This window comes from Wolffia australiana, chromosome 14 (assembly GCF_029677425.1).
Source record: "Wolffia australiana isolate 7733 chromosome 14, ASM2967742v1".
Lineage (NCBI taxonomy): Eukaryota > Viridiplantae > Streptophyta > Magnoliopsida > Alismatales > Araceae > Wolffia > Wolffia australiana.
The window spans coordinates 15,315,772-15,386,645 of NC_135848.1; the positions used below are offsets into that span (position 1 = coordinate 15,315,772).

At 39.9% G+C, this 70,874-nt stretch overlaps 6 protein-coding genes and 1 pseudogene across 7 annotated transcripts; 5 read left to right on the forward strand and 2 right to left on the reverse strand.

The window, feature by feature from the left end:
- Positions 1 to 17,846: 17,846 nt before the first annotated feature.
- On the forward strand, positions 17,847 to 19,197 carry LOC144712437 (tryptophan decarboxylase 2-like; annotated as a pseudogene).
- Positions 19,198 to 20,040: 843 nt separating this feature from the next.
- On the forward strand, positions 20,041 to 23,685 carry FMN/FHY (riboflavin kinase/FMN hydrolase). Its single transcript, XM_078586116.1, has 11 exons — positions 20,041 to 20,138; positions 20,491 to 20,561; positions 20,640 to 20,826; positions 21,035 to 21,165; positions 21,245 to 21,314; positions 21,411 to 21,476; positions 21,966 to 22,120; positions 22,300 to 22,395; positions 22,487 to 22,638; positions 23,348 to 23,431; positions 23,519 to 23,685. Exons 2-11 carry the CDS (start codon positions 20,495 to 20,497, stop codon positions 23,639 to 23,641), a joined length of 1,131 nt encoding a protein of 376 aa, XP_078442242.1. The 5' UTR covers positions 20,041 to 20,138; positions 20,491 to 20,494; the 3' UTR covers positions 23,642 to 23,685.
- Positions 23,686 to 23,737: 52 nt separating this feature from the next.
- On the forward strand, positions 23,738 to 25,483 carry LOC144711957 (membrane protein PM19L-like). Its single transcript, XM_078586117.1, has 3 exons — positions 23,738 to 24,015; positions 24,097 to 24,274; positions 25,120 to 25,483. Exons 1-3 carry the CDS (start codon positions 23,886 to 23,888, stop codon positions 25,334 to 25,336), a joined length of 525 nt encoding a protein of 174 aa, XP_078442243.1. The 5' UTR covers positions 23,738 to 23,885; the 3' UTR covers positions 25,337 to 25,483.
- A 1,700-nt stretch (positions 25,484 to 27,183) lies between these two features.
- LOC144711922 (Transducin/WD40 repeat-like superfamily protein) lies at positions 27,184 to 31,360 on the forward strand. The gene is made up of 8 exons (XM_078586076.1): positions 27,184 to 27,877; positions 28,704 to 28,916; positions 29,008 to 29,208; positions 29,313 to 29,420; positions 29,499 to 29,636; positions 29,707 to 29,958; positions 30,418 to 30,738; positions 31,085 to 31,360. Exons 1-8 carry the CDS (start codon positions 27,377 to 27,379, stop codon positions 31,253 to 31,255), a joined length of 1,905 nt encoding a protein of 634 aa, XP_078442202.1. The 5' UTR covers positions 27,184 to 27,376; the 3' UTR covers positions 31,256 to 31,360.
- Positions 31,361 to 35,122: 3,762 nt separating this feature from the next.
- Positions 35,123 to 36,000, reverse strand: LOC144712518 (putative transcriptional regulator tpeD). The gene is made up of 2 exons (XM_078586810.1): positions 35,860 to 36,000; positions 35,123 to 35,692 (listed from the first exon to the last, which is right to left on the reverse strand). Exons 1-2 carry the CDS (start codon positions 35,998 to 36,000, stop codon positions 35,123 to 35,125), a joined length of 711 nt encoding a protein of 236 aa, XP_078442936.1.
- Positions 36,001 to 39,868: 3,868 nt separating this feature from the next.
- LOC144711901 (Major facilitator superfamily protein) lies at positions 39,869 to 42,117 on the reverse strand. 2 transcript variants are annotated; one of them, XM_078586040.1, is made up of 3 exons: positions 41,489 to 42,117; positions 40,431 to 40,951; positions 39,869 to 40,349 (listed from the first exon to the last, which is right to left on the reverse strand). In XM_078586040.1, exons 1-3 carry the CDS (start codon positions 41,925 to 41,927, stop codon positions 39,960 to 39,962), a joined length of 1,350 nt encoding a protein of 449 aa, XP_078442166.1. In that variant the 5' UTR covers positions 41,928 to 42,117; the 3' UTR covers positions 39,869 to 39,959. The 2 variants fall into 2 exon arrangements, with proteins under 2 accessions (XP_078442166.1, XP_078442165.1); XM_078586039.1 differs by having other exon boundaries at positions 39,869 to 40,951.
- A 5,282-nt stretch (positions 42,118 to 47,399) lies between these two features.
- ATSEC20 (Sec20 family protein) lies at positions 47,400 to 50,478 on the forward strand. The gene is made up of 7 exons (XM_078586436.1): positions 47,400 to 47,940; positions 48,075 to 48,144; positions 48,301 to 48,356; positions 49,778 to 49,853; positions 49,926 to 49,962; positions 50,046 to 50,160; positions 50,246 to 50,478. Exons 1-7 carry the CDS (start codon positions 47,657 to 47,659, stop codon positions 50,430 to 50,432), a joined length of 825 nt encoding a protein of 274 aa, XP_078442562.1. The 5' UTR covers positions 47,400 to 47,656; the 3' UTR covers positions 50,433 to 50,478.
- Positions 50,479 to 70,874: the final 20,396 nt, after the last annotated feature.

The window sequence follows — 70,874 nt, forward strand, 5'->3', positions numbered from 1 at the left end:
TATCATTTGGTTGGCACCCATTTTTCCTTTGCGCCACAGTAAGAATATATTTCATTTTTGTCTTGTGAAGTGTTTGATTTATGGTCTATGTTACTCTTTATTCACAAAAATATTATTTTATGAAAAATATTTTGGCACAGATATATGACATCACTTCTGACATTATATTCACGCCGTGAAACTTGGATAAAGCTTCAAAACTTTTCTTTCATGCTTTTTTGAACTTGCGATTACCTTACATTTCACTGATGTGAATTTTTAAAATCTCCAGCTTGGAACCACCTCATCTGCTGCAGTTGATCCCTTGGGTGCTTTAGGAAAAAATGCAGGGTATGCATGCAATGGACCCTATGCCTATTTCTATTTATTTTACTTTTCGTATTTCCATATTATGTGTAACAGCCTCTATGTAAGGGGTACATTCCTTTATTTCATTTTATTAGATAGAGCATATTGTTAAGTTTCCTAATCTCCTTGTTCTACATGGTATCTGAGCCTGGGGTAAAATTGTCATGGAATTCTTGTCTTATAATTGTGGCCTTCAACTCTTAAAATTGGTATCTCTCCTCTTTTCTCTTATGATCATTTTTCCCTTTCTGACTTTCCCAACTTTCACCCTCCTTACATGTTCTTGTTCCTTTTAGTCTTCAAATTCAATAGTATTTTGAGGTTGTCCTCGATCATCCTTATCTCCTTGCAGTCTGATAAGAACCTTCCCTGGTCGTACTAGAGTAAGCGTGTGAGAAAGCTTACTCAGACCAATAAAGTGCAAGGACATGTGGGAGTCAAACATAGTTGACCAAAGGGCTTTAGACCCTATATAAATAGGGAATTTTGAGTGAAGATGGCACGCAAGAAGTTGGTTACGATCAAGAATGCTGGAGCTCAAGATTGTGATCTTGATTCTGGCGGAGAGGAAGCCCGATCCAACGTACCTCCATTCTATTGTTCTTTCCTTTAACTTGTCCCTTTTCTAGTTCTCTGAGAGTAAGAAACTGATACAATTTGATTTTATGATTCTCTCTGGAAATACGCACATTGTTGTCTTATATTTGACCGAATTGTTTGACAATTCAAGGATTTCTATTTTCCTGTTTCTCGTAAGATCAAACAGGATCTTAACACATTCGTAACTTTTGGCCTTTCTGAATGTAATCATTATCTCTCACCTCGTTCTCTCAATTTGTGAAACGATCAAGCATCTCTCTCTCTGTGTGTCTCTCTTCTCACAATTGTTGTATACATCCTTTGTATTACAATCTTGTTATTCTTTCTCTTGATACTATGTCTCCTCTATTCCTTGATCTTCTTCTTGGAATCTTGAACACTTTTAAGATTTCTTCTCTCCTATTCAAGATTCTGGCTTCCTTATATGATAAGCTACAAGGAAGGACATATCAAAGCAAGCGAAGGCGCCGAGCTTCAATCACACGTGACAACTAATCCGGCACGTTCGGCCTTCAAATAAAGAGAGGGAGATTCTATATAAGGGAAAAGGAGAGGAGAATGTGGATCAGGAAGTTTGTTATGGCCAGTGATGAACGACAGGAGATTCTCCTCGCGCTGCTGCTGTTGGAGCAGATTCGGACGACAGCACTCATCCCTCTCCTCCCCTCTCTCCTCTTCTCCATCGTGCCCTTCATTCTACCTGGTTTCTCTTCTGGTTCATTCAGACATTGTTCTCTCTTTCTCGCTGTGAGATATTATGGAACTTGCAGATATCTTTCCTTACGTTTGAGGATCTATATAGTAGAGTCTCTATTAGAACTCCTTGCAACTATTGTCTTATTCTCGCTATAGGAGACTGGTTTTCATATATTTCGTGTTAAGAGATTCCGGTGTCTTAACATTATATTTCTGAGGTCATGAATTGTTCGTCAATTTCGTTCAGATTGAATCACAAAATCTGTCTTTCTTCGTGGTTGATAATCATCTCTTACTATCTCATGGGCGTAACCTTGAGCCCTTTATTAACTTTTATTAATTTCTCGTCTTATCTTATTGCAATTTTTTTCTGCATTATAATTGACCTTTCTTGCAAGGGTTTCTCTTCCCTGAAATTAGTATTTCCTTAATCCCTATTGTGATCAAGATACCTAATTACATGTTAGATTGCATAATCCTTTCTAGTTCTGGCATTTTATACATGGCTCATATATTTCTACCTTCCATAGTAGTGATATCTCAGCCACCCACTGGTTACTGCCATAAGTGGCACTCCCCTCTCTTGAATATTTTATAGCTTTACTTTATTGATAAGATTTTTTTCCAATGGCTCAGACATATTCATATTAATTTGAAATGAAAGCATATATTTCACTTTATTAAAGATTCCCCACTTCCAGTTCTATCATCCCCTTTATTTGACTAGTGGCTGGAATAGGAAAGCAACTAACATCGCGGGATAGTTGATAGAATGGAACTGATTTTTGTGAATAGGTTATCAATCTGCTTTGGAATAGTTTTTTATGAAATTCCAGCAACGCAGGGACAGCTGGAAAATTTTTGGCCACCAGATCTTACATCAGTTGATCGAGGCTAGTTTTGATGGAACACAATTTTGATTTAATTTAATTATGAATATGAGGCTGATTTGCACCTTGAGAAGTATAGTTGCCATTTCAGTCCTTTTTCCTCTAACACTCCCCTTTCTCTTCTCCTTCACTGTGCCATCTGCCAAAATCACAGCTTTCCCCTTTGGGACATGTCTCTACTCTACTGCCCTTTCGGCCTCCCTCTCCTCCAATATCCTTACTCCGCCACCCCTCCCAGCCAGCATCCCCCTTTCCTCTCACCTCATCTCTGCTTTCCCCTCATGATTTGTAGATGTTGGATTCCCAAGCCTCTTTGTTTGATAGGTCTGCAGACAATATCCCATGCCACCAATGCCAGCCCTCAACTTTGGTCCAGGCTGGTGCCTTTTCACAAGAAACAACTTATCATGCCTTCGAGTCTTTGACTGATTCCTGCTGTCATCTAGAACATTGAGAGGTGGAAGATGATAATTGACGACAATATTGCCCTCACTAGCACCATCGGCTGTCAAACCTTATTCATCCTCCCTCTGGTCAATGGCAGGCCCAAGTATCACATAAGTAGACTTTTGAGCGCTGCAATCACCGCCTCTACGCATTGTGTCTCCTCATACGAAGGCGGCTACTCACAAATGCTGACTTATCCCCATTGATTTTTAAGCCAGAGAAATCTACAAATAGGCCGAGTAAGGTGAACAAGTTTTTCGCCTCCTCCACAGAGCCTTGTACAAAAAAGGTGGTGTTATCGGTGTACTAGAGTAGCGGAACATCCACTAGATAGCTTGCTATCTGGTATTCCTTCAAGAGACCGTGGGAACATGCTTGATTAGTGAATCAATGGCTAGGACGAATAGTAGAGGGGAAAGTGGGTATCCTTGCCTCACCCCCCTTTGCATTTGTATATGCCCCCCTTTTGGCCTCATGTTCACTAACACTGAGAAAGAGTGTGATGTAATGCATCTCTTCACTCACGTGATCAATTCCTTTGGGAAATCCCTCTTCATTGATGCCCACAAGAAGCCCCAGTCTAGTGTGTCATGGGCCTTGGCAAAGTCGATCATCCTCATTAAACGCTTGGTCCCCTGTCTTTTCCATGAAGCTCAGATATCTCCCCCCACGACTGTGCTCTCGATCAATAAGCGACCCAGTATAAGCACTAGCTGGGGGGACCGATGGTCTCCGTGATCACTTCCCTCAACCAGTTTGCCAAGACCTTAGCAATAATTAGGCAAATGGAGTTGGTTAGCATAGTTAGTTTGAAACTCTCGATTCTTTCAGCCCTTCTAGCTTTGGTAGGAGGAAGAGATGTGCCTGGTTAATTCTCTCCATACCACTGGTTCCTTGCTGAAATTCTTCAAGCAAGGCCATCATGTTTGGCCTCACCAATTCCCAAAACTCTTTGTAGAAGAACACAAGCAGACCATTCGGGCTTGGCGCCCCTTTGCTGTTGACTCCTTAAATTGCCTCCTTGACCTCTTACTCTGAAAAAGGACAGATCAGCTCTATTTCATGACCAGGTCCAACTTACGTGCAACCCTATCGCGCCACATCCACCGGTTTTGTTGTACTTTCTTATACAAGGAGCGAAAATGTTCTGCAGCATTACAACCCACTTATTGTGATCCGACATGCTCCTGGCCTACCATCTTCAGTTTCTGAATATTGTTGATCCCTCACCTCCCATTTGCTTATAGATGAGAGAATTTTGTGTTCGCGTCCCATACATGTAGCCATAGTTGTCTGGACCTTTGTCTCTAGTCCATCTCAAGAATCTTATCTTACAGCGCGACCACAACCATCCACTTCCTTTGTTCCTTTGCTTCATCTTCTTCCAAGTACCAAGTATCCTCAAGTCATCTAGTTCTTTGATCCTGTGCAAGGCCTCTCTTCTGGTCTGTTTTCTGTTCTTCTATATGCACTTGTGGACCTCCACGAGGTGATACAAAGCCCATGAATTCTGGCGGCTAGTGATTCCGTTTCAGATCTGAGTTTGGTTTATGCTTACCACTTTCTCTCTACCTTGCCCTTGAAGCCAGCCTCCTGTAGCCACGACCTGTCTATCTTGAAATAGGTAGGCCTTCTGACTGCTTTGTTTCCAGCCTATACAATCGGGGTATGGTCTGATAGTGGTAGTGGGAGTGGGAGTGATCTTACATCCTTTAAAGGGAACCGTTCTGCCAGCTCTATGGAACATAGAAATTGGTCTAACCTCGACATCTTGTTGTGGCCCATTGTGCTTCTCCATGTATAAGTATGGTGGGTGGGCCCCATTTCATGGAGTGATGACTCTGAAATGAAAGCCCAAAAATCCTCCAAGTTGGTCTCTCTCCCTCTAGCATTGTTTGGTTGTTCCCTTTCTCATAACGTCACATGAAAGTCACATCCCATTAGTATCGGGCACCCTTGGAATGTGCCCACCAGATAAGCCAACTCTCTCCATAGATTGCTTCTCAGGTTGATATTTGCTAGACTGTAGACCAAGACTATGACCATCTCAAAATTTTTTTTGTTCATACATTTTAGCTTTTGACTATTGCAGCAAACTAACCTCTCCGCGTGTCCATTTTTTTAGAATATTGCCTTGTTCCATGCCACCACTACACCTCCAAACCTCCCTACTGCATTAACTACCAGAAAGCTCTCAACGAAGCATCTTCCCTGTGTATATCTAATGGGGCACGCCATCTAGACCCGTCGAAGCTGTCATCCGACCTGCCGGCACCGTCGTCGACTGCCCGGCGTTGCGTCCAGATGACCGGCATGCCAAGGCGCCAATGAAGACACCCGGCGCCACCAGCCCGAGTGAATTATGCTCATCTGTCGTATCTTGATTTCTCGTCTTTTTTGTTAGTTTCATTTTGTGTTTTTTCAGAAGCGTCGAGTCACCTTCGTTGCATCACGATGCGTTTGTCATTTTGTCCGTGTTTTGTGTATTAGTCGTCATGTGGGAGGGGTCCTTAGTCATTTTGGACTCCCCTCCCTTTTCTCCCTTCCTTTATGTTCTATTTCCCCTTTATTTTTTAATGAGGGCCCATTATATAAGGGCCCCCTTAAGGATCCATTAGGGCCCATTAATTCCCCTACTTAAGGAAAAGATGGTTCCCTTATAAACTCAGACCAGGAAGAAGAAGTATTCGTTTTTTGTTTTCTCTCTTGGTCTCACATTGTAGAAGGAAGGAGAGAACGGAGAGGGAGAAGGACCATGAATTGAAGGGGAAGATGAAGGACACCTGGTGAAGAGCTGATTCCCGTCGTCAAAAAAGGGCTACCCCTTCGTCGTCCCTCCTTGTCCATCGAGAGTTCAGAATCGACGGTCCAGCATCTTTCTACAAGACGCGTCCGTGAAGGGGTGGTCTACGACCGTGCTCGCCCTCCGGTCTTCGTCCATGATGTTGAACCGTCGCCCCCCTTCCTACCTGTGACGCTGTGACACCCGGTGGCTCTGTTGCGCCAGAGGGGCTCCCGAACGAGCCCGACAGTGATCTAGACTGACCACCCGTGGCCGTCCCCTAGCGATCATCGACCTTGCGCCTGTTAGCCGATTCGATTGCACCGCTCAATCATTGTGGGGCGTTCGTGAATGTTGCATCCTCCGTGGGGCCGTTGCACGGATCACCCAAGCAGCGACCCCAGTGAATTCCGATCAATTGACGGAATTCGGTCGTCACTGAGAACAGAGCGGCCGTGCATCTTCATGTCGGCCGCCGCTAGGGTTCTCTCTCTGCCCGTGGATGGGTCTGAGAGGTCCCGTGGTTCAATAATCAACCCATTATCGATCCGCACCTCGCAATATGAAGCTGGAGGTTCCAGTTGCAACAGGACGAATCCAACGTACCGTCACATCCCTCCTGGACCTTGGCCTCAAACTGCGACCGCTCGAAGTTGCTGAATTGACTCCGCCCGTACTGACCCTCACCAAGGTGGCTCCGCCGGAACCAGCAAGACTGCTCAAGCCTTTTCGGCAACGTGGCCCATCCCACCTCATCCTCAGCCTTATCCCTCTCCTTCGACCTTCACCGACATGCTCCTGAACCCATTAGTCGAGCTGCCGATCCTCTCCACCGAACCCGCTCCGGTCGTTGTATTGACAAACAACCTGCAAGACGAGCCACCGCAGACGAGGTGTGTCCTCTCTCCGCCACTTGATATATTATCCTTTGCAGTGTACTTTTGTCTTCATTCCACCACGCTCAGGCTAGGTAGGTGATAGAGGTAATTGAGAAAAACTACGAACATAATTGAGCGTCTTACTAGTACAGACGAGTCCATTAGTTATGAGCGAGCCATACGGATTGATTCCATTCGGCCCGTAGACGTCATCGTTCCCTCCAACGAGGTTTGAGAGGCCACCATCACCACCACCCAGCGACCCCTTCGGAGCACGGAGCTCCGCATCTCCCTCGAGTCGGAGCCTGCAAGTACGACACGTAGGATAGTGTCCCAGCATCTCCTGTCCTTCTATTCTCTGCCCTACTCCCGTGGGCATCTTGAATATTCAAAGAGAGAAAATCGGAATGGATGATAAGACTGACCTCAGCAGCACCAATCGTCTCCCTCTCGATAACACTTTTGATTTCCATCCCTCTAGCCGTCTTTCCACCTTCTCAATGAAGAGCTGTCAATCAGTTTTCGTCATCCTCCCCTTCGTCAGTGGTAGGCCCAGATATCTCATTGGGAGTTGCCTAATTAGTGTTCTCAGAATCTCCGCACACTGTGCCTCCTCTCTTGGCGATAACCCGTTCCACATAAAAGTTGATTTGATCCTGTTTATTTGAAGTCCTGAGAGATCTGCAAAAAGGTCAATTAGTATGGATAAATTCCGCGCTTCCCTGATTGAGCCTTCGATGAAGAAGTTGGTGTCATCAGCGTATTGTAGCAGGGGAATTTCATTAGATTTCTCGGATAATTGATAGCCTCGCAGCAGGCCCTTCATGCATGCTTGTTCAATACAATCTGCATCCAGTGCTAAGATAAACAATAGCAGTGCTAGTGGATAGCCTTGTCTCACTCCTAGTTGAGGCTGTATCAGCTGCCTTCTAATCGCCCATTTTCCAGCACTGTGCAGGAGTGCGATGTGATGCATCTCTTCACCCAAACTATCCACTCCTTGCGAAAGCTCATCTTTATGGAGGCCCATAGGAAATTCTAGTCTAAAGAGTCGCACGCCTTGGCGAAATCTACCTTCCACATAAACCCTCGTGTTCCCTTATGATAAGTTCTTTCCAAGAACCTATAAAAGGAGTAATCACCCCAGTCATGCCACGTCAGCCCAACGGAATTAACAAGCCAATCATCTTATAAATAAAGACGAAAGCCTCCACAAGGAAAACAAGATTCAAAACGTTGAAGGCTCGCCAACTCGCGGGAGAGGCTGGAGAGCAGGAGAGGCATTAATATCGGATCGAGAGATCCTGGTTTGTTGTTCTTTCATTTCTTCCTTTGTATCAAACGATCCCCACCTGGGTGGAACACATTCAGTCCTTTTGATTTTCTTAGTCAAGATTTCCCATTCGGCTATTTTAGAATGAATATCCTTTATCAGAATTGATTTTTCTTGGGGATCTTATCAATTGGTATCAGAGCATTGATCCTGCGACATTTCGACGCCAGAAAGAAATTTCAGACTGATTATTTCCGCTCAAGAAAGTTCACATTGATTAACTGATAGTTTCAAGAAATCAGGTGAAAGTAACAATTTCTTGAATTTTCAAAAGATAGTATTCTGGCCTATTACTTCAAGAAATCATTCTATCATTTCATCAATATTACAATTGATAGAGTCGAGCAAGATTTATATCAAAAAATAACTGATTCTTTGATTTTAAGAAATCTACAGCAGAGCATCCCTATTTTCGTGAATCAAAAGACGATTACTCCAACAGTTATCAGAGAAGTCCTCAGGAGAAATTTCATTGTTCTTGATTCAGTTTTATTCGGTTACGTCTGCATGGAAGGGTCAATGGAAAAAGGAAAAGGTTTACTACAAGAACAACTGGACACTGCTGATATCCTTTCAAATATTTTGATACAATTACAATCGATGAATTCAAAATTAGCAAGTTCACCTCAAGCTCGTAATGAACAAACCGAGGAACCCAAGAGAAGATGTGTACGAGTACCAGCCAATCAAGATGCATATGCAGAAGGAAAATCAGAATTTCGAAAAGGAGATTTGCCATAGTTCAATGGGGCAAATGCTCAAGGATGGCTAAATTGTGTGGAAAGATTTTTTAAGGTACACTGCATACCTGACTCAGAGAAGCTCCATTTAGTGTCACTACACATGGAAGGCCCTGCACAGGGCTGGTTTATATATAGAAGAAAATTTTGAATTTGATCACTGGGTGGTATTCAGGCAATATTTTGAAAAAAGGTACAAGTTCTCTTCCAAATCACTTTGTGAGTATTTCATGAACCTTCAACACAATGGTTCAGTATCTGATTACAGATTGGAGCTCGAAGATCTGGCTGCATTTCTTTCACACTTTCCTACAGATGTGCATGAGACAACGTATCTTAGAGGATTACAAACAGATATTAGAACTGAATTGAATAGGTATCAACCATATGGTATTCAAGAAATAATGGATTACTCGTTGGAAGCTGAGATTAACTTGCAGGTTCTGGATAATCGACCTGCTAGAAAAATGATCACTGAGAGCACGTCCACTCAAAATACTAACTTTCGACCAGGGACAACATATGCTCAGTCATGCAAATATCAAAGCAATATTCAGAACTCTAAACCAGCGACCACAACTACAGCTTGTGACCAAGCAAACAAACAAAGAAAGAAGAAATTTACTCGATTATCCACAGAATAATTCCTTCAGAGAAAAGAGAAAGGCTACTGGCCTTATCATACACTTCAGATTGTACTAGCTGATGGAACATATAGACAGACTACTGGCCTTTCACTAACGTACCTCTACAATTCCAAGGAATTTCCATACAACAAATATGATCCCATTTGAATTGGGAAAGTTGGATATCATCCTCGGCATCACTTGGCTCAGATCCTTGGGTTGGCTTCACTCTAACTATGACCATCTTATGTTGAAAATTTTATGGCAGGGACAGATTTTACTATCAAACCAGACCCAGAATTAAACGGGAAACTGCACTCTTCGTTTGAAGATGAAAGAGCTAATGAAGATTGGATAAATTCTATATGACATGTTCATTGGATAAATCAACAACACCTCATAGCTACCACCGAGGTAAAATCTCTAGATCCTGCTTCATATTTGCATGAATTACAGTCCAAATTCGCATCTGTATTTCAAAAACCAAAAGAGTTACCACCTTCTAGAGACTGCGATCATAAAATTCACCTTATTCCGGGATTCACTCTAGTCAACATGAGGCCTTACTGATATTCCTACTTGCACAAAAATGTTCTAGAAACTCTGACACAAGATTTGCTAGATATGAATATATTTCAACTTCGAATAGCTGTTTCTCAAGCCCAGCTTTATTGGTTACAGATTATGCATCGATTACAAAACTCTGAACAAGATGACCATTCCCAACCGTTTCCCTATACCAATTGTGGATGAATTTTTAGAAGAGCTACATGGAATGTCTACATTTTCAAAATTGGATCTCAGATCTGGCTATTATCAAGTAAGAATGGATCCTTCAGACATCCACAAAACTGCTTTCAAGACACACCAGGGTCATTTTGAATTCAATGTCATGCATTTCAGACTTTCTAATGCGCCAGCTACATTTCAATCCCTCATGAATACAATATTTAAAACGTTTGTACTTGTGTTCTTTGACAATATTATCGTCTACAACTGAGATACAAGCCAGCATGCAGAACATCTAGCCACAGTGTTTGAAGTTTTAGCTAATAACACCTTACACATCAAACCAGAAAAATGTCAATTTGGTAGAAAGTATGTGCAGTACTTGGGCACAGAATATCAATTGCAAGGGTATCCACTGATCCTTCAAAAATAGAAGCCATTTCACAATAGAAGTCTCCAACAACCATGAAACAATTGAGAGGTTTCCTGGGTTTAGCTGGTTATTACCAAGGATTTGTACATAAATATGCAGAACTTGCTCAACCCCTTGCTACGTTATTGCTTTTAAATGGTCAGATGAGGCTGAAACATCTTACAGGAAGTTAAAAGCAGCATTGTCATCAGCTCTAGTCTTACAGCTACCTGATTTCTCTTTACCATTCTCTTTAGAGATAGATGCATCAGGACATGCAGTGGGAGCAGTCTTACTTCAAAAATCGCATCTGATTGCGTATTTCAGCAAAGTTTTATCTCCAAGGAACAGATCTAAATCTGCATATGAAAGGGAGTTGATAGCTGTGGGGTGGGCTATCCAGAAATGGAAGCACTATCTTATGTTTCAGAAATTTTCTATATATATTGATCAATTCAGTCTGAGATTTTTACCTGAACAAAAAGAAGTTCCATTACACTACCATAAGTGGTTATCGAAACTGCTCGGTTTTAATTTTGATATTCACTATAAGTCAGGAAAGAAAAATACAGTAGCTGATGCTCTCTCCAGGAAAGGAGTATGTTGCTCACTTATAGTCACACATTGGCTAGACAAGCACATAACCGATCGAGAAATTCTTCAAGATCCCAGGCTTTTTAAAATCAAGAAAACACTAGAGCAAGATGCGGAAGAGGTTCCAAATTATACTATTTGCCAAGGAATTCTTTCCAAATTGTGGAAGTCCTACCAACATCAAATGGGTTTGATTCTATAATGGTAATTGTTGATAGATTAAGCAAATATGCACATCATTTGGCAGTCAAGCACCCATTTTCAGCAAATTCAATTGCGGCTTTGTTTACTAAAGAGATTGTTAAACTACATGGGATTCTTAGGTCGATAATTTCCGACAGAAGGAGTTTATTCACCAGCAATTTCTGGAAGGAGGTTCACAGACTACAAGGCATAGTGTTAAAATTCAGCTCTTCTTACCATCCAGAAACGGATGGACAAACAGAAGTCACCAACCGAGGATTAGAATGTTATTTGCAATGTTTTTCTTCAAATAATCCAAGAAAATGGAGCCAATGGCTTCATTGGGCAGAATATAACTATAACACTTCTTTCCATACGTCAATAGGAGCCTCCCCATTCAAAGTGGTATATGGATCCCCCTCTTTACTCAGAATTGGATCCCCAGTTTCCCCTATTGACTCCATTGATCTGCTATTAAAAGAAAGAGATTTGATGCTCACAAACCTCAAAACATATTTTTATAAGTCCCAATCTAGAATGAAAGCTCAAGCCAATGAACATAGAAGAGATGAATCTTTCAAAGAAAATGAACTGGGTTACTTGAAAATTTGACCCTACAGGATGAAGAGTCTAGCAAGAAGAGCTTTTGAAAAGTTAGGCCCAAAATATTTTGGTCCATATAAAATTCTAGAAAGAATCGGTCAGGTTGCATAATGCCTAGGTCTACCAGCATCATCGACCTTGCATCCTGTATTTCATGCATCATTATTAAAACGAGCCCTGAGAGACTCACATATTTCACAATCTCTTCCTCCATTTCTAACTCTAGAGCTGGAATGGCAGGTTTCTCCAGAGAGCATTCTTCAAACTCGACAAACTTCAAAGGGGTTAGAAGTGCTAGTAAAATGGTCCAATTTAGCGGCATGCGAGGCAACATAGGAGGATGCGCAACTACTACATAAATCATTTCCTCAATTTAATCTTGAGGACAAGCTTAAAGTCCAAGCAGGGAGCATTGATAAGTTCTTTCCAAGAACCTATAAAAGAAGAAGGAGCAATCGCCCCAGTCATGCCACGTCAGCCCAACGGAATTAACAAGCCAATCATCTTATAAATAAAGACGGAAGCCTCCACAAGGAAAACAAGATTCAAGAAGTTGAAGGCTCGCCAACACGCGGGAGAGGCTGGAGAGCAGGAGAGGCCTGCATCCAGATATCAGATCGAGAGATCCTGGTTTGCTGTTCTTTCATTTCTTCCTTTTGTATCAAACGATTCCCACTTAGGGTGGAACACATTCAGTCCTATTGATTTTCTGAGTCGCGATTTCCCGTTCGGCTATTTTGGAACGAATATCCTTTATCGGAATTGATTTTTCTTGGGGATCTTATCACCTTCCTCTTCCATGCTGCTAATATTTCCCCACCAGTTAGTGCACTATCAACCAATAGTTTGCTAAAAATAAAGGCTGACTGAGCGGGACCAACCAGTTCACCAATCCTGGCCTGTTTGTTAGCACCTTGGCAATAATCAAATAGATTGTGTTCGAACAAGATGGGTTTAAAGTCTCTAATTTTTTTCGCCGCTTGACCTTTCAACAGGAGGAATATATGTGATCTATTGATCTTCTCCATGTTTCCTCGTCCTTCTCTAAAGTCAGCAAAAGTGGCCATCACATCTGAACCGATCAGATTCCAACATTGGCAGTAAAAGAACACCGGGATGCCATCTGGACCCGGAGCTCCCTCCCCATTCAACCTCTTAATTGCTTCCAAGACCTCCTCTTTTGAAAATGGTCGGATCAATTCCACTTGATGTTCAAGACTCACCCTCCTTGCCCCCATGCCACACCACTTCCATGTACTCCGTTCTCCCTTTCTGGAGAAGGATCTGAAATGGTCTATAATGGCATGTGCCACTGCCCATGTGCCAATGTGTTCCCTCTCTCCCACCTTTATTTTCAATATATGATTTGTACGTCTCCTATCATTTGCCACCGGATGGAAGAATCTCATGTTTGCGTCCCCTGGGCCTAGCCACAGTTGTCTTGACTGTTGTCTCCAATCCATCTCCAGTTTTTTGTCTTCCTCGGCAACTACTCCCTACCATCTTCTATGCTCTTGTACTTCGTTTCCACCTAGAGTTCTGATGTCTTCCAAATCATCCAGTTGTTTTATTTTTATTAGGGCATCATTCCTCCTCTTCTTCCTGGTATCCCAAACTTGTGTCCGATACCCCATCAAATGTTGCCGCAGCCTTTTCAATTTTTGGGCAATGGTCTCTATGTTTGACCCTGCTCTTGGTCGTGTATTCCATGCTTGCACTATCTCTTCCCTGAAATTTCCCTATTGGAACCACGATTTATCTATCTTAAAATATGTGGAGCGCCTAAAAGCCTCATTGGTCGTCCACACAATGGGAGTATAATCCGATAACGGCCTTGGCAATGATCTCACATCTGCATTAGAAAACTTCTCCGCCATCTCGACTGAGCATAGAAACTTATCCAATCTAGACTTCCTCTCGTCTCCCGCCATGCTCCTCCACATGTACACACAGTCCATGGGCCCCATTTCTTGCAGGTCTGCTTCAGCTATGAATGACCAAGAATCTGTTGAGTCAGTGTCTAGCTCTCCCCTGTCCTTTGGCCTGTCCCCAGCCTCCAGCGTTGTATTGAAATCTCCCTCAAACAACATTGGCGATCCTTGAAATTTCCACTGTATGAAGCTCTTGTGTTTTGCACATTTAGAAACATCAAGATTTTTAATAGAGGAAGGAGAGATATTTCAATGAACACAAAAGCTGGATGTCCCAGACGATAAATGCAAAAGCCTAAATTCTTCAAGTCAATTGTCAATTTCCACCTCAAATACCTGGGCATCCACCATCAACCCTGAAGTTACTTCATCTTTAATGTAGATCAGGTCATTCCTTCTCTTAAAGAGTGAAATCTTCAAGTTCCTTGCCTTGTCATAAGCTAAAAAGCCCGTAAAATTAATAGTTGGTGTACATTAAATGTCTTGAACTTGGCATTAATCGGACATTGATTGGGCCTTAAGGTCACGTACATGTAAGACAATTTTAATTATCGCAGATTTCCTACCTTCACTTTGTCCATACCGGTTGCCGGTATAATTTCTCTCCCTGCAATTAAAACTCTTCAATCTCCATTGTATAGAGTGTGAGTAAAAAAAATCAAAGGAGAGGTTGTCATATGGTTTGTAGCCCCAACATTGAAAATCCAGTCCAAATAAAGATGCCTTTCAGGAGATGATAGCTTATCAAGTCTGGTACCAGATCTGGCCATGGATGTGATACGATCCCCGCCGTATCTAGGTCTCTCTCGTCATTTGATAGGACTCCAATGTTGAGAAGAACTAAATGCCAAAAACCAATACACTAATTTATCATACTAAGATCACAGAGTTCCAATATATGAAATATTGTGTGATTTTGAATCTCATTGTCAATACCAACGTGGAAAGAGAAGAGAAGAACCAAGAGTGACAACGGAAAACGCCTGGCATGATCAGACACAAGCACCTTCTCCCTCGAGCTGATCTCCACTCCTGCCGTAGAGCCATCGACTTCTTGAATTTCAAAAAATGATCCCCGATGAGTCCTCTACTGCTTTTATTATAGAATCCCAACGGAATCATTAGTTTGGTGCTGCACGTGCTGCTCCCGCGGCACGTGTGGAGTCTCTTGACTGTCGGCTTCTCTTTGTTCTCTGATAGGTCGAGTTGGGACCCTATCACCATTCCATCTCAATAGGGACATTTAGGTGGACCTTATATAATTCCTTCAAATTGGATAGCCCTCCCTTAAGGAGGCAGCAAAGAAGTATCATGAAATGTGTCTGGCTCGCCAGCTATGTCCATCCCACCACTGTCTTACTCTGGCCACGTCCACTCCGCCTGCCTCTCTTCGTGCTGAAGTCCACCTTAGTATTCGACGACCATCTCGGCATCTTCTCCCTCCCTTTTCCTCCTCTCCCTAATATGAACATGGGGGTTATATTAGAATGTAACACTGATCAAGACTTAAACTTCTCACACTCTTCCTTTAGAATACTGACCTTATCATTGCCATGCTTTGATATATTCTTCACCGCACCCAACTCTGGCGTCATGCCATTTTCTTGATCAGCTCCCAGAATGAGCTTGGAATCTTGGAAGTCGCCCATGCAAATCCAAACAAATTTCTTTCATACGACCGTTTTGTTTTTACATGTAGAGTGATGGCACTCTACATTGCTTCCATTGAATTTTTCTCTCTGATTTTTATGGTTCATATTTGTCCTCTTCTACATATCAGTCGTAGTCTCACTTTAAGAACTTAAATCACCTATAGTCTTCTGACTTTGCCTTGACCATCAGTCCTGTCCCGTTCTCCTCTTTAGGTACAATTGGAACCAATTTTAATCAACTTTTCTCCAGCACAATGTTTGTAGCCTGCTCAAAGTCGGGCACCTTTTCCCGATTAAGAACCTTACTCCGCAATGCCTCACACTCCGAATTTAGCCCATTAGAAACGTGATTATTCAATCCCTGAGAGTATACTCCCACTCATTGGGATTTTGAATTGGCCTTTAATGGTCTAGATCTAGCCAAAACGCATGCATTAGCATAATTTGTCACTGCCCTCTCTCCCTGATGTAAGTTCCACGTCTTTGTGTTTAGATATGAGTGTTGGGTTCTAGAGGCCTTGATCTGGATGAACAAAACAAAATGATGCGCAACGAAAGTCTTTTGTGAATCTAACAGCATCAACAAAAATATTGAAACGAAATACCTTTGCATGAATCTCATTCGTGATTTCTTCGATCCCAGAGCAAGACGAGTCAAGCTGCTCAAGTGTGCAACCTCTAGATGTATCCAAACGGTCCTCGGCGCATCGGAACTCCACCTTCTCATTGACGAACCTTGTTCTTTCTCCGTCGGCGTCGTTACCTAGCCTAGGTGAATTTTGTTTAGGTCCTTCTCCTATTTATACTAAGTGGGTATTTTTCATAAAACCCCCAAAACTTAAGTATATCTTCTAACGTCAAAAAGACCATTTGCGTGTGACCCTCTAGGCCCATGTATCAATCTAGTTAACGACTCTAGCGTCCCAATAACTTTTATTGGCCTTCCAAATTAATTAACTATATCATCATATAGATTAATTAACGTCGGATCGATTTAACCCAATCGATAGGCCGAGACTCCGACACGTGGGGTGCCAAGCTATACCTCGTGTCCTAGAAGATACAAAGGAGTGTGTATCGACTCACTCATGGAACCTGTTCATCATCGGTTACCATGCATGTATAATCCCTCATCCACTTAGGGTATGGTCAACTGCCAAACCCTAATCGGTCATCCAAGTTAGTACTGATGTATTCGAAAATCATCAGAGAACTCTTCTCTGATATTTCACTGCCTTGGCCAAGGACTTCATCGCATCATCTTCCTTGAGCTGTCACCTCTTATATCGAGGGTGGACGATCCCATCTTGACCACTCAATCGCCTTCATGTACTTCTTGATTCACCCGAACTAAGATCGTTTAGAATCCCATGATTAGAGACTCGTTGGCCATAATCAAAGTACAACCGTTCGTCTACAAGACGTCTTTGGTGTCTCAGGTCTAAGGACCACTTACACAATCGTGACGTGAATCAACCTGATTGACAGTTTGGTATAATACCATTCAGGGATTTGTACGGATCAATTCTGTGAACTCTTTCCACTAAAGAGCACCCACTATCTATCCTTAGTGTCGCCACACTAATGGCTACGGGATCGGCCATACTCATCATATGAGTGAGGCTAGATAGTGCTATTCTATCCGGATACTTCGATGTCCTTCTTGCGTATCCTTTGAATAGGAATGTTTAGAACACATGCTTAAAGACTAGTGATCTCCGCATTACGATCTCATCATAATTCACTAAGTCCGATCATGTATTCGTGGACTTCATTATACGAATCACACATTCACTATAATGAATATGTTCTATTAATGAATATAAAACGAGATGTGGAATGTGTGATTGGCTTGCCAGCCACATATATTTCCATCAATGAGTGATGTAGAGATTTCTTTTCTTATGTGAATTCTTTCAAACATTGTCCCAGATCTTCTCTGCAGTCTTCTAGAGGGACATCTTCAGAAGTTGATCATTGGTCATACTTCCCAGTAAAAGCACAATGACATTAGCAACATCCCCCTTCCAAACTTCATCTGATCGATCATTGGTATCCAACTCTGTGATCAAGTGGTCACCTCGATCCCGTCCAATAAGAGTAAGCTCCACTATCTGCTCCCCCAAGCAATGTTTTGACAATTTAACAAAAGTAATTTCACAAAGGTCTACTCTGACAACTACTTGCCTCGGCTCTAAGACAAATCAAGAAAAAGAGTATGCTTCTCTTCAGTGCCAATACACTGATGCTTCATGTATCCTGCGATAGTATATCGGAAAATAGTAATAACAGACCCGTGGCAGGTCATACAAGAGAATTGTAATTTCTTCAGCTAACATACTGAATATTATTGTTTCAAAATGCTTTTAAAATTTTCCACCGGGTTGTAGATTCAGTTATCTTTTGTTCATTTTTCTCTAATCATAGGAACATGGGATGTGGTTTCATATCGACGCAGCTTATGCTGGAAGTGCATGCATATGCCCAGAGTACCAACACTATCTAGAGGGGGTAGAGGAAGCAGATTCCTTTGGGATGAACGTGCACAAGTGGCTGCTTGCAAACTTTGATTGCTCCCTACTTTGGGTCAAACACAGGTCTGATTTGATCAAGTCTTTGTCCACAAACTCGGAGTTCTTGAAACACAAGGTATATTATTTATATATATATTTTTTATATGTTCGTCTATCTTTCTTCCAATTTTGCCAATCTCCCTCATATCTTTCTTTGCTTCGCCCCTTCTCGCCAATCTACTCTAGCCTTCCAAAAACCTGCTCTCTCACTCTCCCTCCCCCTCTCTCAGTCCTTCCCTTCCTCTGTCTTCCTCTCTGTCTTTATGTCTTTCTCTCTCTCTCTCTCTCTAAGATCAAGATTTACGCACCTCTGTTGCGTCCTGGGTATCCCAGGCTTCATAGGAGGGTCAAGTCATTGACTTCAAGGACTGGCAAATACCACTTGGGAGACGTTTCAGGTTCATTTGACTTTTTTCTGTCAATTATTTTTTTATTTTAAAAAACTCAGTCTCTCAGAACCAAATCTTGGTTTCGCAGGTTTGCAGTTAATGTCATTTCATCAAAGTGTTTTATCTAAACGTCTCAACATATCCTTGAAGCTTTGGATGGTACTCAGGCTCTACGGCGTGGAGACCCTTCAGAACTACATCAGAAATCACATCCGATTGGCCCACCGATTTCTACAGCACGTCAACTCAGACCCCCGCTTTGAGGTAATTAAAATAAGAAAACTCCAAACTGTTATTTTCCAAAATGTAATTTGGTCAACGCGTTTACTTCCGCTCTCGCACGCAGGTTGTAGCGCCGTAGATGTTCTCGCTTGTGTGCTTCCGTCTCCGCCCTCATCTGGGAAGTCAGGACAATGGGGACAAGCTGAACAGCGATCTGCTGCATGTTGTCAATGGCTTCGGCAGGGCTTTCATCTCCCATACTGTAAGTGGACCTGTCGAATCAACTCTGTTGGCCTCTTGACCAATTGGCTGTTAACTTGACCTCAATTCTTGGCACAGGCTCTCTCCGACCGCTTCGTACTCCGCCTGGCAATCGGTGCACCGTTGGTCGAAGACCGCCACGTGGACGATACATGGGGGCTGATCCGAGACCAGGCTGGCCTCCTCCTAGGGACCCAACTCGCTTGATTTTTTTATTTTCGTCATTCTGATCCACTGGCTTCTCTGGAAATTTCTAGAAGAGCAGGGAGAGGGGATTTGATTGGGATTCTATGCCAGACATGTACCAGTTCTTTGGCCATTTCTGTTTAGTCCGCTTTTTTTTTATGATTCCTGTGAGCTTTCAGGAGAAAGAGAGAGAGAGAGAGAGAGAGAGAGAGAGAGAGAGAGATTCTCAAAGAGAGACATACAAAGAACAGGAGGAAAGAGGGATATACAACCTCATAGAGAGAGGAGGGGGAGAGAGAAACAGAGACAGAGAGAGGAGAGATAAAAACACAGATAAAGAGAGAGAAACACAGACGCAGAGAGAGGAGGAGAGAGAAAAACACAGAGAAGGAGAGAGAAACAGAGACACAGATAGAAGAGGAGAGAGAAGCAGAGAGAGAGAGATAGAAAACAAGAGAGGTGGGAGAGAGACACACACATAAAAGAAGAGGGAGAAAGGTGTAGAGAGAAACAGAGAGAGAAAGAGAAGGGGGGAGAGAGAAACCCACATAGAGAGAGAGACATTAACAGAGAGCGACCGAGTGAAAAGAGGGAAGAGGGAGAGAGACAGAGATGGATAGGACAGAGAGAGACGCGGAGGGACAAACACAGAGGGATACAGAGAATCACAGGAGAGAGAGGGACAGATAAAGAAAGAGGAGATAGATAGAGAAACACAGAGATGCAGAGAGAGATAGAGAACCACAGAGTGAGAGAGAGAAAAAAGAGAAGGAGAGAGAGAGAATTTTAATTTTTTTTTATATTTTAAATTTTTGTATATTCCTATTTGGTCAGACCAAAGGCCCAATAAAGCAGACCGACGGTCTCAGTCCAGTCCAGTCCGGTTGACCGGCCTGTCATCGGCGGTGGGCCCATCGCCTCAGATTGTGGGCCCCACCTTCCAAGCGCAAACTTCCCACCACGAACTTTTATCTTCTCCCTTGTTCTTCCCCACTTCTCTATTCCTTCCGCTGCAGAGCTCCCGTCTGCAGATTACCTCCCGCCGACACCGACCCATTCCCAGGTGATCGATTACAACTCCACCCAACTTATTATCATCCTCCCACGACTAGCAAGTCCGTTTCTTTCGGGTTTTCCTTCACTCTCCACCTTACAAAATTGACGATTTATCTCGTAATCCATTATTGGGTCAAGTTCTCGCGTCAATTTTGAATGCTTTCTCGGGTTTGCGGGGATTTTTCATATTCTTTCATGGCGACGCGAAGTTTGGCGGGTTTTCAGCGTCAATTCGCGGTGATTATCTGAAGAATGTTAGGCGCGGAACGCCTCTAAACATTCCTCTATTTTTACGATTTCTGATAAAATAAGAGAATTGCCTCAACATTCTGACTGCTCATCTTCATACCTTACGATAGGGAAATGACCACGGCGAGGTCGTTGAAGTCTCATGTAATCCTCGACCTAGACGGCACGCTTTTAAACACAGGTGCTTGCTGACTTATATCCTCCAAATTTGATCATTTTGCTTGATTTTCGTTCTTGTTCTTTTGTTGCCGTCTTGAAGATGGCATCGTGGAGGAAGTAATGCGAGTGGTCCTGGCCAAATATGGGAAGAAATGGGATCGCAGATGCGCCCACAGAACAGTGGGGAAGACGCCGTTGGAGGCAGCAAGCGCAGTTGTGGAGGATTACAATCTTCCCTTCTCTTCCGAGGAGTTTCTGGCTGAAACCACCCCTCTTTTCTCCGAACGGTTAGCATCTAATTCGATAAGAAAATCATCTTGTTTTCCCGTTTGTCGGCCAAATAATACAAGTGCCATAAAAGAAACTACTAATCTAACACATTTAATAAACTACTGACTACAACTTGGAATAGAAAACTCGTTTGCAAGTGAAAATTTCTTTCCTAGGAAGAAGTCATTAGGTTTATTTCATTTAAACTTGCTGATTACTTCGCAGTTGGTGCAATATTAAGGCCCTCCCTGGCGCTGACCGCTTAATTAAGCACTTGGCCGGCAAACAGGTGCCGCTGGCTCTGTCGTCAAACTCCCCAAGATCAAACATCGAGTCAAAGCTCGCCCCCCACAGCGGTTTTTTTATCGCCATCCATACCATTTTGTAAAAAGTTGTTGAAACTGCTTTTAAATTCTTCTCTCTATTTGTTTCTAGGCTGGAAAGAATCATTTCTCACAATTGTTGCTCGTGATGAAGTAGAAAATGGGAAGCCTTCGCCTGACATGTGAGACGTCTATTTTATGTAAATTGCTGTCTATTATTCCTCTGCTGAATATCCTTGGATTCACAAGGCTGATTACTGAATCTTTCCCCTTCAAAGACTCCTGGAAGCTGCAAAGAGAATGAACGTAGACCCCGCGAGCTGTCTCGTCATCGAGGATTCTCTGTAAGCTCTCTATAATTAGTTTCCATTGGGGCTCGGCATCTACTATGACAATGATGATGACAAATCATCTCATGGTTTCCAATACCTACCATCCATCAGTTGATGACTAATCATTGTCGTCGTCATCTGGTTTCCAAGAGATGCCATTGTGATCAGAATCCCTAAGTTTCCGGCTAAGATAAAGCATTTAATCATGGAGGCGACAGGCCATCATCATCATCATCATCTTGGACTCCACGAATCTGCATCATGATCTCGTCTCCATTAATTTCCAAGCTAAGATAGAGCATTTGATCATATAGGCATCATGGTCATTGTCGTCCAGATTCTATGGGTCATCCATTGATATCAATGTCGTCATCATTCATCAAATCCAAACATGGATGATGAGGCCGATGACCATATTAAGGATGATGAGGAGTTTGGGCATGGTTTTAACTGCTTTTATATTTCTGGAATAATTACACAATTTTTTTAATATATTTTTAGGCCTGGGGTCATGGCTGGTAAGGCTGCGGGCATGTCTGTGGTGGCCGTACCCTCAGTTAAGAAACAGGCAGAGCTTCTCAGCTCAGCCGATGAGGTCATCAACTCTTTATTGGATCTACGGCCCGAGAAGTGGGGCCTACCTCCCTTCAACGACTGTAAGTCAACGACCAGGAAAAATAAATAAATAATGGAAAACATAATAATTAAAATTCTGAAAATCGAATAATTGGATAATAAAAAATTCAGAAAAAAATAAAAACTGAATATCAATGACCTTGCATCCTAGCTGAGCTTTCCCCCGTTTACTTTATCCTGATCGTTGGTCAACTTTCAGGGGTAGATTTGACACTACCCATCGAGCCTTGGTTCATCAAGGGCCCTGTTACCAAGGGCTACGGTCGTGGGTCAAAGGTCCTGGGCATCCCCACAGGTTTGAATTCATTTTCGTCTCTGAATAATTCATTTAAAATATTTTTATAGGTTTTTTCGCAGCCGAAAGAGTAAAAATGGTGTTTTTACAGCCAACCTTCCTGCGGAGGAATTTCCGGAGGTGCTCGCCAAGCAGGCCTCGGGGGTGTACTTTGGGTGGGCTGGATTGTCTGGCAAGGGAGTACACAAGATGGTGATGAGCGTCGGATGGAACCCCTACTTTGACAACACAGAGAAGACCATAGTAAGCATCCATCATAGGCGTTGTCATTATCATCATCATCATCGTCGTCGTCACCATCATCTTGAACCCAGATCATCATGGTTTTAATCATTATCACCGTGAACCAATATTATCCTGATCATCATGAACCTGACCATAACCATCATAATCATCATGAACCCAGATCATGATCATAGTAAACAACAGTCATTGTTGTCATCATCCTTATCATCGCCTATATCATTGCAGATCATAAAGAACCCGAATAATGATGATCGTAACCATGATCATCATGAAACCAGATCTCGCAAAATCTGCCTCGATCATGAACCCATATTTTCCCAAATGATCATCCAGAATGAACACAGCTCGGGAGTTTCTCTATCATCTACTTCGTCTTCATATCGTAGAACCATATCTCTCAAATAATTTGCTGCACCCAGAGCCCCAAAAAATCACCAGCATAAGCATCATCATCATGTTCATGAACCCATATCCCCCAAAATCCTCCTCCATCAAGAATCCTGATCTTCCAAATATTCCATAACCAAACCCAGATCATGAACCCAGATCCCCCAAAGTCTTTACCCATGATGAAGACAGAATTCCCAAATAATCATCGTCATTATCATGAACCCAATCATCATCCAGAAACCTGGTCATCATCATCATCTCCATGTAGAATCATCATAAAACTCAGAAATTGCATCATGACAATGAATCTGCGCAGGAACCATGGATCCTCCACAAATTCGACGAGGACTTTTATGGCGAAGAGCTCCGCCTGGCAGTCGTCGGCTACATCCGGCCGGAGGTAACTTATCCTTTTCTAGACCGCCGATTCTTTCCCCGTTCTTCTTTCCTTTCATAGCTCAATCTCTCATCTTCTCCTCCATTGCAGGCCAACTTCTCTTCACTCGAAAGCCTCATCGCCAGAATCCACGAAGACCGCCGCACGGCAGAGCGAGCTCTCGATCTCCCCCTCTACGCTACCTTCAAAGACGCCGCCTTTCTCACTTCCTGACGATATCCGCACGTTTAAAACGCAAGTTTTATAGTTTTCCCAAACGCGATAACTCTCAAAGAATTGCACTGGATAACGACGACCCGCCTCCTTCGACGCGTGTCTCGCTACGTGTCCATCGTCGACCCGCCACGTCTCGTTTTCCGCCGCCTTCTCGCTCGATATACCTGCCTGCTCACCTCGTGTTTCAGCGTGCTAAAAGAAGAAGAAGAAGAGCAAGAAGAAGAAGAAGAAGAAGAAGAAGATGGCGCAGATGGTCGGCAGGAACGTGGCGGCGCCGCTGCTCTTTCTCAATCTGATCATGTACATCATCGTGATCGGCTTCGCGAGCTGGAATCTCAACCACTTCATCAACGGCCAGACCAACTATCCCGGTAACGTGTTCAGTGATAATCATTGATGATGATAGTATCAATGATAATAGTTGATGATGATAATGATGATGATGATGGTAGGGGTGGCGGGGAACGGAGCGACGTTCTATTTTCTGATATTTGCGATTCTCGCGGGGGTGCTCGGCGTGGTATCGAAGCTCGCCGGTGGCAACCACATCCGGTCGTGGCGCAGCGACAGCCTCGCCGCCGCCGCCGCCTCCGCCACCGTTGCCTGGGCCGTCACCGCCCTCGCCTTCGGGTACGCACCTTCCCCATCAACCATAAGAACATGACGATAACGATAGCGATTACGATAATCTTCATGGTGCAACGATAACGATAATCTTAATAGTGATGATAACGAGAACGAGAACGATAACGATAACGATGATGATACCGCCGCTGATGATAATGAATGATTATGGTATTGATGGTGATAGTAATAGTGATGGTAATGATAGGGATGATGATGTAGGCGTGGTGATGATGGTAATGATAGGGATGATGATGTAGGCGTGGTGATGATGGTAATGATAACGAGGATGATATCGATAACGATAAAGAATGATTATCGTAATGATGTGATAACAATGGTGATGATGGTTTTGTAGGCATGGTAATGTTGTTAACGATAGCGATGATGATAAGGATAATCATGATGATGTAGGGCTGGTGATGATGATAAGGGTAATCATGATGATGTAGGGCTGGTGATGTTAGTGATAACGATGATGATACCGCTGGCGATAACGAAATGATAATGAATGGTTATGGTAATGATGATGTATGTAATAGTGATGATAATGATGGTGACGATGATCATGTTAATGATAATGATATGGTAATCATGGTGATAGTAACAGTGATGATAATGATGGTGATGATGACGTAGGCATGATGATGATGATGATGATGATGATGATGATAATGGTATGGTACTCATGATGATAGTGATAGTGATGATAATGATTGTGATGATAATGATAGTGATGATAATGATAGTGTTGATGATGATAGTGATGATGATGATGATGTTAATGATAATGATACGGTAATCATGGTGATATCAATAGCGATGAATATGTGATGATAATGATGGTGTAGGTTGGCATGCAAGGAGATAAACATGGGAGGGCATCGGGGATGGCGGCTGAGGGTGTTGGAGGCGTTCATCATCATCCTGGCGTTCACGCAGTTGCTGTACGTGCTCATGCTACACGCCGGAATATTCAGCAGTAAGTACGGCCCGGGTTATCGCGACTCCGCCGCCTACGGCGAGCCCGCCGTCCCCAAAAGCACCGGCGGCGCCGCCGTCGTCTAGACCATTTCCTCCGCTGCCGCGGCGGCGCCGCCGTTTGTAAATAGTCCGCTGTTCGACCATGTACTTAGAACGAGGACCATTTGGAAAGGATGATGCTGTAAATAAAGTTATCTGTCTCATAATCTCGAGAGATTTTTTTTTTGATAATTCTTGTCTGAACACTTTTATTAAAAGCTCAAAGAAGAAGAAGAAACTCTTAATCCCAAAAAATATTATCTGATTTTTACTGTACTTCGATAAGTATGCTTCCATATTTTAATGTCGCACTAAAATTAACTGTTTCAATAACAACACTAATATTCTCATAAGCTATATGTAGTATCTTTCTGTTCATGAAATAATTGTAGATTTGACTTTCTTTAAAGACCAGAAAATACGTAATATTAATCACTAAAAAATATTCTAAGTTTTTGTGTTTTAAAATAAGTAAGCATTCGGATTGAATGCTGCTTTAAAAATATCGATTTAAATCGCTACCATAAGCAATATTTTACTTCTTTCTGTTCATAAGTAATTATAGATTAAGTCGTAAAAGTATTCTAACATTTTACTGTTTTAATATAAGTAAGCTTCCAGGGATTAATATTTCTCCTTCTCGGGGGAATTTTTCATGATTTGGTACTCTCATGCCGGTTCCCGTCGTCAAAAAAGAGTTTCCATAAGTATTTTCCACACATTCAAGCATCGGATAAATGATTAATTCCGGATTTTCATCCTTGCTCTTTTCGTCGATTACCATTTTTTCTTCGTGTTATGTATTATTTCTTTGTCAATGAGGATTGAGGAATTATTTTTTATACACAATACCTGAAAAATGCAATCTTGTTTTTCTGCAGTCTTACCGAAGAAGACGGAGTAAAAAAAAAGAGAAAGGTCGCGATTCGTTTGGATTATTTCTGAAGCAATGATGTGAAAGTTCATTTGCTTTTGATGTTTGATTAAAAGACTGTCTTCTAAAAAGGACAATTCACGATTCGTCTGGATTATTTCTCAATGAATGACAACTTTTTCTAAGGTCCAGATTTCCGTTTTCCTCAATTTTGTTATGAAATATTAGATGTAATATTAGTTCTCACGATTCATTAGATGTAATATTAGTTCTCAAATAATATTATTAAATTATTCACCATCAAGAAAAATATCATTTTTCCATTTTTTCCCAGTTTTATGTGAAAAAAGCGAAGAAGGTCTCCATTCGCTTTGTATTATTCCTGCAGAAGTATATGTTTTTTTTTTTTAATTTCACTTCAATAAACCAAGCGAAAATCTCTAAAAAGGAAATAATTCACAATTTGTTCGCATTGTTTCTCAAAGAATGACAAGTTTTTTCTAAAACTCCAAATTACCATTTTTCGCATGTTTTTAAGAAAAAAGGAGAAATCTCACGATTTATTGATGTAATAATTTTTCTCCAAAAATGTTATTTATTATTCACTCCCAAAAAAAAAAACCTTTTTTCCATTTTTCCCAGTTTTATGTGAAAAAAGGTAAAGAAGATCGCCATTCGCTTTGTATTATTTCTTAAGAACTCTTTAATTTAAAAAAAAAATCACTTGAAATCAATAATCCAGAAGAAAATCTCTAAAAAGGACATAATTTCTCAAAGAATGACCAGTTTTTTCTAAAACTCAAAATTCCCATTTTTGCAAATTTTCATGAAACAAGAAGAAAATCTCACGATTTATTGATGTAATACTATTTCTTAAGAATGTTATTTTATTGCCAAAAAAATATCATTTTTCTATTTTTTGGGCACTGAAAGAAGGGGGGAAAGACGCCATTCGGTTTGTATTATTTGTTAAGGAATGTTTAATTTTAGAAACAAATCATATGAACTACAAATTCACTCGAACAAACCAGGCGAAATTCTCTAGACCGCGGTGGGCGTGGGGAGCTTGATTGCTGGCGGGGCCGCCTGGCTGTGGCGGCGATTGTAGATTCTTCAGCAATAGCGATCCCATCGTCTTCTCCACATAGTGTTCCTCGGATAGCTCTGCTAGGGTTTTCTTCTCTCCAAGAGACCACCCAGTCGGCGAAGCCATGGAGGAAGACGAGGCGATGCGCGCCATGTTTCCTATGTCTTTCGGGAAGAAGACCAAATCGTCTATCTCCTCCTCTTCCGTGCATTCCGCCACCCGCCGCGTCTCCGCCGACTCGGCTATGGCGTCTTCTTCCGACCCGTTTCCCTCTTCGTCCTATTCGCGGCTGACCCGTCTTGAAAACCCTAATTTTATCGCCGGATCTAGCAAAGCAGCTGGCGGGGATGGAGAAGAGGACGATGGAGGCGTTATCGGCCCTCCGCGGCCATCGCCCGATGGGGAAGAAGATGGTGCCATGATTGGGCCTCCACGGCCGCCGCCGGCGCCTGAGGAAGAGGAAGAAGATGAGGAGGCAATGATTGGTCCGCCGGGGCCGCCTCGTCGGGCTGAGCGCGCGGATTCCGAGTCAAGCGAAGATTCGGACGAAGAATCTATGCACCCAGGTGAGGATTCTTTCAGGTTGCCCCTCAGCAACGAGATCGTGCTCAAGGGCCATACTAGGGTATGTCATTTCTATCTCATTCTTTGACGTTCTTTGATCGAGTTCCAAGCTTTCTCGTACCTCCATAATCTTCTTTTTCGGATTCAATTAGAGCGATGCAGTTCATGCAACGGTAAACCGAATCTAAACAACTGTAATCATCGGATGGGCAAGCATTTTTTTAGCGTAATATGCTGAAGGAACGCGTCTTATCCCAGATTTACCTCGTGATATTATCTTAGATACAACTTTGTATACCCAATTTATCTCCTGGATTAAGTTTCTTAACGGATTTCCTTTTTAGCCATGATCTTACGACCTTGGGGGTCAGCTGCAGTGATAAGAGAGATGTCTCCTCTTACTCTCTATCCATTTTTCACTTGCAAACTATGGTTTAAGAATCCAATATGTTTGATAATCTTTAATTGAGTTTAAAATCTTCTTTATCTAGAAAGAGAACCCGAATCCGAATCTTTACTGACTGCAAAGCTTGAAGATTCATCCGAATTGAGTTCATAACATGAAGATTCATCTTCGTTGACTTACAAAATGAATCTAAAACTTCGTTAATTTCGTGACATGAATCTGAAACGTGAATCAACTTTATAACATGAATCTGAAATGTAGACATACATTGCAAAATGAGTCTAAATTAACCTCGTGAGCTGAAGTCAAAACCTCCATTGCTTAAAAAATGAAAAGTAAAGATCTTCAATGAGAAAATAAAAATTAAAATGTTTGCTGGTTAATTAAGTCAATTTTTCACATATTTAGGAAAAACTTGTGCTCATCCTATCGATTCATGGAAGATGGCCTTTATTTCTAACTTGGATTGTGTGGGGGACAGGTAGTCACTGCGCTGGCCATTGACCATTCAGGATCGAGGGTGCTCTCTGGAAGCTTCGATTACACCGTACGGATGTATGATTTCCAAGGGATGAACTCTAAGCTCCAATCTTTCCGGCAGATTGAACCTTCTGAAGGGCACCAAGTTCGTAGCCTAAGTTGGAGCCCAACATGTGATCGTTTCTTGTGTGTTACTGGTTCAGCTCAGGCCAAGGTGCAGAACATTCCTATTTTTCCTGTTCTTCTCTCTTCTTGTTTTTCCCTCTCCTGTTAAGGATCTGAGACCCTGTCTTTCTCATTTTTAGATTTATGACAGGGACGGGTTATCCTTGGGGGAGTTCATCAAGGGGGACATGTACATCCGTGATCTGAAGCACACCAAAGGACATATCACTGGTTTGACATGTGGAGAGTGGAACCCAAAAGAGAAAGAAACAATCTTGACATCGTCTGAAGACGGGTCACTTCGAATTTGGGATGTCTCAGACTTCCAGAGCCAGAAACAGGTCCTTTTGAGATCAAATGGAGCAACTTGATTTTTAGAATATGTTTTTCTTCTTTTTAAAGAAAATTTTAATTTAACTTTATTGTATTTTTTTTTTATTTTCAGGTTGTGAAACCGAAGCTTTCAAGACCTATTAGAACGGCTGTCACCTCATGCGCTTGGGACTTTGAAGGTAAACGCATTGTTGGGGGTGTCGGAGACGGTTCAATCCAGGTATGAATCTAATAAGTGGCCATGAGTTACTTTATCCTACATTTATTTCATTGGATAGATTATTTTGTTTTCTCTTAGATTTGGGCCCTCAAGCCCGGCTGGGGAAGCAGACCTGACATACACATCGAAAAAGCTCATCATGATGACATCACGGGCCTCAAGTTCTCCACTGATGGCCGAATCCTTCTGTCCAGGAGCATGGACGCCACTCTCAAGGTATTTTTCCTTGATCTGAACGTACAATTATCATCATTAAAATCATCCTAATTAAAACCATTATTATTAGGTCTGGGATCTTCGGCAAATGAAGAGTCCAGTAAAAGTGTTCGATGACTTGCCCAACAACTACCCCCAGACCAATGCCGCATTCAGCCCGGACGAGCAGTTGATACTCACGGGCACATCTGTGGAGAAAAATGGAACTAGTGGGGGCCTCCTTTTCTTCTTCAGCAGGAGGAAACTAGAGCTCGAGTCTAGGGTTGGCATCTCTCCCCAGCTTAGTGTTGTCCGTTGTGCTTGGCATCCAAAACTGAACCAGGTCAAGATCTAAATCTCTCTCTCTCTCTCTCTCTCTCTCTCTCTCTCTCTCTCTCTCTCTATATATATATATATATATATAATATCCAAGGATTTTCAGTTCCTGTTGACATTGATGATGACGAATGATTGGCAATTTTCGATGATAATGGCATCAATGTCAACAGGTGACAACATAAGCGTCGACCAACCTATAGATTAACAAATTACTGTCAACTAGGGTGGTTGACGTTGAAGTCAACTGAGTTGACCATTTTTTTCCTAGAATTTTACTAAGTTAACCGCTGACATTAACTAGAATTTCCCTGATAATTCCTACACGTCAGTGTCATCGTCAAGGTCATCAATGAGGTTTGATGACGCTGACGGTTGAGGAGCAGGGAAACCTATTTCCTTCTCCTGTGCGTTTTTTTTTTTTAATCTTTTGGAAAGCCCTAATTTTGAAAGTTGTCTGTGAAAGGTCTTTGCCACTGTGGGGGACAAGAAAGAGGGAGGAACCCACGTCCTCTATGACCCGGAAGTGAGCAAGAGGGGGGCGCTGGTGTGCGTTGGGCGAGCACCAAGGAAGGTGTCGGTGGATGATTACCAGGTTCAGCCGGTTGTCCACAACCCGCATGCTTTGCCCCTGTTCAGAGACCAGCCGAGCCGGAAGCGGCAAAGAGAGAAGATTCTGAAGGATCCCATCAAGTCCCACAAGCCTGAGTTGCCAGTCACCGGCCCCGGCTTTGGTGGCAGAGTTGGTACTACCAAAGGCAGTCTGCTCACTCAGTATCTTCTCAAGGTAAAGAGAGATCCAATCTGGCCATTTCTTCTTACAATGAGTACAAGATGAGCATGAAGCTTCGTTATTATTCATATGCTTGCATTTCGATTATAACCAAGAACTATATTTAATCCTCCAAGCCTAGCTTCATTTCTTAGCTCTCAACCGAATAACCTTGAAGTGAGTATATACCCGTAAGTCTGGATAATTATGCTGCAAAATCTCATGCATCACACACCCAAGAGGGTGAGTAATACTAGAAATAACATTACATTTGAGCTCATGGCATTTCTTTTGTATAGCTTCGTATGATGTAAACATTTGTTCTTTTTTCCTTCATGGATTTTGTTTTTTTGGTTTTCAGCAAGGGGGTTTGCTCAAGGAGACTTGGATGGACGAGGATCCGCGGGAGGCTATACTCAAATATGCTGATTTGGCTGCCAAGGACCCCAAGTTCATCGCCCCTGCTTACCAGAAGACCCAGCCAGAGCCCGTTTTTGCCAAGTCAGATTCCGACGAGGAAGAAGAGAAATGACAGAAATCACTGTTAGAAACATCACCCATCACGGTTCGCTAAAAGAGGAGCTCAGTTCAGAGCCTTTTTAATTATTTAAAGGTTACGAGTGGATATTTCATCCAATCTTCGAAATCATGCATGACCCAGAAAATATCAACTTTTGATCATCTGAAACCCCGAGTCTAAAATTAAAAAAAAACAACAAACAATTTTCGAAGCTCGTTTTTGCCAAGTCAGATTCCGACGAGGAAGAAGAGAAATGATAGAAATCACTGTTAGAAACATCACCCATCACTAGTGTTCGCCGTCCCGATATCCGTCCGATATCCGGTATCCGACAACCGATATCCGGATATCGGATATCGGGCGATATCCGTCTATCAGGGGTAGACGGATATCGGTTTTCCGATATCCGGATGTCGGAGACGGATACCGGATGCTGGATATCGGGAAACCGATATCCGGATATCGAAAAACCGATGTCCGATATCGGATATCGACCACGATATTTGAATTCGAAATATATTCTATGCCCCTCATTATATAGTGTACAATTTTATTTTTCTTCCATATGGGATAACAGGATTCAAAGTTAACATACCAGTTATCCCACATGGGAGATTTTAGAAACTTTTACTAGTATATATTAAATGAGGTTGTGATATAGTAAACATTATAAAATAGCTATTCCTCTGCGAAATGTGAAATGCTAGCGGCTTTAATGTGATCTTTCATATTTTTAAGAGAGAGAGAGGCATGAAAAGCGAGAGGGAGAGAAGAGAGAGAGACCGAGAATGAGAGAGAGAACAAGAGTGACCGAGAGACGGATAGAGAGAGAGAATAAGAGGAAGAGAGAGCGAACGGGTGAGAGAGAGAGTGTGTTAAATAATTCGATGCGGATATCGAAAACCGACATCTGCATCCGATATCCGGTACTAGGGTTCGCCTGTCCCGATATCCGATATCGGACAACCGATATCCGACATCCAGGCTAAAGTGGGACGGTCTAGGATATCGGGCGATATCCGTCCCTCAGGTGTTGGACGGATATCGATACCGGATATCGGAGGGGTAGGGACGAGGCGGATCTCAGATGCCGGATATCGGTTTTCAATATCCGGATATCGGTTTTCGATATCGGGATATCGATTATCGATATCCAGCGATTTCTTTGTTTAGTTATTTGCAATCCCATACCGAAAAATTTTAACTTCCGTGATAGTATGTATATACCGTCGGCCCATTCTTTAGTTGAATCACATTTTAGCCGCCCCGTGGCCCATTATTCACTATGATAATATACAAAAAATCCTAGAGGAGTGTGGATATAGTTAATAAAAATGATAATAATTATTAGTTAATGGAATTAAGAAATATAAACAATTTTCATTTTAAGTGGACAGAATTACGGGTTGTAGTTAATAAAAATGATAATAATTATTAGTTAATGGAATTAAGAAATAAAAACAATTTTCATTTTAAGTGGACAGAATTACGGGTTGTAATTAATAAAAATATTATTAATTTTAATGTTATTTGAGGAAAATTCATGGCGTTTGATATTTAGTTAATGGAATTAATAAATTAATGGACTTTTCATTTTAAGAGAACAAAATCACATGTTGTAGTTAGTGTATTAAGGAGTGTAGATATAGTTAATAAGAATAATAATTATTATTATGTTATTTGAGGAAAATTTATGGCGTTTCATATGTAGTTAATGGAATTAAAAAATACAAACAATTTTAATTTTAAGTGAACAGTATTACGGGTTGTATTTAATAAAAATATTATTAATTCTAATGTTATCTTAGGAAAATTCATGGCATTTGATATTTAGTTAATGGAATTAATAAATTAATGGACTTTTCATTTTAAGAGAACAAAATCATGTGTTGTAGTTAGTGTATTAAGGAGTGTAGATATAGTTAATAAGAATAATAATTATTATGTTATTTGAGGAAATTTTATGGCGTTTCATATGTAGTTAATGGAATTAAGAAATTAATGGACTTTTCATTTTAAGTGAACAGTATTACGGGTTGTATTTAATAAAAATATTATTAATTTTAATGTTATTTTAGGAAAATTCATGGTGTTTGATATTTAGTTAATGGAATTAATAAATTAATGGACTTTTCAGTTTAAGAGAACAAAATCACGTGTTCTAGTTAGTTTATTAAGGAGTTCAGATATAGTTATTAAAAATGATAATAATTATTACGTTATTTTAGGAAAAAATAATGGCGTTTGATATTTAGTTAATGGAATTAATAAATTAATGGACTTTTCATTTTAAGAGAACAAAATCACATGTTCTAGTTAGTGTATTAAGGAGTTCAGATATAGTTAATAAAAATAATAATAATTATTACGTTACTTTAGGAAAAAATAATGGTGTTTGATATTTAGTTAATGGAATTAATAAATTAATGGACTTTTCATTTTAAGAGAACAAAATCACGTGTTCTAGTTAGTGTATTAAGGAGTTCAGATATAGTTAATAATAATTATTATTATTACGTTATTTTAGGAAAAAATAATGGCGTTTGATATTTAGTTAATGGAATTAATAAATTAATGGACTTTTCATTTTAAGAGAACAAAGTCACGTATTGTAGTTAGTGTATTAAGGAGTGTAGATGTAGTTAATAAAAATATTTATTAACGTGTTGTAGTTAATAAAAACAGTAAAAATTTTAATGTTATTTGACGAAAATTTATGGCGTTTGATAGTTAGTGAATGGAATTAAGAAATTAATGGCAAGTGCATTCAACTGTATTGTCGTAGTAATATCGGGATATTTAATTACATGATTGGCAAGTGCATTAAAATTTGACTAAATACAAAAGATACCATACACATCATTAATTCGAAATTTACGGGTATGCTATGAATGCAGCCCTGTCAAAAAAGCATAAGCCCAACGTCTCTGTCAAAGATTTGTGCTCAACTGATCGTCACCTGCGTTGCATAAGACAAGTGATAAGTAATGATAAATATGTATTAATAAGATTTAGTTGAGCTATGTGATGTGTACCTCGAGCACATGTGACCACACCATCTCCGTCATCGTCAACATCCTCATCTAGCTTGACGTCATTGTACCAATGTTTGTTGACCGCACGAAGCCAACACTTCACGGTGATGAGTATTTGAATGCTTATTGGCGAGAGACGCGAATGCTTGTACGTGACAATAGCGTTGCCAACCGAGAACAAGCGCTCGGCAGGGCCGCTCATCGCAGATACGGATAACAAATCCCTCGCGACGGCTGCAAGCAAGGGGAAATGCTTCGCCCCCGTCGTTGCCCACCAAGACAGTGGAGTGAACACACCCTCGTTTGGCACAATCTCCGCAAGGAACTGGTTGAACTCATCCCAGGCTGACCGCTTTGTCACCGGTGCCGGTTCCACGCGCTGCATAGTGGTGCTAAGCCACACATCTAACTCTTCACCTCCTCGCTGCCCCTCCAGAGCGGCCCGTCTCGGAACACGGCTCGACCTGTCACCGGGCAACAACGACCGTACGTATGCGATAGTCGCCTCTCGGACCCCCTGGCGGAGCATTGACCCTTTGTGGATTGGATCCATCAATGCTGCGGCAGTGATCGCCTCATTTGCCCATAATATCTCCACGTACTGTGCAAGCTTAGAAAGCATCGCCCTGCACGCCTGTGCCATATTTCACCGATCTCCTTCCTGCAAGCGCCGAACAGATGTGGAAAATGTGTCATCTTCAATTTGTTGGACCACTTCCTCCATGTGAACCTTGAGCCCGTTTATGAGATGTAAGACATCGCATATCGCCGGCATCGCTGTCTTGCAAACATGATCTGTCGATATGGCAAAACGGCCAAGGATGCCACAGAACTGTTTGACCAATTACCACTCGTCCTTCGACAGCTTCGATGACGTCGCCTTCCGGCCGAAAGCCGTCGAGACTTCGTCCAGCACATCGCGCTTCTTCACGGCGGCCGCCAACATAGTGTAAGTGCTATTCCATCGGGTAGGGCAGTCTAGGACAACCATGTTGGAGTCCTCAACTTCGGGGTCGTCTTCACAGGCTTGGGTGTATACTTCTCTTCGTTGCGTAGAGCTCCGCATACTCCGCACTAAGTTGCGTACCTTTGCAATTGCATCACCCAGACATAGTGGCTTGCGCGGCCCATCACTGTCATCAGATACTGAGTATACATCTCCGAGTTCATTGTCCTGGTTGCTGTCGTACTGATTTGCGGTCCTCATCACATCGCCTTCTTCGGGTTCCGTACCCTGAGCCGAAGGAATGTTGAAGCTTTTTAACGCCGCTTGCACGACAATGTTCAAAATTTTTGCGACACAGGGGACGTGCCTCTTGGCAGTAATCGTCGGGTTTACGCTTGTCAACTTTCTCACCATCAAAGTCAACATCTTCTTATTCGCCATCACATTGTCCGTAGTAACAGCGTAGACCTGCATAATTACGTTAGACATGTAAACTAGCAAGGTCTACTAATAAAACAATCAACACGTTGAGTTCTGACCTTCGTCCGCAGACAGAACTCATCTAGTGCTTGGAGAACAATGGACGCCATGTTCTCCCCGTCGTGCTTGCCGACGATCTCCCGGATGGCAAGAACCCGCTCTTTGTACGTCCATGTCTCATCCACCCAGTGGACGGTGATGCCTAGCAGTCCGATCCCGTTCTCCGCAGTCCACGCGTCTACGGTGAGTGACACTCGGGCCACAGTCTCCCAAAGCTTCCTCACGCCAACTTTCATTTGGCCGTGCATTTGGATGGTCCACTTCTTTATGACCTTCGCACTTGGAGGATCCATGTCGGTAAGCATAGCATAACGCCACATATCCTTGAAGGCAACATTGTCAACGATGCTCCATGGTGAATCTGTCAGGCATACGAACCGTGCAATGAAGTTCTTCGTCTCGTCTGGAGTGTGCCCTCTAATCGGCCCTCGTTGGCTTGGCTCTCCCTGTTGCCTGCTCTGCATTCTGTCAGTGATACGTGTCTGACCACGTTCTTCAGGGACTTCGCCCTTCAGTTTGGCATGACGAGCTGGATGGCAGGATTTGAAGTGACACCAAAACACATTTGTGCTCCTGTCGGCTTGCCTCATAATGGGTCTCCTCTTATTGTGCGGGTTCAACTCCCAGCACAGTATGCATATATAGTATCCATCTTCCATGAGTTCGAAGTAGTCAATGATGCGGGAACGGTTTGTACGAGGTTGACTCTGTACGGCACGGGAAGTTCCCCCCTGGGTACGTTCGGGACCTACGGCTCCTGACCCAGCTCTTTCCTAGGCTGGGTCACTGCCTCCGGTTGGATTCATGTTTCTGTACCATAATTTCAATTTGTGCTATGAGTTACGTATGTGCAAACACCAGTTCAAAGTTTGACAGATCATTAAGTCCATACTCTAACGCTAAAGATGATTTCTATTCATGAAAAAGATTACAAAAAAAAACATGAAGTCAAATTCATATACAGTCAGCCTATTATTTTCATGTTTTTTGTTTTTACTTTCACAGTTTTCTAATGCAAAAAGTAAAGCAATTGAAGGAAGCAATTTGAGCAATGTAAGCAGTTTACGCAATTTAAGAAAAAACAAAAGGAATTTTGTCATCGTTTCAAATCCAAGAGCAATTCGGCTGTAATGTCAAGATATGAAGATAATTTAGAAAACGCATACCTGTGATGTAACCCCAACGGTCACTTGTGCGTTTCAACAAACTCTCTGTATTCCTTCTTTATCTTCACCCCGGAGACGCTCCTGCATTTTTCCAATAATTTGCCACACAATGACGCTAGCTGAATAATTAAATCTTAACTTCAACTTCAACTAAATCCTCATGCAACTTCAACGGAAATCGATGATAAAGAAGGCTAAAAACCATGGAATTGAACTAGGTAGAAGAGGAACAAGGCTAAAACACAAATACGGGAAGAAAGAGAGAGAGGAAAACGATGAGAAAATTTAAGACGAAGATGTGGAAAACGATGACAAAATAAAGAAAGGCGACACAATAGTACGCTATACTGCGGTATTTTAGTACAATGGAAAATGATGACAAGTCTTATTCTGCGGTATTTTAGTACGCGTCGTCGCAAAAGAAAGTTATTTAGAACGCTATAGCTCATTGATTAACAGGAAAATGCAAAAATGCTTAATGTACGAAAACAGAAAAAAGATATGAAAAATAAAGAAATGCGAGACAATAGATCGCATTTGAACTGCCTTTAATCATGGAAAGAATGGTTCTTATTTCCGCCACTCAAAACGATGAAGAAATAAAACGGCAGAGTGGGAATTAAACGAGGAAGACGAAGGGCAGATAAGGGATTGAGGAGGAAGAAGAGAACATGAACATAGAGGATGAAAAAGAGTGAGGGTAAGAAGAAGAGAAAACAACTGGGGAGTAGTAAAAGGTGGAGTTTGAAGAAGTTGAGGAGGGGGAAAATGATGGCTCGAAGGGAGAAGAAGGAACTAAGGACGTTGCATAGAAGCCGACGAGGAAAAGTGTTCCCTTTCCAACCCTTTGTTCAGAGTTTGAAAAATGGGATTCTAAAGAGACAATTTATAAATATGAATAAGAAGTTACTCATCTGATCATCTGATCAGATTGACCATTTATAATTAATCATCTGATCAGGTTGACATGCCGTTTATTAATGCATTAATAAACTTTAGAAAAAACAACTATAAGACAAAGGTTCTTTAGCACTAGCGCAAGCAAATAACATACCGTTGAAATGGTGCTTATATTTTTCTAGAACAAATTAAACAAAAACTAGTCTGGCAAGTCGATTCAAGAAGTTTAAAAGTGTATTTCAGGGGCATAGACTGCGTGAAGAGGGCTTGGAAGAAAGCCACTCAACTATTTCAGTTCAGTCGTAAACATTTGAGGCCTCAAAATACGTTAGGAACGAGATTTTCTCCCCTGCAATGCATCATTTTGTGATTTTCTCCTTAAAATATCTCGAAACCCATTCGTCCTTAGTGGATGATATCTCCACGATCAAACTTTCTTTGATGGATGGCATCCGTTGAATGACGAAGTTAATGGGGCTTATACGATTACATGAATCCTGTTCGTTCCCAGATTTCATTTCAGTGACCATCAAATTATGAAAAATATTTTTTAATCATTGAGGGAAATTTATTAATGGATCAGAGGAGGTGCCAGCTTTGAGGAGCTAAACTCGTTTTCATATAATTTTCACAATAGATGTGGGCTACGGCAGAGATAGCCCGACAAATAAGCTAGGTGGGAATTCCTGATTTTTACTACCATCAAATGCTGTGTTTCATTCAGCAGATCGCACATAAGAGATAAAAGTAAAAATTTTGGATCATAATGTGACATAGATTAGTATCTTGTAAAGACATTGACCATCACCTCATAGATCGCGATGGGTACACAAAAACTAGCTTAAAAAGAAGACTGAATTAAACAAACACCTTCGGATTTGCAGAAAGAAGTAATCAGGGATAAAAAGTAATCAGAAAGAAGTAATTTGAGTCACCGATTCAGATTATAAATTACACTGGTGATTCTCTTTATGCAATGCAGTAGATAGACAAAATAAGATTCTCTTGAATGGGAAAACACAGTAGCAGAAGAAGAGAAACCAGCTGAAAAGAAGAGAAAAACCAGAGAAGAGAAGAAAACGGAAGAGATATGGAAGACGAAGTATGAAATTTATCGACGAAGACAATGGGCAAAGACGATTCGAAATCAGAAATTACAGAAAACAGAAAACAGAATCTTGTCGGATTTACAGAAATCAGAAATTTACCAACACCCCAGTCGTCCGCCTACTCCGCCCGCCGCCGCCGTTGCCCGCTCCCGCCGTTGCCAGAACTTTGGATTCAAACCTTTAAAATAAATCGAGGGACATTCATTTCATAAGAAACAACTTATGTCTTATGAAATTCGATGCGGATATCAAAAGCCGATATCCGCATACGATATCCGATACTGTCATCTGTCTCCCTGAGACAGGAGATGGATGCCGGTATCAGACGGATGCCGGTATCGGATATCAGCACTGTAGCAACCGATATCCGATACCGATATCCGGTATCCGGATATCGAAGAAACCGGATACCGGAAATTTCCGGTACCGGCATCCGTCCAGCATCCGTCCCGATACCGGTATCTGGTACTGATATCGGGACGGGCGAACACTATCCGGTACCGTCATCTGCCCCCCTGAGACGGGGACGGATACCGGTATCGGATATCGGCACTGTAGCAAACGATATCCAATACCGATGTTCGGTATCCAGATATCGAAAAAACCGGATACCGGAAATTGCCTTTCTGGTATCCGGTACAGCATACGTCCCAATACCGGCATCCGGTACCGGTATCAGGACGGGCAAACACTACGGGTCATCACAATCCTCTAAAAGAGGAGTTCAGTTCGGAGCCTTTTTAATTATTTAAAGGTTTCGAGTGGATATTTCATCCAATCTTCGAAATCATGCATGACCCAGAAAATATCAACTTTTGCTCATCTGAAACCTGAAGTCTAAAAATAAGAAAAAAACAACGAACCATTTTCGAGTTCAGGAAAAAAATATACCTCTTCAATGTATTTTCCAAAAAACGAGTTTCCAAAAATAAACAAATAAATGAAACCGTTTTCAAGAAAACTACCAATGTACAAGTGTGCATAAATATATACTACAACACAGCACGTATCTCTCCGGCTCTAGTATCGCTTTCTGGGGGGAAGCGTGGGCAAGCGGCAGACCGAGAAGAGAGGGAGCAGCGCGGCGACAAACTGCAGCGAGATGGCCGCGCCGAGCCCGGCGGGCTCTCCGCCGGCGGCGCCGACCGCCGCCGCGAGCCCCAGCCCGAGCGCCCCCCCGACGATCGTCGCCGAGCAGAGCGCCGAGCCGAACAAGGCGAACAACTCCCCCTCGCACCCCGGCGGGCAGAGCCTCGCCAGAAGCACCGAGAAGGGCAGCACTCTGAACTGCGCCACCGCCTCCGCCATCGCCGACGCGCAGAGCACGTACGCTTCGTTCGATATCCCCACCCTCAGGTTCAGCTGCTTCACCAGCGCCAAGTCCGAGAGAAGCGACGCGGCGTACGCGACCTGCACCCAGAAGACGAGCTTCCTCAAGGGCACCGCCTTCAGCCCGCAGCGGTAGGCCAACGTCAAGGACAGCACCATCACCTGCCCCACCACCTTGGACAGCCCGATCACCGTCGGATCGAGCTTCAGGCTCTTCGTCTGGAAGCAGAACACGGGCCCCGGCAGCAGCGGCACCGTGCCCACGGCGCAGGCTATCCACGCCACCGCCGCGCGCAGCCGCTCGTCACGCAGCGCGCCGGCGACGGCCGCGGGCTCGCAGCCGGCGCGGCCGCCGCGGCCGAGGTTGGCCGTCAGCGCGAGGGCGAGCTGGGCGGCGAGCAGCGCGGTGAAGGCGAGGAAGACGAGGTCCGGGCGGCGGGTCTTGGCCAGGGCGATCCCGCCGGAGAGGTTGCCGAGCATGGCCCCCGCGGCCAGCGCCATGAAGGAGCACGAGTGGAGAGAACCCGTCTCGCTCTCTCTGCTCAGCTCTGCTACGATCGCGTCTCCCACCACCTCCGTCAACGCCGCCCCCACGCTCCCCACCAGAATAAACCCCATCTTCGCCGCCAACTCCTCCGTCGGCGCCAGCGCCAAGCTCCCCCACGACACCATCTGCAACAACACTGCCCCACAAACTACCATAAGAACAACAACAATAATAATAATAATCATAATAATAATCTGAAGAAGACGATGAAGAGGAAGAAAGAAGAATACGGAGAGGAAGAAGAATACGAAGACGAAGAAGAGAGGAACAAGAATCCGAAGACGAAGAAGAAGAGGAAGAAGGATACGAAGACGAGGAAGAAGAGGAAAAAGAAGAAAACGAAGACGAAAAAGAAGTGGAAGAAGAAGAAGAGGAAGAAGAAAACGAAACGAAGAAGAGGAAGAAGAAGAATACGAAGAGGAAGAAGAATAGAAGACGAAAAAGAAGAGGAAGAAGAAAACGAAACGAAGAAGAAGAGGAAGAAGAAGAATACGAAGAGGAAGAAGAATAGAAGACGAAAAAGAAGAGGAAGGAGAATACGAAGACGCAGAAGAGGAAGAAGAATACGAAGACGAAGAACAAGAGGAAGAAGAATACGAAGACGAAGAACAAGAGGAAGAAGAAGAGAAGAAGAGAAGAAGAAGAAGAAGAGGAAGAAGAAGAGAGGACGAACAGCCGAGGGAGTAGGGAAGGCGACGGGCGGCGCCGGCGGAGGAGGAGTCGGAGAAGAGGCCGTAGAGAGGCTTGGCGACCATGGGGAGGATCGCGGCGCCCTGGACGAGTTGCAGAGCGGACGGGCCGAGGCCGAGGCCGTGGGCTAGATGGAAGTTGAGGGCTAGCCATGGGAAGCACCTGAAGCCCTGGACCCAGTACCCGAACCCACACACAGCCCACGTCCGCCGGTCCACGCCGCCCACCCCCATCTTCTTCTTCTTCTTCTTCTCCGGCGACCTTAACACCAGACCGCGTTCGACTCCGGCGCGCCGGTTCGCGAACGAGGCGCAGACCGCGCCGTTCCTGAAGAGCCCGCCCGGCGGATGAACCGCCAAGGGCGCCGGCTGGAGCCGCCGTGAAGGGGCGGCGACCGAGATCATGGCTTGGAACGCGGGCATGTCGTGGAAGACGAAGAGGGAGGGGGAGGTTTCGAGAGGGTTCTACGCTGGGGAAGGTGGCGAGGGCGAGTGGGTGTCTCGCGGGTCGCTATCGTGGTCCGTCGTGGCGGAAGCTCGAAAGAGGAGACTTTCACGGGTCGCTCGGCGCTTTTCTCGGCCCCGCGATTGGCCGGAGAAGCCCGGCCGGCCGTCCGTTTCTCTCTTCCTTCTTCCTACCCTTCAAAGATTCAACCTTTTCCTCGCGCGCTAAGCGGGTATTCACTGTTCACTATTCAGTTGAACGAGCTGTCATCCCTTCTTTTTGACCTTTATTAAATACATCTTTGGTAAGATCTTAAAAAATAATTTGAGCGTGAGGCATTATTTCGGTTTAAATTTATCCTAGATATTGCATTAAATGCAAGAGAATGAAAATGCAATTCATGGGTTATTATGAGAAAATCGACAAAATATGTGATTATTTTGGTTTTTACGAAAAAAATCATACATAGTATATCATTTTTTACTAATTCAAGGCACACGGATCATAAGTTGTCTGTGGGGCTCACCAGCTGATAAATTATACTTTTTTTATTAAACACATTGTGACAATATACGGGCGCACTCATGGGAAGATGACACAAATCAGATTGTCAAGAGCTAAGAAATGACGTCATATCAGATCAGGAGACGACAGCGAGAGTCTTTAAATTTATCCTAAATTGAAGTTATTTCTGGAAGGAATTGCATCTTATGTTTTTTTTTTACCATCAACACTACCACTCTACCATCCTGAAGGTGCTTCTATTGGGAAGGTTCTTATAAATATACCAGTTTTTACTAATTTAAGGGCACATGGATCATGAGTTGTCTGTGGGGCACACCAGTTGATAAATTATATTTTTTAATGAAATACATTTTGACAACATAAGGGCACATTCATGGGAAGATGACACACATCAGATTGTCAAGTTTTATCCTAGTTCGGGAACCAAAATACTCGATTCCATAATCCAGTGAAAAAGAGTATCTAAGACCCTGTAATATCCTTAACAAGAAAAACAAAAGATCATCTATGTTATATATTTCTAATCTGTACTCTCCCCACTCTCTTTTCACAATACTATCTGAAGATCTATAGAAGGGCGACATCCTTGGCTCTTCCCATTGAGTCTTCTCTACAATCACGTTATCTCCTTTCTATCTGGGCATGTTAACAAGTCTCTGAAGATTCTATGCCTCCAAAATTTGTCCGAGACTCTCCTCAATAGGTCTTCCCAACCTTGGTGCTTTAACCTAAAATGTTAGAATTGTAGTTCCTTCCTACAACTATCCTATTTTTCTCCTGTGATGTTTTAAAGATTTCTTTCAAAACATGGTTTCTCAATTCCAATAAAAGTATCAAGTCAGTATCGTAGACAAAATTACAGGAAATTATTTTGAGTTCAACGCTGAATAAAAACACAGAGCAACACTCAAGTTTAGTACAAAAAAAGATTGTCCAAAGATTTAATTTCAATGCTGTTAAAACCTTCATAATTTATTCAATATTCACTGTTTTATAATAGCTACAGAAAGTTGCGATTCAATGTATTAAAACTGTAAAGATATGCAAAAACATTATTGGGTATTGTAGATAATTTTGGGAGAGAGAAAATAAAGAGAGAAATTCAGTTTTTGAAAGAGAGAAAACATAATACAAGGCAAGGAAATCATCAATTGGATCACTGAAGAGTAGGATTGTGAAATAGAGCGAACTGTCCAAATGTGCGAGAGAGCAACAACAAAGGAAAATGCCAGCTTGTTGCAAAAAGCACAAAATCCAAGAGGAATACCAAAGTTTTATTATATTATTATTATTATTTTACTTCTAAATGAGCTACACTACATATTGGAATATACATTTTGAAAACAAAAAATTTCCCACTATCAACCCTAAAAAATGTAATTACCTTTCTCAAATATATCATATTCTTCATGCTTCATCCTCAACTTTTCCTAAAAATCAACTCAGTGATCCTCTCATTATTTAAAAGTAAGATAATAAATGCATCCAAATAACTCAAAGTAACGTATATAATCAACCAAATAATATAATTAAAAAAAAAAATTCAACAGGATTCAAGGGACAAACTTTTTCCTTCGTACGTCTTAAAATCTTAAGGTATCAGATTTCTACGTTGTAACCATCATATTCTTTTGAACAAAGAAAAAATGACTTTCAATTTAAGGTTGTAAGAACAAAATAAATGATGATACCAAAGAAACTCTAAGAACTTTTCAATATCTCCCATGAAGTCAGGTATTCATTTTTTGTGACTAATCATGATGGATGGTACCAAAGTTCAATAAAGTTTATTTGAAAAAATATGTTTCTTTTAAAAGCAAGCGTTGTGTTTTCATCATTTATCAATAAAAAATATTAAGACAAGAAAATATTGTAAAATTGCAATCAGATAGTTTTATACATGTTTCAACATATATTTTTTTCTATATAATCCATCAGAATTTAAATCACACTTCACTCAAGCGGATAAAATGTGTGTCCCAAATGAAAAAAAATATAAAATTTGTTTGGTACATTATGAGCAGCATAGTTTGATGGTTGTAAGACAAAACCAATGCAGGTGTCTTTATAGATTTCAATATTATGATATGAGCTACTTATGAATTTCATTCCGTCTCTTACTTGCACCATATTCTATCAGATTTCACTATTTATTTCATTGATACACAAATATTTTGAGAATGTAATGAAGATCTATTCCTTCCATTTTTTATTCATGACTATTAAATCTGTGTTCATAAGGATTAATTCATTTATTTTAATATTTTTATTCTTACCTGTGTTCAATTTACATGATAGGGATGTGGGTTGTGTTTTATTCTTTTTCATGAAATGCAATATTAAAATATCACGTCCTGGAGTACTGTAGGTGATTGATGAAAAGGAAAATGAGGGCATATTATATATAGGATAGGCGAAATCCTCCAACCAGTTTGGGGAACGTATATTTCCTCAATATTCTACCTCGAAATTTTAACTGATGTACAAAATTCATATATAGGCATTTGAGGAGTCAACCTAGTGCCACATGGATTATTAGGTCCTATCACATTGTATGAATCAACAACATCACTAGTTACAAAATGGATAGGACAATATGGTTGATAGAATGTGAGACATAAGTAGCCATTCAGAGGACTCTCATTATGGAGAAATGGTTGATCTTTGGTTACGATTATAAAATATGTTAAATTTTTTGTGGAAAATTATTATCTTGGAGGAGTCCCTAATGTTATAGTGACAAACTAAAGAATCTATAAGTTCTTAGTAACATCAGTCATAAAGGGGAGGGGGCCTACATAATAAATGTGCATCAACATCTTGTTTTTTATTAAAAAAATTAAATAGTGTGTATGTTTAATATTTATGTCAAATTTCAAAGCATTAGGTTTGGCAAACTGGGAGATGGTTGAACATTTCTTCATTCAATTCAAATGACATGGTCTAATGATCAAGTCTGAGATCAATATGTTAAAACTTATTGAACAATAAGCCTCAGTATAATGTGCTCCCACTACTCTTTTTGATAGGATATTTACATTGTGAACACACTCTAAGTTAGCCCTTATTGACACATCAGTTAGTCTACCAACAATGGGACATTTGGAAAGAGGGAAATTCTCTCATTTTATAGGTTCGCCCATGTGCACACATAAAAGGGGCTACTCATCGCATGGTCCTGCCTCTTTTCAGCCTCTCACTCGCTACATAAATCGTGCTACGCATGCAGTGTATCTCGACTTCTTTGACCCGCATCACCATTCACCACCTGGCTGTAGATTGTCTATTGCCATCCACTATCAATTTGGTCTATTCATCTCAATCAGGAAGGTGCGGCCAAAAGGGTACTTGGGGATAGTCGATGAAGGCAAAATCCTCTAAGATCACGTATGGATCATCATATCCACTTTTTCCGACTTACATGTCATTCAAACTAACACATCCACGAAGGATGTTCTGATATGTGAGGGCTTGATCCTTTGTAATGAGTGAAAATATTCATGGTATCAGCATATAATCTGACTCGGTTGTTAATTGATGTGTTCCATATATGTTCTTGCTGATGGATATTTTGTGGTTTTCAAGAACAATCACACAACCAAGATATGTTTAAGTTTATTGAAATAAATACAAGTGTTTATTATTAGTTTCATGTGAAGTTTACAATGAAGTCTCTGAATACATGCAATGACTTTGGGAATTATGATGAACCCCCTTATTTTAAAATTTCATATTCGATGGATACTCGAGACGGACATCAAACTATCTTGGTATAATAATGGATGGGCATAAATAGTCACACACATAAGATTAATGTGCATTGGGGAATATACTTAAAGCTATAAGGGCTTTTCTGAAAAGTGACTTAAATAAGTAAAAATTGAGCAGCTAGACAAAGGGAACCCTCTTTTTTTTTTCTCTCTCTACTCACTCGCTAGAAGGTATTGAGAGTGAGAAGAGCAACTTGATCTTGAAGACCAGTTCGAGAATAAGAGGAGATCCAATTGCAAATTGATCACATGGATATATCTATAGAGTCCGAACACATAAACAGCTTGAATTTACTCTCTTAAGGAACAAGTCAAGGATGTACAAGTTTCCCACAAAGTAATCTGATTAGATCGATTTTGACTCGAATCCCATCTTCCCCTGCATGAAAAAGGTTTTCAAGTATAGAATCAAAGCTGGAGAACCTGAAACTTGTTCCCATTGACATATGCAGGGTTTTTGGAAGGACATCACCCAATGTAGGGCGAGACTTGTACAGCTGACAGCTACATGAGGGGAATCAGACGTCAGACACACTTGCCTACTACACACTTGCTTTGTTCTCGCACTTAATCTCTCTTCTCCACATGGTACAACCTACCCTTGAGAGCACGAGGCAGCGATCGTGCTGAGAGCCTTGGCATGCCAGATATTTACACTCGATGTATCCTCTTTCCTAATTGGACCTCACGAGTGATGCATAGTGTAGGGCATGTGTGGCAGACATGCATGTACATCTACATAGTCGTTCTCTATATCGCTGTGCTCCTGCCACAACATTTGACTAAGGTGATGACGGAGCCTCCTCCAATGTATGATTGCTTATGCCTTTTCTTCTTGTTAATATGTATAAAACCCTCTTGGGTGGCCTCCCCCTGTACTGTTTTTCTGCCTGTAAAAATAAGTAAATTCTGACGATCGGTAAAAATAAGTAAATTTTGAATATGTGGGAGAATGGAAACGTAATCTCCTTGGTTTACGCTAATAAATATTTATCATCATCCTTGTACCTTATTTTCTATTGTCAGAAACTAATTTTTATTTTAGTTTATTTTAAAATCTTGTATCTTAATTTAATTTCGATCTAATGCATTTTAATTTCGAATATATCGAAGCAAGACTTATAAGAAATTATTCCTTATAAACTGAAGGTTAAAGTTTTCATTTCGGACAGCCCTTGGGGCTTCAATTGGAGAGATCGTTAACCCAAATCTCTGATTTTCGTCCGACTACATCGCCATTCTAGTGCGACTGCGATCCATCGCCAGCACCTTCTCCAGATGCACGTCCGCGGATTGCTTGCTTCCCGTCAATTGGTACTCCGTTGCGGGTTTTAATCGCAATTCGCTTGATCATCACCGTTTGTTCGATTTTTCCGCCGTGTTCTTCCTCTATTTTCGCTCTGTCCGTCTCGATGGACGAAGTTGTGCAAGCTGTTCAAGAGGTGAAGGAGGATTGGGAACGAACATTGGGTCAGATGAAAGAATTCGTGAAAGCAATTCAGGCATGTGGGCTTTCAGAAAGAGGTGCTGAGGAAGCTAATGCCCTCCCTAGATTGAACAGTGCTGCGCGGGATGGCCTATCTCAGCTAAAATCGTTACAATTCAAGCTTGATCTTCTAGCTCAACAATTGCCCTCTGAAGCAGAGGTCAAATTAACTGTATCCACCTTGGATTCTTGGAAAGATTTACACGAAAGGTTTTTCAATCTTCTTATCCTCATTAAATAAATAATTTTCTTGCCAAATTGCTGCAAAATTTAGTACCAAGACGTAATTTTTTTTCCATCTATAAATATTTCAGTCATCTCTTTACATAATCTGTTTTTTCTAGTTTGAGAATCGGCCTCAGGAATGCCAATCTTCAAGCAAAAGAAAATATTAGAAAAGCTGCTCGAACAGAGGTGAGATTCAAATTTAGAGATCTTGATGGGTCTTGAATATCCTGGCATTTGATAGCCATGCAGATACCATTGTCTAATTCACGCTTAATGTAAAATTAGGAAATCTTACACATGTCTTGCTGTATAGTTTTACATATTTCCGGGTTTTACATGCAGAGAGAGCTTCTTCTCGGAGGTGGAGAGGAATCCACAATTCGGAGACGCAACTTAGAGTACGTGATTCGTCTCATTCTTGAGTTATTCACTCGATTACTAACTGTATATCATTTTGGACTTTAACGTATTAAATTTAGAAAAACATACTGGCTGTTGTGAGCATTTCTGCACTTTTATGTTCTTAAAAAAACGAGAACAATGTGTGGGCTGATCATTTCTCTTTTAATGTCTTTCTAGCCTTCTTTTTTGAAAGATAATGTCTTTCTAGCTTAAAACGAACAAAATAGAAACAGGATGCTTTTTCTCTCTGGAGTTGGATATTCATAATGAGTGCTTTTTTCATGGAACTTTTTCCTTGAGATGATTCTTTCGTGGATTTTTTCTTTTGTGTTAAGCCCTACCACAGCCACTTTATCTGCTTTCTTTTTCCCTCCGCGACATCAGTCATTTATGCCAACAGCGTTTCTAGTATCGTCCCCGTCTACTTTAACGCTTAGTATAACCGTGCTCTGTTCGACTAAAAACCGAAGGGGTCGGTCATTGCTTTCGTCAAGAAGTTCTCACATTATTTTGAATGGCATAATGTCTGGTTTGGTTTTCGAAAAAGACAAAAAGGTCTCGTCAGAAGCTGCGGTCACTTGTTCGGGTCATGAGATTGTTTCATAATTCGATTCTTTAATTTTCAAGTGCATCTTTCATTCTGGAAAAATTGTTTGATGCATGATATTATCTTGCGTTGATGCTGTAATTTATTATCCTTCACGTCCTTTTTTGGTCACTGCATAATTTTTTCTCATCCACTTTTAAAGAATTGGTTAGTTTTAAATTTTCGTGACTACTTAGTTTGGCTCCTTTTCATTCATGATTTGTTACCGAACACCAAAATTATATCATTCCTTGTAACAAATGTTTGATATATAAATAAATCCTCAACGGTTGAAATGTTTGCTTCACTTTGAAACAAGCATGGAAGGCCTCACTCTTTGCATTTGTTATTTCTACCTTTTAACCCCCCAGCTGTTTGATGGACATTTTAGCTTGGTTATTGAATCCTTGTTCATCGGCTATAGCCCATTATCTGGTTTTCGTTCAGTTACTAATTCCCCATCGATTCATGCAGCCAAGATAGTGTTCTCTGTTGATGATGAAGGGAGGAGAATGATGATCGTCATCATTGTCTCTCATCCACATGTGGGTTGACGACAACAATTTTGTCTTGTCATCGCCTCACATAACTTTGTAAACCTCACTTAAAAGACGAGAGATGGTCACAAAATCATCATCATCATTATCACCATTCGTCCGCGACCAGGATAATGATGAAGATGATGAAGAAGACAAATTGCCACTGTCATGATGACCGGTTTTGGATGACAATGACAGTTTTTGTCATCATACGCGAACATAATCATTACACTGACGTTTAATTTGAAGTCTGATTGGAATTCTGTCGAAACGTCTATCTAATAATCGATAGGACGAAGGTTGGGATGACTTCTGCTGCTGAGAGTATCACGGAGAGCCTTCGGCGCACTCGACAGTTAATGGTCCAGGTAAAGCAATTCTTCCCAATTCTATTTTACTTGGTTATTAATTTTAATGTATCATCATTCTCATTTTTCCAGGAGGTTGAAAGGAGCACTAGTACATTGATGACGTTTGGTTTGTTCCCATCTCTCTCACTCACTCTAGACGTCAGCTCTGTCCTTGAACCCATTTTTCACTAGAAATTTTCTGAATCTTAGAGGAATCTACAACGGTACTGAAAAAGGCAGAGAGCGAGTATAGAGGGCATCGTTCTCTTCTAATGCGGACGCGGAATCTTCTATCCACAATGCAGCGGCAAGATGTTCTTGACAGGTCAACATACACATACACACACTTCATATATATTTATTATCTGTCTATATATATAACAAAAGTATCATTTTTGGCCTCCGAGCAGGTTGATCCTGGCGGTGGGTTTTATCTTATTCTTGGCGGCTGTTCTCTACGTCGTCTCCAAGCGAATTGGGGTACTGACGCTACAGAAGAAGGTGACCGACGCCATCAAGGCTGGAGCTACAGGACTCGAAGCTGTTGAACTTGCCGGCAATCAGGTTCCTATCGTCAACATGCGCGATGAGCTCTGAGAACATGAATTGTGATTTGTCAATCTTAATTAACATTCTTCCCAAAGCCAAGATTTCTTCATGAAGGACAGTAGGGTTCTGCATGCATCAAATATCATGTTTTCATCTTATCGTGTCATATCCAAGTCCCTCATCAACCTGCAAACCGTCATCGTCACTATCAACACCAACTTAGTGTATTCATTTAATCCCAGTCAATTCTGGATTCTTATATATTATTGAAAACATTTAGGTAGTATTCAAGTGGCAGTCATATATCATAGTCAGTTAATACAATTTAAATAACTCACTGTTTTAATCTGAATTTTAAATCAATCACCCACTCGATGATTAATATTAATTCACCAATCTGTTCATTTGCAAAGAAATTTTAATTTTATGCAAAACTGAAAATATTTCTATCTTGTAAGTTTACATAATATTCCCCCTCAATATCCTTTCAACTCAATCTAACCGATGTCAATACAACTTTCTAATGATCTGTCCTGACCTAAGAAGACAACAAATATTTCAATCTAAATGTGTTATGTTACAGATTAAATTAATCAATTAATCCTCTTTAATATCATCTTCAGAGTGTACATCTAATTGTTGTCTCCACTTTAAATCTCGTGCTTGTTATCCCCTTATTTTGCGAGTCATCAACTAGAATGATTCCAAGTATCATTTTCATTGTCAAAAATTTTCTCTCATATAAAATTCAATATAATCTTAGTAATGAAAGCGAAAAACTTTCACAATAAAAGTTAACTTAAGACATTTTTCTTAAAAATATTTCTATTGATTTAGATGAATTTTCTTTCACGATCCTTTTTAGATATTTCAAACATCAGAAACTGCATTCAATTTAGTAGTAAAAAATCAAAATACTACATTATGTTTAATCAAAATTCACAGAAAAACCAATTAAACTTCATATAAAAATCTGGTCACAAATAAACCAGAAATTGAGGTAAAATATGACTTTTAAGGCTTCTGATTTCTTCAAAAATATTTATAATTTTCTCAGGAGCATAATGATTTTTAATGGTCGAATCCAAAGAGAGTAGGCATTGAAAAATATGAAATGTCACTTTATATATATTTAGGATTTTATAATTATTTTTAGTAACTAAATCTAATTTAATAGAACAAAAAGTATTTTTTTTTTCATGAGTCTTTATCAAATTGTCACTCCTTCAATCCTTTGCTCTTGAAACTTCAGAACAGACCCAGATGATATTTTGAATGAGCAAATTACTCCACTAATTATGCGGGGTCTTTTTATAGATCTGAGACCATAGATGGATAGAGGAGATAAAGACAAAACTACCCTCAAAAGTTTTTTGGAAACTTCTTCCCTTCTTTTGATACTGCGGTTGAAGTTAGAGCAATCTTGATGGTTCATCATTTCTCTCTGCTCCTCAATCCACATCGTGGATCGGTGGTGAGGCAGAAAGATCCGTAGATTTATGACAGATTTTGTGACCATTACATGTGATTAAAACATGCTCCATTCATGCACTTACACGTCCCTCTAAAATTTCAGCATAAAGCACCACTTATTTTCGTAAAAGGGCCAAAAGGAGCCAATCATTGGCATTAAATCCATGCATCAGATTTTCCTTCCAATCTTCTTCCACCATGTGCACCTTCAATGGGAATAAAGTAGAATATAATTTGATGCATTGATTGTGTCTTTTCCCTTTGCCAAGTAACATATGCACATGTGTACTGGCACATATAAAGAGGAAGCTACATTCAATAAAGAATAATTTGCCACGTTTTATCCATGTGCCACATGTTCTGTCCATTAGTCTACATTTATTAAAACAATAAAACAGCTCTTTTTTGTGTGTTAAAAAAGCTGATTTATTTTGTAAAAAATTATATCTAATAATGTATAATAAGAGATTCTTTAAAGGATGTGTTGGAATCATTGACTGCAATCTGAATGAATCTGATTGTGAAATCTATTATAGAGGACTAAATCAAATAAAAAATGTTTAAACCTTAGAATTATTTATATAAAAAACATAAATTTATTTATGTTGAATCACCTATCTCTCTGAATGGGCACATACACGTGTCAAAAATTGGGAAGACACAATAAATGCATGGCAATGAATTTAACTTTATTTATTTTTAAGGATCACTTAAAAGAACACAATTGGAAGGAAGATCTAAAAAATGAAATTTAACACCAATGATCAGTACGGTTTTGGAAAATTTTGAAGACACGTGTCAGCAGCTGATCAAAAACACACTTTTTCCTGCAAATTACTAACACATTTTTGACAAATTTTAGGACATGTGTGATAAAGCCAAAATTAGGGTATTAAATTGTTTGAGGGTTCTGGTTTATATTATTGTTTTCATGATTTCTTTACAAGCATAGAGCAAGAGTGTTGAATCTATATGGATCAAGTATTAGTAATTGGATTTTAAGTTTGCTTTCTATATATTGGAGATTTATATTTTTTCTAGGAATTAAACCCACTTGAAAATAAAACTAATGAAAATTAATTTAATATAATCCTAAGATGATGAAAAAATAAATTTTCAATGTGACCTAATTGATTAAAAAATAAAAGGAAATTTGTAAAATTTTATGGAGTTTTTAATCATGAAATAATAGTTAGTTAATAATGCCTAGATAAGGGAGTTTTGGTGAGTGGAGCGAAGTGTTTTTACAATCACAAATTTGGGTGATGATGGGATGGATGTAAGCTGATGTGACTGGGAATGGGCCAGGTGACACAATGTTATCACTGCTGATAGTAACAGATATGGGGGCATCTATGTGCCATCAAGTGAAGGGTTGGTTGCAGTGTTCATGATGGTGAAAACTTAGGCTTTTCTTGATGATGATAAAAAAGGAAAAAGGAAACACAAGAGGTGCTTTCTCTTCACGAGTCTCAATCAGACTGTCACTCCACTCCACTCCTATTCTCTTGAAATTCAAGAACATACCTAAACAATATTTTGAATGAGAAAATACTATGCTTATCTTAGCTAGGAACAAAATAAAAACTTGCCTTTACCATTGATCGGGGATGCATTTATCTATCCATGACCATGGGTGGATAGAGGAGATAAAGATGGAAGGATCCTAAAAAAATACCGTTTAAGTTGTTTTTGATTGTTGGATATCGTGATTTGAAGTTGAAGCAATCTGGGGATTTTTTTTAAAACTCCTCATTAGGGTTGCCAGAGCGGTACGAAATCCTCATTTTTTTTTTGAAAGATTCCATATCAAAATCTGCGTTAATATATATATAAATATATGATAATTACACTGAAATGTGCCCTTTATTTCATTAAAAAATCACTTATGACTAATTATTTTATGCATTTTAATAGTCACACCCAATAATATTTTTTCATATGTATCTCAAAAGTATAAATAACTAAAATTTAGTGCGTTTCTTTCAAAAAATAATATTTTTTCTACTGGCTACATGCTTTTTGAGCTTAAAAATAATAACAAAAAATATGTTTTAATCATTTGCAGCAGAGAATGATAAGTTGAGGCCAATCATTCACCATAGCCAAGGATTGGTTAATGGAAAGCATTACGCACAATGCCAAAAATAAGAGTTTAACTAAATATAATACATTTCATAAAAATCCCTTAAAAAATGTAATTACCAATATATATTGTGGCTTATTTATCAATTTATCATAAAAAATCCATAAAATAGGAGTATATACCTAAAACTAAAATAAAAGCTTATCTTAAATACAAAAAAACAATAATGAGCATTTGAATGAAGATACAAATTGAAATACATAAAATCATTATTTAGATAAGCATGTTATTTATGGTAGTAAAAAATCTGGAACTTGATCATTTCTAGTCATTCAACATTACCCATTATGTTCTCCCCAAGTAATATCACATGAAGTGTGTAAGTAATATCAATCACATAAATAATACCTATATACTTTTCACGAATATGTGAATGGACGCATGATGAACTCAAATATTAGGTTTAAATTACATCATTGTAGTAAATTTATAATACTTTGCTCATAAGACATTTGACTAGTTCCTGACGTGGAAGGGTCGTCTCCACATGGAATATATCTTAGGGAGATAGCTTTATCTATCAGGGATACCCATAACATGAGAGGTAGTGGTAGGATGAAGGAAGTGATCAGAGATATGGATAAAAACTATTTAATATGAATAAGATGAATATTACACAAGTATTAGAGATTGGATCATGAACAAAGCAAGTGACAATGAGAGAGTAAGATGAAAGAACACGTGAAGAGGAGACGACAAGAGGAGATAAGAACTTAGGGGAAATGATAATAAGAAATATCTGATAGAGGGTTTAATAGAAGGTATGAGGGTTTGAAGGCGAGATGTGATAGATATGACATGATATGATATGGTGATGAAGGTGGTGGAAGTAGGAGTTTAATGATGAATGCGAAGGAGGAAGATAGCGGTTTAGGTTTTCTTAGACCACTAGAGAGAGGAGCACATGAAGAGATCGTGACTGAGTAGATTATACATGACTTGTTGATGGCGGAAGGATAATGGATGATGATGGATAGTGAAAATGAATATTACCTACCTAAATGATTCTGTTGGAGAATACGCCAATCGACTCCCAACATTCCCCCGTGATCAAGGGATTTTCCTGATGCAAATAAGCATCTCCACTTCTACGAAGACCTTCTCCAAGCACTCAAGACACCAAGAACACTCTTGATGGACCTTCAAATTTTCATTTCTTTCAATCTGCCTATCGAGGAGGAAATGAGCTTTAAGATGTTCTTCACCAAGATCAAGAGCTCAATTTATAGATATAACCATACGTATGGATATAGGATAAAATTTCAGCTCAATCGGAGTTGTGGATCTTCAGATGTCAAGCTTTGATGCTGGATAGTTCCAGCCATCAATTTAATCCGAAGATTTTGCTCTCTTTATCTTCGTAAGTGCTACATGTTATTTTTTAGGGTTTTTCTTGTCATGGCATTAAATGCAATCAATGGCTCAGATTTCCCCTCATAATCCTCCTTTGACTACTCCCATCAAGCCATCCTGGAATAGACAAAAAATAATTTTATATAGTTATTTTTTAATAATAAAGTCAATGCACGTGTGATGTGGTGATGCGTCAGCACATGCCACATCGACACATGTTTTTTTAAACAATTAAATGAGGACATGTGCGCGACACATGTAGACATGGCACCCTGTGTCACGTGACAGATCAGACACTGTTTTTGTTGACCAGCAAAACATAAAATATTTATTTTTGAAATTCCAATCACCTACGGCATCACACATATTGCAAAAAATAGCTTCTTTTTTTATTAGGCCTCATTACACCTGTGATGAAAAAACATGAAAGAGAATTCTTAGCATCACTAATCACGATGCCATCACGATTTACTTTTATTGATTGGCCAATGTGAATAATGTGGCTTAATGATCGACTGTTTCCAAGGATTAACTGTAACTGCTGTTTGGTTGACCTTGGACAAATCGAGCGGAGACATGTGGCACAGCAGAAAAATAGTCTTTAAAAGTCATATAAAATTTAATATAAACCCAAAAATGCAAATAAATATGTGCTTCGAGTTAGAAAAATTGTATCTTCATGAATACGATGTTGAAAATTTAAGGAAAATTCATAGTTTGACTCAAAAACTTATTTTCATTCAGAATATGTTATAATAAAAATTCCAAAAGTACTTTATAATTCAAAAATAAAAAACATTCCCTAAAAATATATTTAATCAGTTTAGGGATGATAATAACAGATGTATCTAATGTAATAACATAAAAATATCATCCTATTAACATATTTATACTGTGTTATCAACATATCTTGGTTGTGAACAACTTGTAGTCATGAGGAGTGAAGCCTAGTTCTAAGTGGCATACTTCACTCACAGAAATAGTGCCCCTCACACCTTTTGCAAGCAAGATCAATCTCTCACGAGTGGATGCTCCTTAGTGTTTGGGGTTACCACTTACTTTCTTTAGACCTGTAAGAGGAACTAAACATTATTCTCCTCATGTCTAAGCACATAATGCCAAGAGTGGAAATGAAACATGGGTGATGAAGCTGATATGTAAAATTAGGTGAAGAAAAAAGAGAATGGAACTCATTTAAATCTTTTTAGATCGCAATGCCAAGTGTCAGCGTTTGAGTCATCAAACAGCGATGAATCATAACTGAAGATAATGATTAGTGACAACCAATCATATGACTACATCGATTATGACATCGTGAAAAGTGTTGCCCTCATAGCATTTAAAACTAACAAATCACTTGTCAATTTTTCAGGCTTGGGGGTGACATGGACGAATAAAAAAGGCGATCTTTTTTTTGCATTAAATGCTTGTGTGGACTAATCTGAAAAAAGACAAAATAACGTTTTCTAGTGCAACAGGTGTCATCATGGGCATCAGCGCTCTCTCTCTCTTTGGAATGGTCAACCGTTGCGGCAGCCAATGTGTTTGCACGACATGGTAGGTGTACACATGGCACACACATGTCGGCATTTTATTGGACGAAAAGGGAAGTTGCTGATGTTGTGGGCGCTGACGCCCGCCACTTCAGCCGCGAAAAGGACAAAGTAAAACTTATTCAAATAATATAATAAATTATTATTCTCTTTTGTCTTTTTCTGTACAAGTACGCGTGGCGACTCAGAAAAGTGGGAGAGCATATGATGAGAAAACAAGGAATCTCAAGGATTTGGTAGTTCAACCAAAAATGGAACAAGAGGAAGCATTAGAGCCGATGATGAGGAGAGAGAAAAAATAAAAAGCTAGGATTGCTCTAAATTCAAACGACGATACCTGATGTAGGACGACTAGGAAATGGACGACTGGAGGGACGGAGAAATGATAAGGACGGGTGGAAGGTAATGGATGGATTGGGTAAGGGAGGGATAAAACATACCACAGAAATCCACACAGTCGAATTCGGTGTTTAAAACCGATGAATTACTGGTGGTGAAGCTCCGATCCTCATCGAGGGCGGGAGTACTGTCTTCACCTACCGCGACGATGCCGAAGCACCAAAATCAATACCAAATTCACGTCACGATAGAAACTCACGAAGAGGATTTTGGGAAAATCCAAATCAAAACAAATCTGATGGCGGTGGAGACTTCTCGTGGAATACTGGACGGAGAACACTTCGACACCAAAGAATTCAGGCGTACCTCAGCACCGTAGTGTGTGAAGAGGCTAAGGGGAATTCTGATCGTAACAAGTGTGGGCGAATCAGGGCGTTGCGCGGCTCACTGGACGAGAAGACTGGGCGTTGCGCGGCTCACTGGACGAGAAGACTGGGCGTTGCGCGGCTCACTGGACGAGAAGACCGGGCGTTCCGGGCGTTGTAAGGCCTGGCAGAGAGCGAGACGGTCGAACAGGCACAGATGGAGTAAGCGGGCGCAGGCACCGTCTTGGGTGGTCTGAGATGGCTGCCGTGGGTGCCCTTGGGCGGGCTTGGACGGCAGCCCTGGGCGGCCTGGGGTGCGCCTTGGCCAGCCTAGGGTGGGCTGCCCTGAGCGGCCTAGGGTGGCGCCTTGGGCGGCCTAGGGCGGGCTGCCCTAGGCGGCCTAGGGTGGCTGCCTTGGGCGGCCTAGGGCCTGCCCTGGGTGGCCTGGGGTGGCTGCCTTGAGCGGCCTAGGGCGGCAGCCCTGGGCGGCCTGGGGTGGCTGCCTTGGGCGGCCTTGGGGGGGCTGCCCTGGGCGGCATCGGATGGCTGCCTGGGGCGACCTTGGGGGACAATCCTGGGAGGGCGAGGGAGAGAGAGAGCGAGAGAGAGAGAGAGAGAAAGAGAGAGAGGGAGTGGGAGGGGAAGAACGGGAGGGTAGGCCGGCAACGCAAGGCGACGGTGGCGGCGATGGCGGTAGCGGAACTAGGGTTGAAGGAGGGATAGGGAGGCTGGGCAGTCCTCCAAGAAGAGTTAAACAAAAACTCGATTGTTGAATAATGACTGCCTAACTGTTTCTTGAAACAATGGCCTATACATATAGGCCTTGGAGGAAAGAGAAAACACAACTTAACAACGAGAAATTAAAAACGAGGGACGTGCGACGTGTCACGCCAAGGGGCAGTTGTTGATCTGCCGTTGGCAATGTGTCATAATGCGTGAAGGAGCGTGCGTGCGTGGAGACGTGGGTAACACCGGTATGTTGAATTTTTCCGATGACGGTTGCGCCGTGTCCATGGCGGAGATTTTGACTTCAGTTGATGGTGGCGGCGTGTCCGGTGTCGATGCATTGGCGTCCACGCCACCAATATCTGACAATCCAAAGGTCTGATTGAGCTGAAATTTTCAACATTGCTTTGTCTCCCCTCCTTTCCATCCATACCCTCAGATCTATAAATAGAGGCCTGGATCATTATGAAATTTATCTTGAACTTGCTTCCTACTTGCGAGGGCTGATTGAAAGATAGTGAGTTTTGAGATCCATCAAGTGTGTTTGTGGTGTCTTAGGTGTGTGGGAAGAAGCATTAGAGAAGAGCGGGAGCTTACCGGTACTCGCAAATCACCATGATTCTGGTGGATTGTAAGGATCTAAGGTAATCATCTTCATCTTATATTGCTCTTTCCCGACATCGTTATTAGCTTAATTAGGGTTGACTATCACCTTTTCACTATCATATCACCTACTTATGTCTCTATAATCTCGTCTCTCATCTCTCTCTCTCTACCGTCACATTGTTCACACACTCTATCACTATCGTATCTGTCACATTCTCTACCTCATTCACATATCGTAACGCAGAATTCTTCAGTTCTTTCCCTTTTTCTTTGCTAGTTGTAAGTAGAATTATATATTTTTATAACCTTTTAGTCAATATCACTATCCCGCCTAGTGAATTCTCATATTTATCTATTCTTATATCAATAAACACTATAGTAAGAAAATTGAATCCTTAATCATCGTTCCTTGTGGGGATAATCCATACTCGTCACTAGTTAAGTGTTCATAGGTAAGTACTGGTAAATATTTATTTCATAATCTCAATTATGGACGATGAGTTAAAATCCTAAAATTGAGATTATCAATTCCAAAACAAGATCCCATTAAATTTTTTCCTAATTTTTTTTCTATTTTTTGTAAAAAGGAGTGACCAAGAAAAAATGGAAGATTTATTATAAAATTTTAGGTAGTTTTGATAAAAAAAAAATCTGGGCACTATTCATAACATGCTAGGGAGAATGAGAAGTATATTGAGAATATACATGAAAAAAATAAAGAGGGGAATGAAGAGGAAAATATATCTTGAAAGAGTCAAATTAAAAAAGAGGGAAAAAGTAAAAAAACTTGAGACTAAAGCATATGACAATAACTTAGGGAGAAGAGGGAGGAAATAGGTTCCTATGGGAATGAGCGACAAGATGATGAAATGGTGTAAGGTAAGGAGGAAAAGGGGTAAAGATTAGAAGTGTATGGGTTTGAATGATAACTTTTAGATGGTAAAAAATTGGTGATTCTGTGTCTTAGGATTCAAGCAAATGCATATCCCTATCCCATGATAAGATTTACTTAATGGGTAGTCAAGACACAAAAGGTGATGGTGAAGTGGGGTTCACACAATTGATACATAGGTCCATCCCTGGATTATAGTAGTTCAACACTTTTATTTTCATGCCTGTTTTATCACCCTACCATAAGCCCACGTCATTTGGCAATCAACCAAACATTGCCTAAAGTCATAGTTTGTACGATCTAGATCATGTTATTGATGTTCTCAAAGACCCTAAGTTCTGTACACATGCTTTTATGTTTAATGCTAAAAAAACTTCCTAATGGGGGGGTTATAATATTACTCAAGTTCATGAAAACAAATTACGCCCACCTTAAATTGGTGCATGAAGTTTAAAAAGAACTTACTTCATGCAATTACTCTCCCCATTGTTTCATGCATGTATCTCAATGCAGAATAAATAATAAAATTAAAAAAATAAAGGAATTACAAACAGAAGATATAGTTCAACAATCATGCCCTTCTTTAGATTGTTGTAGTGGGTTACTAGTGATTTTCTCTTATTAGAAAGGTGAATCTAAAAAATAACAGTAACAACGTAAAATAAAACAAATAGGAAAGGAAAGCAACATGAAAGGTGTCTAAAAATGGCCGTTAGGTGGTATTATCTTTCTTATGAGATTCCTCTAGATTAATAGAGATTGGGTTATCAAGGGGTTCAACTTTCCCACACGGTTGGGCCTTAGACCATTGAGTTTAAAGTTTTGATCTGTCCAAGGGTTAGTAACCAACAAAGCACTACATTCTAAGGCTTAATTAAGAATAAACGGTGTTGGGGATTTGTCCCCCCCCCCCCCCCCCCGCTATGGGAATGCGGGAGAGGGGGGGCTTAACTAGTCAACGCCCCTTTGAGAGAGGAAGTGCGGGCATCGAGGCACCCCCTTCTCCTCTTGTCTCTTTGTGAGGAAATGGCCCATTTGGGGGTCCATTTCTCTCTTATTTAATGGGGTTTTCATCCCCCTTGAACCCTAATCTGATTTTCAGCCGTCAAGTATTTTCTATTTATTCTTCTTGCATCTTCCTCTCTTCTCCTCTCTCTGTCTCCCTTATTTTGTCTTCATCACTCCTTGGTGGTTACTCCCATGTCTTGGGAGTTCAAGGAGGAGGTTCTCTACCACACTACACAAGAAGACAGTGCCCCGCACCGAGAGCCTTGGACGTTGAAGTCACGCCAGTGATAAAAGAGGTTCTTATTATCTGTCTCTATACGCCGATATACTTATCTGGTCTGAGTTGATTCTGCATTTCTATTGTAGCATCTTTGGTTTGGATTTATTCCATCCGGTTATTTTTCTCAACAAAAGACATATCACATGTAAAATTTATTTTTCCAGAAAATGCTTAATTTTTTAATTAAAATCTATTTTTTAATTCCAATGTTATTCTTCCTCTGCAGATTTTTGTCATGGAGCAATACACATATTTAGTGAGTTAATACGCCCACATCTACATTTTTCTTTGCATGAAATTTATTAATTATGTGCATTATTAAGCATAAAATGATCAGCTTTATTTTTAGAATAAAAATTTGGAATTTTATGTATTTTTAGATATTTGAAGGGATTTTTTGACGTCATACTCAAAAAGAATATTACTATTTGAGTAGGGATATGATTTTTTCTGAAATTTTTGACATTTTATTTATAAATATTTCTAATTCAAAGTTGGAAAACATAAGTTTCTATATTTATTTGACTGGTATTTAATTTTATATGTCTTAATTATGGGGTTTTTGGGTTTAATAACCACCATTCCATGGGTCTCTGTTCGATTACATTAAATGGTGAATAAACATTGCCTTTGAAATTCTTTTTGATTGTCACTCATTTTTATGATTTAATTATGGCATCATCAATGTTGATGCCATTATTGCCAATCGTTGACTGATGCCTTCTTATGTTTTTTTCTCAGCGATGACATGGCGCAATGGAAAAAGGACCATATTAAAATTGCAATAAATGTGATAGAAAGATGGAGAAAAGGTTAAATAAGATATTCATTTCTTGATAGTTGGAAATTTTAAAAAATTATGGCGCTACACAGTGGAGCACATGTAACACCATGATTGGATAAAAATAAGCTGAAGGATGACATGGCACGTGGAACTTGTTGCAACATTACACATATTATTACATCAATGATTTCCCTCAGTTTATTTAAATGTACAGATGGAAGTAAGTGATTGGACCACACAGAATGCCTTGCGACGTGGCACATGGAAATGTATTGCCATGTCACACACTAAAAAATTATTTATAAATACTGATTTTTTGTCTTTTTTGTGAAGTTATACATGGTGCTGACAAGACAAAAACCTATGAGGTGTATCATGAATGATGTGACAAATCCTAATCAATAACTAATAGAGTTTTGGAGAAGCACAAATAAACCCTAAACACAATGTAATGGCAGCGGCGGAGGGTTGAGAAGAGATAAATAATTAAATTAAATCAACCACCCAGAATTTTCCATATTTAGGACTTGATATATGTCAATCCTGAAGGCTGACCAAGCTGAATTTCAAGGGGATTTTTAGCTTTTTCTTTTTTTATCCATACATATGGTTGGATCTATAAGACAACCCCTGATATTTGTAAAACAAAAACATATTTGAGCCCACTTCCTCCTTTGAGAGGCTGGTTAAAAGAGAATGAGGTTTTGAAGGTACATCAATTGTCACTAGGTGTCTTGAGTGCTTGGACAAGTATAGGTATCTTCCAAGGGAAGCTAGTAAGTAATTCAGTCAGTCATCTACTTGAATAATTTGACCCTAATTTGAGTTAATTTGATCTTCAATGAAGATCAAATTAGCCTTATTAAATTAATAATTTATAAAGGAGGATAGAAAAGATGAGAATACTAGAAGAATTATGGATCTCAAAATTGACTTTTTGATCCAATAAAAAGGATCAAAGAGGTCAAATAGAGGGATTAAGAAGAAGATTTGGTTTTAGTTTGTTTAGGGAAATTGGGTATCCATATTTTCTAACTACTTTATAATAAACACAATCTAATATATCCTAGAAATTAAACTTTTTTTATAACTTTTTTCTTGATGTGCAAATGGAATATAAGAGGAGATGAACATTGAAGAGGAGAGGCTTTTCTGTATAAAAAATCTTGTGGTCCTGGAGGAACATAAGGGCCTATGGTAAGTTCTCTTGCCTTACATCAATTCATCTCCATTTCATCTATTAGGTTAGAAGCATTCTTTCTATTCTTTTTCCTTAGTTCACTGTCATCACTACATATCACCGAACATAAGAGGAGATGAACATTGAAGAGGAGAGGCTTTTCGGTATAAAAAATCTTCTGGTCCTGGAGGAACATAAGGGCCTAATGGTAAGTTTTCTTTCCTTACATCAATTCATCTCCGATACATCAATTAGGTTAGAATCATTCTTTCTATTCTTTTTCCTTAGTTCATCATCATCACTACATATCATCCCATCATTTTCATCTCAGATCTCTGATGAACCCCGAATGAGGCTTGAAATTATCCATGTTTTAATTCCATTTTTGGGATCATTTTACTTATAATACCTTCTTTTACATATTATATCTTCTCAGTTCATGAATTAAATGGAGCAATTGGGTAAAACAATAGTTTTTTGCTATTATTTTACATATTTTAAAAGTCCAATTATTTTTATGCAGAATGTGTGTCAGCATTATTAGTTTTTAAGGGTTCAATTATTCTTTATCGGTGTTATTCTACATTTTTCATAGATGAATATAAATAAATGAATATAAATAAATAAGAGAAATGATAATAGTATAAAAAAATAAAAATGCTCTTAGCATCAAATTGGCACTATTGCCATGGACTGGTGTCCCTTAGAGTGGATATGATTTGGATTTAGTAGTATTTTATATATATCTTGAAATTATTTTCTTTTTATTGAGCTTAATATGTAGCATAAAAGTTTCATCTTATCATCGAGTAATTAGGAGAAATTTGAGGTGACAAACCTCTATGTACCTACCCTCTCATGATTAATCGTGAATGGAGATTACAGTTGGACCCATGCTTATTCAAAGTAAGAATACCCATCCTAATCTCGGGGTAGAGGTATATTAATCAAATGAGTATCAGATATTACACAGACACAATATACATATCCAACAACATGACCCTATCCCCGACTACTCTACATATTACAGGTATTATGGGGATGATCATACCCAGCACCTAGCACATTCATGGCTTTTTTCTAGACTGTCACCCATATTTACAGTCACGAGATGACTTGTTCGATAGCACTACCTAAGATCACTTTTATGGGGACGACTATTGTTATCCCCGTCACACCCTTGGCACACCATGCAAGCATGATGGATACACTGCACATGATCACATACACAATCATTGGGATAAGAACATGACTCCCATATCTAGTGTTGAACCTGATTCTTATGCACTATATTCACAAAACTCATGGGATCTGTTGACTTGTGAGGCTCATAGAAGACAACAGTTTTAAGGCCACCTTACGATTTACAACATATCTCAGTGAGTCATGGCCTATACTAAAGAGAGGTAAGGTGAAGGAACTACATGTCAAAATGATGGGAATGCTTAAGTTGTGTAGGGACATGAATAAGGCCTTACCTCTGATACATGAGGAATGTGAAGCCTATGAGATGTCAAAATTGAGGAGATTGCTCAAGAACTTTGAAGGCATCGTTCTTGAGGAGCATAATGAGTTAGCCAAGAGAATGCAGGAGATCACTTGTGAAGAAAATGGATATGATTTTAGGGAAAACATTTAGGAGGATCTTAAAGTCGATAATTTCGAGGATGAATCAGACTTTTCCCCTAATCATACATTACATCCGGGGGGGAAGATATCAGAGTTGGCATAGCGATTGGGCCTCCACTTCATGATGAGATTTATGGAGATCCCATAATGATTATTGTGTAAAAAGCGGGTGTATATACGTCAGATGGTAATACATTTAGAGGAGATAACACATTTTCTTACTTCCCTTGTGTTATATTAGAGAATCTGCTAGGGGACGATGTAGGATTCACCAAGGAGATGGAACCTCCAATATTTTAGGATATTGATGAAGCCTCCATGATAATTAGATGAAAAATAAGGAAAATTCAAGATTATATGTAAAGGAGAGGACTCATGTGTAGACTCTCCTTGGGGTGAGGTGGATGAGAAGCCAAGTTTTATGAATTCTGGCTGAAGATTATAAATTAGCGCTTGCTGGGAGATAACCCAGCCCATTAGATTGATTATTTTCCTAAATCTTAGATAGATTTGATTTTATAGTTAGCATTTTCCTTTCTTCCAATAAAACGATGAGAATGTGAGCTCATAAGGACATGTCGTGAGCCGTTGACCAAGCCAACCATGAAGAAGCCATGACATCTTGAATCAAGGAGCTTAAAATATCAGGTTCTTTCTAACCCCACTATTCATTTCCATGTATATCTTTTATGAGCATAATTGATATATGGGGGTAGAGAACTTAATTTCATACCATGTGCTGCATATCACACCCATTCATGTGCATACAAACTTTTCCTTCCTAAGCCCCCAAGCCAAGTATTTCTTAGATTTAGAGTGATCAAGGGATCTAGCATCTCTGTAAGAATGTAGTGAAACACCTGAGAAAGGAGAGATGTTAAGCAGGGAACCTATCACCTTTATCATGATCAATATTCGTTGGTGTCTATTTAAGAATAAATGGTGAGTTAATGTGGAATTTTCTGTAGTACCTCATGGATGAACATGACCAGTCAGACCTTCTAAGCCTATTCTTCAGTGATTTATTCTCACCCAATAGCTTTGAGTTTTGTGCTGTAAAACGCTCATCCCATGCCCGAGCTTCTTACACATATATCTGCATACTAAAATTTATGAAATCCAAATACCTACAAAATTGTGAAAGCTATGAAAGATTAGTGTAATAAGAAAAATATGGAGCAAGGTCCAGATAATTGTGTCAACTATATGGATTATGTCTTCAACCCCACAAAGAAAAAGCCAAAGAAAATTATGAAGGGGAAAGTAAAAAATAAAAAATAAAAATTGTTTGAGAGGCATCAGGTTTACTCACCCACATTTTCTTGAATAGAGTGGCCAATAGTATGCAGATTCAACTGGAGGGTGGGATCAAATGCGTGTTAGATAGTACCAAAAGAAAGATAGTGATTGGGATTTTTCTTTGTGTATAGAGAAGTTTGTAGAGGACTCAGCTCTTCCCTAGCCCAAGTGTACATAACACTAATATATGGTGAGAAAATCCTTTAACGTATACCTCGTCTTCAAAGGGACCTAATCCACTTGAAGAAGAGCTAGACTTCAAAGTCAATCACATCATGGGAAAATATTTTATCTTGGTTATACATTATTTCTAAGGGATTAGCAATGTTTAAGTCAGAGGGTATTTGATGAACCCAAAATGTGGCTTGACATTTTACATTTCAGGCCATTTGGGATCATTTTTACTTATATTATCTTCATTTTTATATGAATTCTCATTTCATGCATTAAATGGAGCACTAGGTTGAAACACCAGTTTTTAATATAAGTTTTACGTGTTTTAGAAGTCCAAGTATTTTCATGGAGAATTTGCGTTAACATTATAGATTTTAATGGATTCAATTCTTTTGTCTAAGTGTTATACTACATTTTGCAGTGCTGAATAGATATAAATGAATAAAAATAAAGAAGAGAAAGAATAAAGAGTATAAAAAATAAATGGTCTTAGAATTTGGGTAGCCGAAACTAGGAGTAATGGTTCAAAAGCTTGCAATGGGGAGGCGAGCGCAGAGTGCGCAAGCCCATGCACAGCCGGCTAGTGCCAGTATAGAAGTAGCTGCACCCAATGGAGAGTCCACAATATAGACCCATGAGAAGGCAAGATAAGTACAAGTTGCAGGGTGGCCTGCACGACATAGGGAATAGTTTTATTTAATTCATCAAATATATTTGTGCAACATTTATATAGACACACATATTTCTACTTTCCTTGAAATGGGATTAGTCTCTCTTCTTTGCAAAGCACAGGCAGGCAGGGCTGGCATAGTTTTATGTTTGTCACCATAATCTTAAATGTCTAATCTTCTTAAAGAAGATTGGACTGTGAGATTTAAAGAATATATAATTTATATGTTTTCTTTCTTTTTTTTTTATTTAGGTTTCTGATTGGCCGTGGTTGCTGATGATGACGGCAGAACCTCCGATGGGTGAATAACATTGGATGGTTTAGGGGTCTGCTGATGGGGCTGATGATGTGGAAAGGGAGTGCACCATAACTATTAGTGGTCCACGGCTGAAATTTAATTGTCATCGTTGGATCCTCTATAGAGATCAGATGACTAGGGGAAGATCCATCCATATTCAACTCTAGTTGTCGTCCTTCAGCAGATGACAGTTTCTAACCAAGGGAGACTGCTATAGGTCATTTGACGGCCTAGGAGGACTCCAGGATCAGTCTGTTCCATCCAGAGCTGTTGGAGCTTATCTTGGAGTCTTAAACAAGGGTCTAAAACCCTTAATTACTCATCTTTCGACTAAACACTTAACAGCAATGGCAGCTCACTGGTGGCTTGGGAAGCTCAAGGCGGTGCCAATGGAGGTCCATCTTGCAATGGAGATGTGCCAACACAGACGAGGGCAGGTAGAGACACATATTGATGCCCAGAGCCGGCGATCAGTGCCCCCAATCTCCGCTTGACTGAATCAGGGTGATTTAGTTAAATGACTGATATCCATATTTTATACTAGGAATATTTTATTGTTACTCTCTCTAGCTTATTAACCTAATTTATCTTTTCATTACTTACCTAAATAAATTTCATCTTTTATTATTTAATATACCTTCATTATAATACTATAAATAAATTTCATCATTTAACTTACTTACTATATCAAATATCTATAAAACTATTAATCCTCATAAATGATATAGTTAACATACTATCTTATACCTATATTACTTCTTATTTCTTCCTTTCTCTAATACTTTCTATCATAACTTGATTTCATATATAGTCCTAATTTCTGTACTTTCCTATCTACCTCTTTTTGTGTACTTATTTTCACCTTTTAAAAACAACATTTCACTATGTTTATTATTACTTCCTTACTCAAATTATAAGTAATTTGTTTAACTACCCTTATTCTCATCCTAACCTATCTTATCTTAAGTATTAAATTCACCTCTAAAGGCCAGTCCCTGTGGAGACGACCTCAGTCCCATTACACAAACCTGAGTAAATCACAATGCTTGATTTGGGAAATATTTTATTTGGGAAATATTTTTTCTATACTTATAAATATTAAATTTGGGAAAATAAATCACAATGACACTAAAAACAACGTAATTTTTAATCATCAATCACCATCTCAGATCACCTTCTCAAAATACAAAACCCCAATTTACACCTTGCTTCACTTTATTCTCTTATTCATCTTCTTCATGTCTTTCTCCATCTCACTCTCTATTTTTCATTCACATCCTTCATGTCCCACTATTTTCCACTCATTGTAATATAGGTCTTATTATTATTAAATAGTCTTTATCACCGTCTTGCTAGACTGTTTACCTCATACTAGTGTCTCATAGTTTATGCATATTCCATCTCATCCCATTGAAACTTCATTTAAAGAGTACTAAATCCCTAATCGTCATTTTCTGTGAAAACAGCTTGTACTCATTACTTAGAATCTAAATTTACTTTCATGAGTATCAGTTTTATGTAAACTTATTGGTTAATCTACAAAATCCCAATCAAATAATTACACAATAATTTTTTAGTTTCTCAAATACCTTAATTTTGGCTTTATATAATCCAGAATTTGAAATTTTATTTTAATTCATGGAGTTAAAGCAATCTACTCTTCCCTACATTATATGATAAAAATTTTAGCTTATTTATAGCTTAGTAGGCTTTGTTCTTTAGGAAGATAACAAGATTTACCAAAGATTAGTCTGAAAGCGAACATGCCTAATATAGTCTTATATACAGGTATGTTATTGACTAGTCTATTCCATCAGGTCTGAAAATTTTATGGATAATATTATTGACTAGTCTATTCCATCAGGTCTGACAATTTTATGGATAGTATTCTTGATTTTCCAATTTCATAGCTCAACCTGTTTGTTGACTTGTCGATCGTAGCCCATGGTGACTATATGCTACATAATAAATCATTTCAAAAAATATATTTAAAATGAGACCCACCATCATTGATATTCATAGGACTCCCAAATCTGGTATATATTCATACATATATATACACATTTAAATGTATATATACATGTGACAACACAATAAATAACTACTTAATCCTCCATAGTTCTAGTTTCTATGACTTATGCACATCTAAAAAATAAATAGACAGCCATAATGATATATTCAAACCAATCAAAATTAGGAAAAGTTCCCATTAAATCAATACTCCATACATCAAAACTTTAAACTTCAGAGATGGGTTTTAAAGGCAAATGCCATTTCTTACTCATGTTTAAGGGTGGTTCACATTGTAGGCATTTTAGATAAATTCATGGGCATCTTTAAACAAAGAGGGCTTATAAAATCCATTGGATCCCCTCCTGGACGTGAATGACAAAACTTGGGGACCTTCATATTTTCTTCTTCTGGGTTACATCTCTTGAGAATTTGGTCAACTCCTCGGTAAAGCAGTTATGGTTCATCCCAAAGTGGAATCAAATATCTATGAGCAAGTTCTTCTTCTCATTGGTTTTCAGTTACAAGAAAGTTACAAAATATAAGCATCTGAAGGAAAATTCTCACCTTAAATGGTTTGTAAATTCTCATCAGAAAATTATTCTCTATAGAAATATCATTCGCAGTATTTGTATTTGATAGTTAATAAGGTACACCATTTTTTATTCCTTTTTATCTCTTATGTCTATTTCAAATTCTTGCAACAATATTATCCACCTAACTAACCTAGGTTTAGCCTCCTTATTAATTATTAACTAAAAAGTAGATTGATCAGAAAAAATTACTTAATAATATAGAAAATAAGACTTAAAGTTCTATAAAATAAAACATAGCTGGTAATTCATATTACGTAGTAAAATAATTTATTTCTACATAAACTATGGTCTAAAATTATATTTAATTGTCACAGGATTCTTGTCCTTCCTCTGAATCAAGACAACTCCCACAAAAAATCAGATGCATCATTCAGTAGTTAAAAAGATAACTTAAATCTAGAGCATGTATGATGGGTGCCTGGATTAGTGCATCTTTGATTTCCTAAAAAGCCATCTTGGGATTCTCATAATGAATAATTAGATCTTTTTTGGGAGAAGATTACAATGCATTTTATAAAATTAGGCAAAATATTTAATTCGCCTTCTGTTTAAGCAGATGCGACTAAGGAATCCTCTAAGTTATGTTAAAATTTTGGAAATATGTAGGTTATAGATTACTTTTGTCTTTGACCATGACTACCTCCATTCCATGTCTTTTGACTCAATGTCTCAGCAGTTTTTCTTCCTGAACCATGAAAGGAGAATTTTTCCAACTTAATACCTAGTGACTTTTTGCAGAAATTGTAATTATTTTAATAAGGTTTATAAATTTAAATATTTAGGATAAATATTAATTGGATTATAATATGATGAACCATCAAGAAAAAATAAATTATGTCCTAGATAAATTACAAAAATTTTGCCAACTAAAGGGAGAGGATAATGACATTTCTTTGATACTAATAAAATTTCTTGTAATCAATCCACACCTTCCAGTTAGTGACCAATATGTTCTGAATTTCCTCTATTTTTTCATTAAGACTATTTTTTATGTGTCATATGCACCGGACTAACCCACGAGTTCTAATAAATTGAAAAAAAGTATCAGCCTTCAACTAGTTAACGATCTCCCTTTTTAATACTTCTAACCTATGGGGATAGTATCTTTG

What these genes read in the sequence shown, in the direction of transcription:
- FMN/FHY (XM_078586116.1), top strand. Translation starts at nt 20,495, where the DNA reads ATGACCACGGCGAGGTCGTTGAAGTCTCATGTAATCCTCGACCTAGAC. An exon ending in ACCCCTCTTTTCTCCGAACG is followed by an intron (nt 20,827 to 21,034) that starts GTTAGCATCTAA and finishes ATTACTTCGCAG; the next exon opens with TTGGTGCAATATTAAGGCCC. An exon ending in TCGGCTACATCCGGCCGGAG is followed by an intron (nt 23,432 to 23,518) that starts GTAACTTATCCT and finishes CCTCCATTGCAG; the next exon opens with GCCAACTTCTCTTCACTCGA.
- LOC144711957 (XM_078586117.1), top strand. Translation starts at nt 23,886, where the DNA reads ATGGCGCAGATGGTCGGCAGGAACGTGGCGGCGCCGCTGCTCTTTCTC. An exon ending in CGGCCAGACCAACTATCCCG is followed by an intron (nt 24,016 to 24,096) that starts GTAACGTGTTCA and finishes TGATGATGGTAG; the next exon opens with GGGTGGCGGGGAACGGAGCG. An exon ending in GTCACCGCCCTCGCCTTCGG is followed by an intron (nt 24,275 to 25,119) that starts GTACGCACCTTC and finishes ATGATGGTGTAG; the next exon opens with GTTGGCATGCAAGGAGATAA.
- LOC144711922 (XM_078586076.1), top strand. Translation starts at nt 27,377, where the DNA reads ATGGAGGAAGACGAGGCGATGCGCGCCATGTTTCCTATGTCTTTCGGG. An exon ending in ACTTCCAGAGCCAGAAACAG is followed by an intron (nt 29,209 to 29,312) that starts GTCCTTTTGAGA and finishes TTTTATTTTCAG; the next exon opens with GTTGTGAAACCGAAGCTTTC. An exon ending in TCACTCAGTATCTTCTCAAG is followed by an intron (nt 30,739 to 31,084) that starts GTAAAGAGAGAT and finishes TTTGGTTTTCAG; the next exon opens with CAAGGGGGTTTGCTCAAGGA.
- LOC144712518 (XM_078586810.1), bottom strand. Translation starts at nt 36,000, where the DNA reads ATGAAAGTTGGCGTGAGGAAGCTTTGGGAGACTGTGGCCCGAGTGTCA. An exon ending in CATGGACGTACAAAGAGCGG is followed by an intron (nt 35,693 to 35,859) that starts GTTCTTGCCATC and finishes GTAATTATGCAG; the next exon opens with GTCTACGCTGTTACTACGGA.
- LOC144711901 (XM_078586039.1), bottom strand. Translation starts at nt 41,927, where the DNA reads ATGCCCGCGTTCCAAGCCATGATCTCGGTCGCCGCCCCTTCACGGCGG. An exon ending in CCTTCCCTACTCCCTCGGCT is followed by an intron (nt 40,952 to 41,488) that starts GTTCGTCCTCTC and finishes TTTGTGGGGCAG; the next exon opens with TGTTGTTGCAGATGGTGTCG.
- ATSEC20 (XM_078586436.1), top strand. Translation starts at nt 47,657, where the DNA reads ATGGACGAAGTTGTGCAAGCTGTTCAAGAGGTGAAGGAGGATTGGGAA. An exon ending in GAAAAGCTGCTCGAACAGAG is followed by an intron (nt 48,145 to 48,300) that starts GTGAGATTCAAA and finishes TTTTACATGCAG; the next exon opens with AGAGAGCTTCTTCTCGGAGG. An exon ending in ATTCGGAGACGCAACTTAGA is followed by an intron (nt 48,357 to 49,777) that starts GTACGTGATTCG and finishes AATAATCGATAG; the next exon opens with GACGAAGGTTGGGATGACTT.